General features: G+C 39.1%; 2 protein-coding genes across 2 annotated transcripts; both read left to right on the top strand.

The window, feature by feature from the left end:
* Positions 1-28,245: 28,245 nt before the first annotated feature.
* On the top strand, positions 28,246-43,150 carry LOC118488847. Its single transcript, XM_035986249.1, has 8 exons — positions 28,246-29,445; positions 29,557-30,301; positions 35,459-35,526; positions 38,348-38,861; positions 38,919-39,191; positions 39,382-41,707; positions 41,819-42,667; positions 43,078-43,150. The coding sequence occupies exons 1-8, from the start codon at positions 28,246-28,248 to the stop codon at positions 43,148-43,150; spliced, it is 6,048 nt and encodes a 2,015-aa protein (XP_035842142.1).
* A 4,326-nt stretch (positions 43,151-47,476) lies between these two features.
* LOC110924346 (F-box/kelch-repeat protein At3g23880) lies at positions 47,477-48,619 on the top strand. The gene has a single exon (XM_022168364.1). It carries the CDS (start codon positions 47,477-47,479, stop codon positions 48,617-48,619), a length of 1,143 nt encoding a protein of 380 aa, XP_022024056.1.
* Positions 48,620-65,941: the final 17,322 nt, after the last annotated feature.

Raw genomic sequence — 65,941 nt, 5'->3', positions numbered from 1 at the left:
GTATAATTTAGATAAAAAGATTACGTTTTAGTACGATCCAAGTTACGAATTACGAAGACAAAGGCGAAATACGAATACGATACGGATGTTAGTTTCAAAAAAATGAGTAGATGAAGAATCTTTCTAATTAAAGTAATTTTCAAAAAGTGAGGCATCACACAACCTCCAACAAACAACTCTTCACGGGATTATCAAGTTTGAAGCTTGCAAAACCGTGAGTACACTTGACCCGTTTTTTTTACACAATTTTGGGTGCAACATGTTAGTTTATTAAAATCAGAACACTTAAACTTTATCTTTATGCACAAGCAATCCAATACATGCATGCATACGTTATACTTGATTCGTCTATCTAGGTTTGTTTGTTTTGTGATTGAACTTGTCATTAACTTCGATTAAGCTTACCTAAACATGTATAGTGCTATAGGAGTAACACACCGCCTGTGAACATTGGGTTATGTTAAGAATCTTTTACTTGTGTACTTGTTTATCACATGATAGATTTACGCTAATCTTGAATAACTTAGTTTGCCATGTGGATTCGTTTAAAAATCTTTTTATACTTATGCTATGTACTTAAAACTTGTGTACTCACCAATGCTTTTTGTGTTGAACTATACTTTTAACATGTTGCATGTTGATGATGTTGATTATGATGAAATCTAGTAGAGACGACACTAGAAACTCATATCAAATTACTAGAATTTTGTTATCTTATGATTATTAAACTTTGTGGTATTTGTCTTCTCGATTTTATAATTTGAATTTCTTGTAATGTACTTGACAATTTATGATATGCAATGAAATCGGTTTTGAATTAATTATTGTCGCAAATAGTGTTATGTGTGATGAGCAATCTTTTTCGTCTCACTCTGATGTTTCCGCCATCGGTTGGGGTGTGACAACCATCACCACCACGATCTCCACCTTTCACCACCACCATCCACTATCCACCATCCACCTTTCACCACCATACCACCACCACTTGATTAAATAAATAAATAATATATTTACAATTACCGGATCCAGCACTTCTCTTAGGCTGAAGCCGTTGGGTCAAACGGGTCAGCTTCTTTCAGGGATGGAGTCAAAGGCCTCAGTATGTTCTGATCTAGGTGAGTTGAGAACATTAATCTCATGATGGGTATTATTATTATTATTAGTGTTGTTGTTGTGTTTGAAGGACTGAGCACGGCGAGTCACCAGACCCGAGAATCTGGGGCTGTTGACTCGCTATGAAAGTCCATCGGCGGCGAAAGTGGTGGAGGAAGTGGTGGTAGAATTCTAGTAGTTATTGTTATTGGCCATGTATGTATAGGTGGAAGGAGATTGATATGTGATGATGTAGTTATGAATATAGGGACCCAAAATGGGTGCATGCAACTGTTATATTGATATGTGCTTCTCTCAATCCGATGTTATATAATTCCATTTTCCCTTATAGGCAAATTGTATACTGACTAATTGGTCTTTGTAAGTAACCATGATGATAGTTAGTAACAGGTGGTGAAAGGTGGAGATGGTGAGGAGTGGGGAAGATGAAGTGGGTGGGGTAGGTTTGGTTGATGAAGATAAGGATGGTGAGCCCACTTGATTAAATAAATAAATAATATATTACTTTTAATGCTTAAGGAAAGGTTATTTATGTCATTTCACACTCTCTTAACTAAGAAAACTAACTATTGTTAGGCTAGGGACTATCCGGGAATGAAAATGAAGAAGTTGGGGACTATAGCTGTAATTTTAGAAACTTAGGGACTAAAGGTGAAAAAAAGGCAAACCACAAGGACTATCCGAGCATATGAGAGAGAGCTACTAATATTTGATTTTGCTATGGCTGATATTATAAGGGTAGTAGACTTACCACTTATTGATTTCGTTATGGTTGAATTTAACTCATACCGACAAATTCCCACAACATGTAGGAGAATTTTACTGATTAAGATAGGGGTGTAAAGGAAATTACCAAATACCGAAATAGATAATCTGAGGTAATGGAAAGGACAAACGAATGAACTGGATCACTACTATTCCACCATCTTGTTTGGTAACCATGTGGAAATGGAATGAATGATTACCTTGTGTTGTTTGGTTTGTAGGAAAATACGAAAGAATAAAATCGATGATAGGTGGCGGTGGTGGGTGGAGAAGGCGACGGTTGGTGGCGGTGGTCGGTGGTGGTGGCGGGTGGTGGCGGTCAGTAACGGAGCTAGCCCTTTAATTCAGAGGTATCCAAATTAATTTTTTACCGTGCAGTCATACAATAATAAATAACAACAATAAATAGAATAATAAAAAGGGAAAATATTTTTCAGTAATACAAATTCCAGATAGATTTGTCTTCTTTTTTTATAGCTTGAAATCGTTCCATCACATCGCCGTCTTTTACTTTATCAAAAGTTTCTTTTTTGACGGCACAAACCATAACTGTCACACCCCCAAAATCCACTCGCGGGGTATCACCGCTTGAAGGCGTGACATGACCAGGATCAAGCCACCAATCATAATGAACATGTAAATAATAAGTAAAAGTAAATGTAATCCATCATAATACAATTGGTGTTCATTTCAAAATCATTTCAAAACATAGTATAAGTAGCAGAAGCATAGTATGAAAATCCAACACAAGTGTTAAGTTTAAAGAGTCTTAATGTTTTCAACATAACATCCACAATCCGTGCCCACAACGACTGCTCCTCCCGTGCAAGCTCCAAAAGTACTTATGGTCCTGCAAGGCATGTAACAGAAAGTCAACAACTAGTTGAGCGAGTTCACAGTAATTAAGTTCGTAATAGTAAGTTCGTTGCATCACCATGCGTTATTAACTAAGTCAATTGTATGTTCATTTAGTGGGGGCTTCCCATGTGTGTATGTACTAGACTAGAGGTAACCATAAGTGTTCTACTTAACCCAAGAACAGTAGTACGTACGAGGTTTACGTAGGTTTTACGTAAGTGTCCTTCTTATCCCGAGGACAGTGGTACGCGGGGGTTTACGTAGGTTTTACGTAAGTGTCCTTCACAACCCTAGGACAATAGTATGTATGAGTTTACGTAGGTTTTACGTAAGTGTCCCTCGAACCCTGAGGACAGTAGTAAGCACAAGTATTACGTAGGTTTTACGTAAGGGTCCTTCGCAACCGAGGACGATGGTAGATAGTCTAGTAACAGTGTAAATCCAAATAATTCATCAATCCTTTTCCTTCAATTCCATTCCCTACCCACCGGGAATCCCATGCTTTGGTAAGAGTGTGAACTCACCTTGGTTTGCTCGGTATGCTAAGTATATGCTCACAAATAATCAGTCGAGTCCTAAAGTTATGCATGTATTCGCAATTAGTTTACATTCACAAGGTTCGACTAACAGTCAAGATCATCACGTACATGCAAGTATCAACCAACGCATTGCATTTATCGACTATACAAGTTCAAATTAATCCAATGAATACGCTATACACTGATAACATGCTCTGTTTAACATTGCACATTCGCAATCCGAGAAATCAGATTAAATCAACTATCTAACTGTTTGATACATCACTCCCTACCCATCCCTATTTATGAATACCAGGCTTTACCATATCATCGGGTCTTATTAGTCATGCAAAAACTCTAGTTCATAAGTATTACGTTTAACATTACAGGTATCAACAACTCGGACCTTTCTAGCATTAACAAAAACTCGGACTATATAGCACCAACAAAATTCGGACCATGCATCACTTGTAAAAGTCGGACCAAACACCCCTCTTAAAACTCGGACCATACACCCCTCTTAAAAACTCGGACCATACACCCCTCTTAAAACTCGGATCGTGCCTTGTTCACAAAACTAGGACCCTTACATCATATACAAAACTCGGTCCACACATTAATCACAAAACTCGGACCCTTACATCATATACAAAACTCGGTCCACACATTAATCACAAAACTCGGACCCTTCCATCATATACAAAACTCGGTCCTTTAGTTCCTTTACAAAAATTCGGACTTGTGACTTCACAGAGCCCGGACTGTTAACTCCAAACAACAACACCTCAAATCAACGGAGCCAAATCATAGTTTCTGATGCGACAGTTACAATAATCAGTACGATCAAAACCCTATTCTTCCATACGAATCAACCAAAAGTTTAACTATTCTAGCATGTGGATTGATCCTAATCACAGGCAAATCATCAGACACTTACAAATCATCTTACAAACAATCTAAAAGATCAACTAATCACAAAATCATTGTTTGGAGAACTAGGGTTTGCATGAATCAAATAACCAATGATTAACAACACATAATCATTAAACGTTTACCTTAGATTGATTCTAGATGAAGAGAGGGATCAAAAGTGATGATTGAGAGCTTGTGCCACCAAGAATGATGAAAAAGATGATTGCAGGAGATGATTGAAGAGAAAGATTGAAAGTACGTATAATGATTTGTGAGAGAGGTTAGGGTTAGGGATTATTAAGGTTTCACTAAATACTCTACTCTCCCCAAAATATCATCTTTTACATAAAACACACACACCACATATAATTTACAGTTAAGGCACAAAGTTCTCATGTAAGTCAAATAATGCATAAAGTAGTACGTAGTTCCATGAAATGCTAAAGATTGTGTGACCACTTAATTGTGTTAAGTTAAAGCATTAACCTGAAGTTACGGGTTGTCACATTATCCCCAACTTGAAAGAAATTTCGTCTCGAAATTTAGCATGCGGTTAGTGAGGAAGCTAGTTAAGTTGTATCGTTTACTGATTTCCCTGGGGTGTCACATCATCCCCCCGTTGATTTGGAATTTCGTCCCGAAATTCTGTAGTAGCTTCAGCCTCAGTAGTGGTTGCATGGTTTCTGAGTAACTGGGGATACTTGAGTTTCATTTGGTCTTCTCGTTCCCAGGTGAACTCTGGGCCACGACGGGAGTTCCAACGAACTCGAACAAGAGGTATTCTAGTGTTCTTGAGGACCTTAACATCCCGGTCCATGATTTCAACTGGTTCCTCGATGAATCGCAACTGCTCGTCGATAGTGAGTTCCTTCAAAGGAACTATGAGGGTCTCATCTGACAGACACTTCTTCAGATTCGACACGTGGAAAACATTGTGAACTGCACCGAGTTCTGCTGGTAGGTTCAGTCTGTATGCCACTTTGCCTATTCTTTCTACGATTTCGAACAGTCCGACACACCGCGGATTAAGTTTGCCTCGTTTACCAAAACGAACCACACCCTTCCAGGGTGAGACTTTGAGTAGCACTCGATCCCCAACTTGGAACTCGAGCGGTTTCCTGCGCTTATCAGCGTAACTTTTCTGACGGTCACGAGCCGCCGCCATGCGTTGCCGTATCTGTGCAATACGTTCGTTAGCATCAACTACCAATTCTGGACCTGTGATTTGACTATCCCCCACCTCTGCCCAACAGAGAGTCGACCGGCATTTACGTCCGTATAATGCCTCGAATGGAGCGGCTTGAATGCTGGTGTGGTAACTGCTATTGTACGAAAACTCCACTAAAGGGAGGTGTTTTTCCCAGCTGTTGCCGAAATCGATAACACATGCCCGAAGCATGTCTTCTAGAGTCTGGATAGTACGCTCAGACTGCCCGTCCGTCTGAGGGTGATAAGCCGTGCTCATGTCTAACCGAGAGACAAAAGATTTGTGCATTGCTTGCCATAGTTCTGAAGTGAATCGTGCATCCCGATCCGAAATAATAGAGGTTGGCACTCCATGCCTTGAAACCACCTCTTTCAAGTAGATGTCTGCTAAGGTAGAGAACTTGTCTGTTTCTTTGATAGCCAAGAAGTGTGCAGACTTTGTGAGTCGATCCACGATCACCCAAATAGTATCGTTCCCACGCTGGGATCTAGGCAGGCCAGTAACAAAATCCATGGAAATTTCCTCCCATTTCCATTGTGGTATCTTTGGTTGCTGAAGTAGACCTGATGGTTTCTGGTATTCGACTTTGACTCTCACACAAGTCAAACATTTGCCAACGTAAGTTGCAATGTGGGCCTTCATACTAGGCCACCAATACGTAGTTCTGATGTCGTGGTACATTTTATCCGAACCTGGATGTACCGAGTAGCGAGACTTGTGTGCTTCATCCATCACAAGTTCTCGTATACCGCCATATAGTGGACCCAAATACGCCCCGTTACATAGTAGGCGTCATCTTGTCTTTGTTCTAATCGTTGCCTTGAGCCGCATAAGGCTTCAGCCCTTACGTTTTCTGGTTTCAATGCTTCCACCTGAGCATCTCGTATCTGTGCAGGAAGACTAGACTGAATAGTAAGCTGTAATGCTCGCACACGTCTAGGTACAGTATCCTTTCGACTGAGAGCGTCAGCCACAACATTGGCTTTGCCTGGATGGTACTTGATGGCACATTCGTAATCATTGAGTAATTCAACCCATCGATGCTGACGCATGTTCAATTCCTTCTGCTTGAAGATATGCTCGAGACTCCTGTGATCGGTGTAGATAGTGCACTTGGTACCGTACAGGTAGTGTCGCCACATCTTGAGCGCGAAAACAACAGCTCCCAGCTCTAAATCATGTGTAGTATAGTTCCGTTCATGAACTTGAGTTGGCGCGAAGCATAAGCAATAACTTTGTCATGTTGCATTAACACACATCCAAGACCCTGGATGGACGCGTCGCAATAAACCACAAAATCGTCCGTGCCCTCTGGCAATGAGAGGATAGGTGCGCTGCAGAGTCTATCCTTTATGTACTGAAAAGCCGTTTCCTGTGTATTGCCCCAACGATAAGTAACACCTTTCTGTGTCAGTAGTGTAAGCGGTTGTGCAATCTTTGAGAAGTCTTTAATGAACCGTCTGTAATAACCCGCCAAACCCAAGAATTGGCGTATTTCTGTTGGTGTACGCGGTGCAGGCGAGTTCCTGATCGAATCTACCTTGGATGGATCAACATGAATCCCATCCTTGTTTACCACATGGCCTAGAAAGTGGACTTCACGAAGCCAGAAGTCGCATTTTGAAAACTTGGCGTACAGTTGTTCCTTTCGAAGAAGTTCCAAGATGAGTCGTAATTGCTGCTCGTGTTCCTCCTGACTCTTGGAGTAGATCAGGATGTCATCGATGAAAACAATCACAAACTTGTCTAAATAAGGCTTGCACACTCTGTTCATTAGATCCATGAAAACTGCAGGTGCGTTCGTTAGCCCGAACGGCATGACTAGAAACTCGTAGTGGCCGTAGCGAGTTCTGAATGCTGTCTTAGAGACGTCCTCATCCCGGACTCTCAGCTGATGGTAACCTGACCTCAGGTCAATCTTGGAGTAGGAGCTCGACCCTTGCAGCTGGTCGAACAAGTCGTCAATACGTGGCAGAGGATAGCGGTTCTTCACTGTCAATTTATTTAGTTCACGGTAATCTATGCACATCCTGAAGGTACCGTCCTTCTTTTTCACGAATAACACTGGAGCTCCCCAAGGCGAAGAGCTAGGACGAATAAAGCCCTTATCCAAGAGCTCTTTTAGTTGCTTAGACAATTCTTCCAGTTCTGTTGGAGCTAGTCGATACGGTGCGCGAGCTATGGGTGCTGCTCCAGGAGCTAGTTCAATCTGGAATTCGACCTGGCGATGAGGCGGTAGCCCAGGTAAATCTTCTGGAAACACTTGAGGAAAATCGCGTACAACTGGGATTTCCTCTAATCTCTTCTCTTTCGTTGATGCATCAGTAACAAGTGCCAAAATGGCAGTGTGGCCCTTGCGCAAACATTTCTGTGCCTTCAGGAAGGAGATGATGCCAACCACGGCACCACTCTTGTCGCCTTGAACTTCGAGAGGTTCTTTACCAGAACGGGGAATACAAACTATCTTCTCCTTGCATAAGATCTCTGCTTGCTGTTGGGATAACCAATCCATCCCAATAACGATGTTGAAACTACCCAAAACTATAGGAATGAGATCGATAGAGAAAGTTTGACCAGCGAGGATAAGATTACAACCCTGAACTATGTGTGTGGCCTCTAGACTTTTACCATTAGCTAACTCTACGACATGCTTAGTGTTCAAAAGTATGGGTGTGCGCTTGAGCATTTGACTAACTTTCAAAGACATATAACTGGTATCCGCACCCAAATCAAACAATATAGTAACATAGAAGTCGTCAAGAAGAAACTTACCCATAACCACGTTGGGATCATTCCTGGCATCACCCTGCCCCAGCACAAATGCACGACCCCTAGCGCCGTTGTTCCCATCATTGTTATTTCCCCCGTTGTTGTTTCCGTTGCCTTGGTTATTGTTGTTGTTGTTCTGGTTTCGGTTTAACTGAGGGCAGTGTCGCTTGAAGTGACCTTCCGCACCACAATGAAAACATCCTTTGTTGCCCTGTTGCTGATCCTGCGGTATTTGCTGCTGCTGCTGCTGCTGATTTTGAGTTACAGGCCGTGGGCTCCTACAATTCTTGGCCTCATGACCCATCTTGAGACACCTCTGACAACAACCCTTGTTGCACTGGCCACTGTGGTGTCTGTTACAATTGTTGCACTTGGGGTGATTTCCGCGATAAACCCTCTGCCCACGACTACCAGAAGACTGCTGACCGGGACTCTGGTAGTGGTCAGTCTTCTGCTGCTGAACCTGAGACTGAACTGTAGCTGAACCCTTGCTGGAATCCCCCTCCCATTTTCTCTTGTTGTCACTGGGAGTAGCAGGAGTAGCTGGAGTGGTAGCGGTAGTAGTAGTACTGACGCGCTTAGGTAGCCTGTTCTGATCCACTGCCTGGTCCATGAGGCGATGAGCAAGACGTTGAATATCCTGGATATTATCAAGATTAGCCGATGTCACATGGCTTTGGATTTCTGGCGTGAGTCCCTTGAGATACAACTCAATGCGCTTGATTGGAGGGTCCACCATAGTTGGACACAAGATGGCCAGCTCCTTCGACCGTTTAGTATAGGATTCAATTTCTGATCCAGTCATTTTCAAATGAAAGAACTCCACCTCTAACTTATGGATGTCGTCACGTGTGAAGTATTCTCGTTTGATGAGTTCCTTAAATTCATTCCAAGGGGTGGCGTTAGCAGCTGCCAACCCAAAAATCTGAACTTGCGCGTTCCACCAAGTCAGCGCAATTCCTTCTAAGTACCAGTGGCGTATTTCACCCTGCGAGCCTCAGGGCATTCACACATCTCAAATACTGACTCGAGCTTTTCGAACCAATGGAGGAGTCCCACTGCTCCCTCCGTGCCACTGAACGTGCTAGGACAACAGTCCATGAAATTCTTGAAAGTGCAAACAGGTTGCTGAGCGTGTTGACCTATTGTGTATAAGAACAGGACAAGATTAAACACAAGAGTTGGTCTAGAAGTGTAGGATCTAAAGATCCTAGTGTGAGTTACGACTGCAGGGTGTACCTCCTGCTTGAGCGGCTGCAAGTGCCGCAGCAACTTGTTCGTTAATTAGAGCCGTCAACTGGGCTTATGTCATGTTAATGCGTCCAGCCATGATCTTCATAGCAAATGTAACATAAGTGAGAGAGGTTCGCGAATAGTGCGATGACAGAAGAGTGTGAGCATACAAGTATTCTCAAGCAATAGCTACTACGTCTATCTAAGCATACCGTGAGCAAGGTTCTATATAATCTAGCAAGTAGGCAATAATACATAAACCATATTACCTAGGATGTTGAGTCTTGCATGTGGAGCGAGGCGTCATTGTGGATCGTTGAGCACTGTACTGGTTATAGTCTGGTTTTAATAAAACGTTTTCCCATATTAAAACCAAGTTCTCTATAACCAATGGCTCTGATACCAATCTGTCACACCCCCAAAATCCACTCGCGGGGTATCACCGCTTGGAGGCGTGACATGACCAGGATCAAGCCACCAATCATAATGAACATGTAAATAATAAGTAAAAGTAAATGTAATCCATCACAATACAATTGGTGTTCATTTCAAAATCATTTCAAAACATAGTATAAGTAGCGGAAGCATAGTATGAAAATCCAACACAAGTGTTAAGTTTAAAGAGTCTTAATGTTTTCAACATAACATCCACAATCCGTGCCCACAACGACTTCTCCTCCCGTGCAAGCTCCAAAAGTACTTATGGTCCTGCAAGGCATGTAACAGAAAGTCAACAACTAGTTGAGCGAGTTAGTAATTAAGTTCGTAATAGTAAGTTCGTTGCATCACCATGCGTTATTAACTAAGTCAATTGTATGTTCATTTAGTGGGGGCTTCCCATGTGTGTATGTACTAGACTAGAGGTAACCATAAGTGTTCTACTTAACCCGAGAACAGTAGTACGTACGAGGTTTACGTAGGTTTTACGTAAGTGTCCTTCTTATCCCGAGGAGAGTGGTACGCAGGGGTTTACGTAGGTTTTACGTAAGTGTCCTTCATAACCCTAGGACAGTAGTATGTATGAGTTTACGTAGGTTTTACGTAAGTGTCCCTCGGACCCTGAGGACAGTAGTAAGCACAAGTATTACGTAGGTTTTACGTAAGGGTCCTTCGCAACCGAGGACGATGGTAGATAGTCTAGTAACAGTGTAAATCCAAATAATTCATCAATCCTTTTCCTTCAATTCCATTCCCCACCCACCGGGAATCCCATGCCTTGGTAAGAGTGTGAACTCACCTTGGTTTGCTAGGTATGCTAAGTATATGCTCACAAATAATCAGTCGAGTCCTAAAGTTATGCAGGTATTCGCAATTAGTTTACATTCACAAGGTTCGACTAACAGTCAAGATCATCACGTACATGCAAGTATCAACCAACGCATTGCATTTATCGGCTATACAAGTTCAAATTAATCCAATGAATACACTATACACTGATAACATGCTCTGTTTAACATTGAACATTCGCAATCCGAGAAATCAGATTAAATCAACTATCTAACTGTTTGATACATCACTCCCTACCCATCCCTATTTATGAATACCAGGCTTTACCATATCATCGGGTCTTATTAGTCATGCAAAAATTCTAGTTCATAAGTATTACGTTTAACATTACAGGCATCAACAACTCGGACCTTTCTAGCATTAACAAAAACTCGGACTATATAGCACCAACAAAATTCGGACCATGCATCACTTGTAAAAGTCGGACCAAACACCCCTCTTAAAACTCGGACCATACACCCCTCTTAAAAACTCGGACCATACACCCCTCTTAAAACTCGGACCGTGCCTTGTTCACAAAACTTGGACCCTTACATCATATACAAAACTCGGTCCACACATTAATCACAAAACTCGGACCCTTACATCATATACAAAACTCGGTCCACACATTAATCACAAAACTCGGACCCTTACATCATATACAAAACTCGGTCCTTTAGTTCCTTTACAAAAATTCGGACTTGTGACTTCACAGAGCCCGGACTGTTAACTCCAAACAACAACACCTCAAATCAACGGAGCCAAATCATAGTTTCTGATGCGACAGTTACAATAATCAGTACGATCAAAACCCTATTCTTCCATACGAATCAACCAAAAGTTTAACTATTCTAGCATGTGGATTGATCCTAATCACAGGCAAATCATCAGATACTTACAAATCATCTTACAAACAATCTAAAAGATCAACTAATCACAAAATCATTGTTTAGAGAACTAGGGTTGCATGAATCAAATAACCAATGATTAACAACACATAATCATTAAACGTTTACCTTAGATTGATTCTAGATGAAGAGAGGGATCAAAAGTGATGACTGAGAGCTTGTGCCACCAAGAATGATGAAAAAGATGATTGAAGAGAAAGATTGAAAGTACGTATAATGATTTGTGAGAGAGGTTAGGGTTAGGGTTAGGGATTATTAAGGTTTCACTAACTACTCTACTCACCCCAAAGTATCATCTTTTACATAAAACACACACACCACATATAATTTACAGTTAAGGCACAAAGTTTTAATGCATAAAGTAGTACATAGTTCCATGAAATGCTAAAGATTGTGTGACCACTTAATTGTGTTAAGTTAAAGCATTAACCTAAAGTTACGGGTTGTCACAATAACATTGTTCAAATATTCTGGGCACATTCGATTACGTAAATTTGTCTTGACGAGCTTCAATTTAGAAAAAAACAACTTTCAACGGTTGCGGTTGTAAAACCAAAGCTAGCTTCACTACCCGATAAACCAAAAGACAAGCGCTATGTGTTCTGGTTTCCACTATAAGACGAGTAAGATCAGTAAAACTTTCAATTGCATTTGCCGCCCATGCCCACAATCAATGGATTATTTTATTTATTTGGGCTTAATTATCATGTAACTTATTATTCCGGCTTAATTGTTAAACAAGTATTGGGCTAAAGGAATAATATCAAGTTTCATATTTTTCTCATAAGGGTATCCTCGTACATGTTTAGGAGTATCATATGTATAAAACCAAAAAAAAAAAAAAACACTGTGAATACGGTGTTGAGCCGTAGCCCATGCTACGTCTAGTTACTCATTGGTTCCGCCCTTGGTGGCGGTGGTCGATGGTGGCGGTGGTTAGCATGGGCTTTGGTGGTCGACGATGGAGGGTATTTTGGTCATTTTAAAGCTTCCATTATGCCCAAAAATGAATTTAAACTCAACTTATGCCCCGTTGGGGTATTTTGGTCATTTTAAAGCTTTAAAAAAGTTTAAATATAAAAACTGAGTTTCAGGTCTGATATAATCAGTAAAAATACTTAATTTAATAGTTTATACCAATAGGGTATTGCATATATGTGAAATTTATTATTTATAATCAAACTATGCACCGTAGGGGCATTTTGGTAATTTCACATAAGCTTAAAAGGTCAAATTTGGAAATCTGAGTTTAAAACTTTTGCTTACTATTAAAGTATAAAAATTTACTAAAAATATCAGTAGGCATCAAACCTTAAACCTTATATGTTAAAAATAGTTTTGACTCATACTATGCGTAAAAAACGCTTAAAAAGGCGATTTTAAGAGATTTCCGGGTTTTAAGCTGATATTTTTATTATTCCAGAAAGATTAAAATGTTTTATTTATCATATAAAATCAGTAGCAAAAAGTTTGGTATCAAAATGTTATGTAAAACTCATTTTATAGGCCAAAAGGGCAAAACTGACAATTACCAAATAAAGCTTAGAACCCTATGTTATGCTCAGCCTAAAAATAAATAAAAATCTTCAAAAATCTCAAAATATTATTTTATATCAGTAGGTAACAAGTTTGATATAAAAATTTAGGTTTAAATAGGTTATATGCTAATTACGCCGTTTAATTAATAAAAAGCTTTCAAATTGCTCTATTGAGCATAACTCCTAATCTAGACCTCAAACAGATGTGAAAATTTAGGGACATGTTTATATTTCAGTAATAAAGGTCTCTATCCTTTCACATTTTCAAAAATATCTTTTTAAGGTCAAAAGGGTATAATGGTCAACAATTAAGCATATAACGGAAACATGCAAATGAATCGGATAACTAATGAACCAAGTTGTATAATCACAGAGGGTTATACTAACATGTAACCTGGTCCTAATAAAGCTCTAAGGCATTAGTAAACTATGCTCTAATGGGTCAGAACTGAAAGTCAAAGCAAAAGTCCGCTTATACGACTTTCGGTTCCAAACCGAGCTTAAACTGAAAATTGTCGGGTTGAACATGCTTAGACATGTTCTTACATTAATTACCAAGTTATAAGAGTTATAAAACAGGTTGCATGGCTTCTACATTGCTAATTATGTGTTTATGCGAAAATTAGCTTTCTGTTGACTTTTTAAGATCAAGTTTGACCCGACAATTGACCTAGTTAGAGTGGGAATTAGAGAGTACCCTTTTAGGGTTTGTTAACCACATAATTACCAACTCAAAGCTACCCTTAATTCGGGAATTGACTGGACCATTAGTGATTAATCACTAAGTCAAACCTTAATTACGATGGGTTTGACTTTAGTCCATTAAACTAATAATACTGAATTAAGAGGGGTTAAGGACACTTACAAAGGTCCTAAGCACGAAATAAAAGTTGATGGAAGCCTGCTAGAAGTCCCAAGAATTCCAGAGTAATGCTTAAAGTGCAATTGGAATGAGTAAGGAAATGGTTGCAACAACAATCCTTTATATAGGAACCCACATTGCTCAAGATCATCACACACAAGCCTATGAGAGTTCCCTGATCAACCCATGTGTCCCTATGCATGCAAAACTATTGGCCATGCTTCAGTATTTCGAAAACCAGCCCTTTAAGGCGGTGCAACAGGCTGAACAGGCATCTTATCCAAGAGAACGAACGAAATGATTACCCTAAATATTTGGGAATAACACATAACGATCCGTTAATATTTGTCCTTAAATTTCCTTATTTTTATTATTTACAAATTATAATTTAGATATTACAAATTATTCCATTATTAACCTTAAAATTTATAAAAGGAATTATTTATTTATGTGAGTATCAAAATTTAATGGCTTATAAAAATGAAATAAATAAACAAAAGAAATTGTTAACTTATTGAGTCAAAAAAAAATGTAAATAAGTAAAACCATTTAACAGAATCATCTTCTACATGTCTGTCTTTGTTCAAAAACAAAAATTACTTTAGTAAAGAAAAAGGAGTCTGACAACATTAAATCTATTAAATATGAATGAATATTACATTTAAAGGAGTCGTTGATGATCCACACATTATACCTATAACATTTACCAAGACGGATTAACAGTGCCACCCAGCTGCATAGCAGCTGGGTATTGGGCCACGTGTCAGCAAACAAAATCACAATATTACCCTTCCCCTAAAATTACAATATTGACCTTTTTTTTTACTTTAAGTCTCTCCGGTGGTTACCACGATGTTCCAGCAGGCACCAAAGAAAGAAAGATTGAAAATATGAATGAAGAACACCACCTCCAGTACTGAATCAAGAACGGGGTGGTGCTGGTGTACGCTGTTGCACCACCAAGAAACCTTAGATAACCGCTACATGTCGTCATCGCCCCTTCCTGAGACATGGAAACAATCGACTTCCTCTTCTCGCCGTCGATTATGCCATACTGCAACCCGGCGACAACATTACAACCAATAGATACTAGATGAGACCATCTAACATTTAACAGTCATCAGTGATTCATTTGGCCGGAATAACGACTGTTGTAGCGAGCTCTGTAGCACGCCGTCGTCATCAGAAACTCGAATACAAATCAACATCGTCGGACGTCGTTGAGCGCACTGTCCCATAGATCGCCGCAAGGGGTTAGGGTTTCCTTAAATGCAATATTTTCGCACCAATGAGATCGCGGAAAAACAAAGGGAAAGGAGTCATGGGAGCAATACCACTGTGGACGGTGTGACGGTGTTGAGAAGAGATTGTAGAAAGAGGGAGGGGGAGAGGTAACCAAAGTTATCTGAATTTTATGGAAAGTAAATTATTAAATTTGCTTAAGAAAATGGCTGAAGTCCGTATCGAAATAATAAATCAGTGAAAAATAAAAACAATAATGTAAATATCAAATTGGAGGCTTCAGGAGTGATGGTACGGACAAAAAACTCAATATATTGAATAGAAATAAACCATTATAACTTAGATTTCTAAAATAAGTTATTATATGATATAAATTCGATTTCTAAAATAAGTTATTATATGATATAACTTCGTTGGTAAGTTGGTTTTTAGTTTGAATCAATTTAAACCAGGTAACATTTTATAATTAAAAAATCTTTTCAGTTGATCTATGTATTCAGAGAAGACGAGTCAAATAGAATATATTTGGATTACGGTATACATTATTGTATGTTTTGGCGCTGCCATAATATTTTTCTTCTATGTTATCTCCTTTTTGTCAATAATATTTTTGTTATCTATTCCTTCCTTTTTTTGGCACTTTTATTTGATTTTCTCTTATTCATAACTTGTTCTTTTTTTAACCAAATCTTATTATATCAATAACATTTTAACCCTTTTTAACATATGTTCTTTGTGCGGTGTAGCGCGGATCAACATTCATTTTATGGTTTCCGATCAATGCAAAACATGTGCCAATATTCTTTTAGGCATATTTGGACTTTATTTTCGGGTTTCTTTTTTGGTTGCTATAGTGAGTATCGGTACCATAATAAGGCATAACAATACCAATCGAATTCCTCTTTCGGTTATTACATAAAGTGTAGGTATCATATTAATTGAATTGATACCGATAGAAATCCGCGCTCCCGCTGCGTAGCGCGGGAGATTTTACCCTCAATTTAAATTTACATTTTTGTCATTGGTTTTGTTTGCTTTCCCAGTTAAATTACGATTTTGCCCCCAGTGTATAACTACAGACACAAGATGGGGGCATAGTGCGAGGCAAGTGCCTGGAACTCCCCCATTGGCCCAACCAATTTACGATTTTATCCCCGCTTTAAAATTACGCTTTTGCCATCAGTTCAAAATTACGTTTTTACTTTCAGTTCAAAATAAAATTATGCTTTTGCCCACAACTAAAAGTTACAATTTTGCGCTCAGATCAAAATTACGATTTTGCCCCGCTTAAATTTACAGTTTTGCAATTAGTTTTGTTTTTCTCCTCCCAGCCAAATTACGATTTTGCCCTCAATTTAAATTTACATTTTTGTCATCGTTTTTCTTTGCCTTGCTGTTTCTTTTTTTTTTTGCCCTTTTCCGCTTTATGTATATATATTATAGTTATTATTGCGCGAAACTATTAAGAAAAAATTCCATAATTCAGTTGGTTGTATGAACGTTCAAATATAGTGAGTGTCTCGGGTTCAAAGCCCTTCATTGGAATGAAAATTTTTTATTACCTGTTGCTAAATAAAAGTTTGAGTATTTATCATTCTTAATAATATTTTTCAGTGATTTATTCCTTCTTCTTTTTCCACTTTTATGTTGTTTTCTCTGCTTCTAAATTTATAATTTTTATAACCAACCGGTATGGTACCGGTATTTACGGGTAAAACACCGATAAGTGACGAACCGAACGGATACCATGCTCATCCTGTTACAAAACGAAACGAATCGATAACGTTCGAATTCCCCGCCGCGTAGCGCGACGAATTTCACTAGTATGTAACAATAACAATCAGGGTGGGTGGGCCCCATCTGGATGTAAATGTGGGTCTCATCTACTGTTGTTGATGGTCACCTAAAATATCACAGTTAGTTTAATAGTTATATTGGATTATAACCTGATCGCGTCTAAGAAGTGATATAAGGTTTAGAAATTATTAGGTTCCAAGTTCGATTTCTACAAAAGAGATTTTTCCTAAATTTATTGTGTTTTCTTCCGAATATAATTCTCCGGTGGTTTTGCCGTTCAAAAAAAAGTTTAATAGTTATATTTATTATTCTTGTTGACTTGTTACATCGATTGTCGGGTCAGGTTTTGGACATGCGTGGACTGAATCTAGCCTTTATCGACTTTGAGATGAAGTTGTCACTTGAGAAAACCGGTTAGAGGGTACATATGTGAAAGTATAACCTGAGTACACTCTACATCCTATGATGTTAGAATACAAGACCGACTCACGGGTCCGGGTCAAGTGGGGACCGGATTACGGTTATACCTACGTGGGAGAGAGGAACGACGTGACAAATGAATGTTTATAATTCCACAAATAAGAATTATGGTGTCACTATCATGATAGTTATGCCTTTTAGGTGCTGTTTGTTTTTTAAGAGGTAAAATGTCTACAGTCTGCGGACCACATCTGCAGACATCTGTTGAAGAAGAGGTGGACCAAATATCTGTAGTCTGCAAGAAGAAGACTGTTTGTTTTTTAACATATGTAGACTTCTAAAATAAACTGGTGGAGGTGTACAGACGGTGGTGGGTGGTGGACGGTGATGGTGGTGGTGGACAGTGGTGGGTGGTGGTCCCTAATGTTTCATATATAGCACAATAATAGGTATAACATGTATTATTAATACATGTTTTTGTACTTTATTATGTATATTTTAATTTTAAAGAAAATAAGTAATAAGTTTGTGTAACATGAAAGTATAGGTTGTATTATGAACATCATATCAAACGTTTGTATAAAATAAACGTCTAAAGTCATGTATTTCTTTACGCGAAGCATTAATATGTATCGAATGAATGCATAAGATTCGAAACTAAAATAAGTATGATAAATCGAAGTATAATTTAGATAAAAAGATTACGTTTTAGTACGATCCAAGTTACGAATTACGAAGACAAAGGCGAAATACGAATACGATACGGATGTTAGTTTCAAAAAAATGAGTAGATGAAGAATCTTTCTAATTAAAGTAATTTTCAAAAAGTGAGGCATCACACAACCTCCAACAAACAACTCTTCACGGGATTATCAAGTTTGAAGCTTGCAAAACCGTGAGTACACTTGACCCATTTTTTTTACACAATTTTGGGTGCAACATGTTAGTTTATTAAAATCAGAACACTTAAACTTTATCTTTATGCACAAGCAATCCAATACATGCATGCATACGTTATACTTGATTCGTCTATCTAGGTTTGTTTGTTTTGTGATTGAACTTGTCATTAACTTCGATTAAGCTTACCTAAACATGTATAGTGCTATAGGAGTAACACACCGCCTGTGAACATTGGGTTATGTTAAGAATCTTTTACTTGTGTACTTGTTTATCACATGATAGATTTACGCTAATCTTGAATAACTTAGTTTGCCATGTGGATTCGTTTAAAAATCTTTTTATACTTATGCTATGTACTTAAAACTTGTGTACTCACCAATGCTTTTTGTGTTGAACTATACTTTTAACATGTTGCATGTTGATGATGTTGATTATGATGAAATCTAGTAGAGACGACACTAGAAACTCATATCAAATTACTAGAATTTTGTTATCTTATGATTATTAAACTTTGTGGTATTTGTCTTCTCGATTTTATAATTTGAATTTCTTGTAATGTACTTGACAATTTATGATATGCAATGAAATCGGTTTTGAATTAATTATTGTCGCAAATAGTGTTATGTGTGATGAGCAATCTTTTTCGTCTCACTCTGATGTTTCCGCCATCGGTTGGGGTGTGACAACCATCACCACCACGATCTCCACCTTTCACCACCACCATCCACTATCCACCATCCACCTTTCACCACCATACCACCACCACTTGATTAAATAAATAAATAATATATTTACAATTACCGGATCCAGCACTTCTCTTAGGCTGAAGCCGTTGGGTCAAACGGGTCAGCTTCTTTCAGGGATGGAGTCAAAGGCCTCAGTATGTTCTGATCTAGGTGAGTTGAGAACATTAATCTCATGATGGGTATTATTATTATTATTAGTGTTGTTGTTGTGTTTGAAGGACTGAGCACGGCGAGTCACCAGACCCGAGAATCTGGGGCTGTTGACTCGCTATGAAAGTCCATCGGCGGCGAAAGTGGTGGAGGAAGTGGTGGTAGAATTCTAGTAGTTATTGTTATTGGCCATGTATGTATAGGTGGAAGGAGATTGATATGTGATGATGTAGTTATGAATATAGGGACCCAAAATGGGTGCATGCAACTGTTATATTGATATGTGCTTCTCTCAATCCGATGTTATATAATTCCATTTTCCCTTATAGGCAAATTGTATACTGACTAATTGGTCTTTGTAAGTAACCATGATGATAGTTAGTAACAGGTGGTGAAAGGTGGAGATGGTGAGGAGTGGGGAAGATGAAGTGGGTGGGGTAGGTTTGGTTGATGAAGATAAGGATGGTGAGCCCACTTGATTAAATAAATAAATAATATATTACTTTTAATGCTTAAGGAAAGGTTATTTATGTCATTTCACACTCTCTTAACTAAGAAAACTAACTATTGTTAGGCTAGGGACTATCCGGGAATGAAAATGAAGAAGTTGGGGACTATAGCTGTAATTTTAGAAACTTAGGGACTAAAGGTGAAAAAAAGGCAAACCACAAGGACTATCCGAGCATATGAGAGAGAGCTACTAATATTTGATTTTGCTATGGCTGATATTATAAGGGTAGTAGACTTACCACTTATTGATTTCGTTATGGTTGAATTTAACTCATACCGACAAATTCCCACAACATGTAGGAGAATTTTACTGATTAAGATAGGGGTGTAAAGGAAATTACCAAATACCGAAATAGATAATCTGAGGTAATGGAAAGGACAAACGAATGAACTGGATCACTACTATTCCACCATCTTGTTTGGTAACCATGTGGAAATGGAATGAATGATTACCTTGTGTTGTTTGGTTTGTAGGAAAATACGAAAGAATAAAATCGATGATAGGTGGCGGTGGTGGGTGGCGAAGGCGACGGTTGGTGGCGGTGGTCGGTGGTGGTGGCGGGTGGTGGCGGTCAGTAACGGAGCTAGCCCTTTAATTCAGAGGTATCCAAATTAATTTTTTACCGTGCAGTCATACAATAATAAATAACAACAATAAATAGAATAATAAAAAGGGAAAATATTTTTCAGTAATACAAATTCCAGATAGATTTGTCTTCTTTTTTTATAGCTTGAAATCGTTCCATCACATCGCCGTCTTTTACTTTATCAAAAGTTTCTTTTTTGACGGCACAAACCATAACTGTCACACCCCCAAAATCCACTCGCGGGGTATCACCGCTTGAAGGCGTGACATGACCAGGATCAAGCCACCAATCATAATGAACATGTAAATAATAAGTAAAAGTAAATGTAATCCATCATAATACAATTGGTGTTCATTTCAAAATCATTTCAAAACATAGTATAAGTAGCAGAAGCATAGTATGAAAATCCAACACAAGTGTTAAGTTTAAAGAGTCTTAATGTTTTCAACATAACATCCACAATCCGTGCCCACAACGACTGCTCCTCCCGTGCAAGCTCCAAAAGTACTTATGGTCCTGCAAGGCATGTAACAGAAAGTCAACAACTAGTTGAGCGAGTTCACAGTAATTAAGTTCGTAATAGTAAGTTCGTTGCATCACCATGCTTTATTAACTAAGTCAATTGTATGTTCATTTAGTGGGGGCTTCCCATGTGTGTATGTACTAGACTAGAGGTAACCATAAGTGTTCTACTTAACCCAAGAACAGTAGTACGTACGAGGTTTACGTAGGTTTTACGTAAGTGTCCTTCTTATCCCGAGGACAGTGGTACGCGGGGGTTTACGTAGGTTTTACGTAAGTGTCCTTCACAACCCTAGGACAATAGTATGTATGAGTTTACGTAGGTTTTACGTAAGTGTCCCTCGAACCCTGAGGACAGTAGTAAGCACAAGTATTACGTAGGTTTTACGTAAGGGTCCTTCGCAACCGAGGACGATGGTAGATAGTCTAGTAACAGTGTAAATCCAAATAATTCATCAATCCTTTTCCTTCAATTCCATTCCCTACCCACCGGGAATCCCATGCTTTGGTAAGAGTGTGAACTCACCTTGGTTTGCTCGGTATGCTAAGTATATGCTCACAAATAATCAGTCGAGTCCTAAAGTTATGCATGTATTCGCAATTAGTTTACATTCACAAGGTTCGACTAACAGTCAAGATCATCACGTACATGCAAGTATCAACCAACGCATTGCATTTATCGACTATACAAGTTCAAATTAATCCAATGAATACGCTATACACTGATAACATGCTCTGTTTAACATTGCACATTCGCAATCCGAGAAATCAGATTAAATCAACTATCTAACTGTTTGATACATCACTCCCTACCCATCCCTATTTATGAATACCAGGCTTTACCATATCATCGGGTCTTATTAGTCATGCAAAAACTCTAGTTCATAAGTATTACGTTTAACATTACAGGTATCAACAACTCGGACCTTTCTAGCATTAACAAAAACTCGGACTATATAGCACCAACAAAATTCGGACCATGCATCACTTGTAAAAGTCGGACCAAACACCCCTCTTAAAACTCGGACCATACACCCCTCTTAAAAACTCGGACCATACACCCCTCTTAAAACTCGGATCGTGCCTTGTTCACAAAACTAGGACCCTTACATCATATACAAAACTCGGTCCACACATTAATCACAAAACTCGGACCCTTACATCATATACAAAACTCGGTCCACACATTAATCACAAAACTCGGACCCTTCCATCATATACAAAACTCGGTCCTTTAGTTCCTTTACAAAAATTCGGACTTGTGACTTCACAGAGCCCGGACTGTTAACTCCAAACAACAACACCTCAAATCAACGGAGCCAAATCATAGTTTCTGATGCGACAGTTACAATAATCAGTACGATCAAAACCCTATTCTTCCATACGAATCAACCAAAAGTTTAACTATTCTAGCATGTGGATTGATCCTAATCACAGGAAAATCATCAGACACTTACAAATCATCTTACAAACAATCTAAAAGATCAACTAATCACAAAATCATTGTTTGGAGAACTAGGGTTTGCATGAATCAAATAACCAATGATTAACAACACATAATCATTAAACGTTTACCTTTGATTGATTCTAGATGAAGACAGGGATCAAAAGTGATGATTGAGAGCTTGTGCCACCAAGAATGATGAAAAAGATGATTGCAGGAGATGATTGAAGAGAAAGATTGAAAGTACGTATAATGATTTGTGAGAGAGGTTAGGGTTAGGGATTATTAAGGTTTCACTAAATACTCTACTCTCCCCAAAATATCATCTTTTACATAAAACACACACACCACATATAATTTACAGTTAAGGCACAAAGTTCTCATGTAAGTCAAATAATGCATAAAGTAGTACGTAGTTCCATGAAATGCTAAAGATTGTGTGACCACTTAATTGTGTTAAGTTAAAGCATTAACCTGAAGTTACGGGTTGTCACATTATCCCCAACTTGAAAGAAATTTCGTCTCGAAATTTAGCATGCGGTTAGTGAGGAAGCTAGTTAAGTTGTATCGTTTACTGATTTCCCTGGGGTGTCACATCATCCCCCCGTTGATTTGGAATTTCGTCCCGAAATTCTGTAGTAGCTTCAGCCTCAGTAGTGGTTGCATGGTTTCTGAGTAACTGGGGATACTTGAGTTTCATTTGGTCTTCTCGTTCCCAGGTGAACTCTGGGCCACGACGGGAGTTCCAACGAACTCGAACAAGAGGTATTCTAGTGTTCTTGAGGACCTTAACATCCCGGTCCATGATTTCAACTGGTTCCTCGACGAATCGCAACTGCTCGTCGATAGTGAGTTCCTTCAAAGGAACTATGAGGGTCTCATCTGACAGACACTTCTTCAGATTCGACACGTGGAAAACATTGTGAACTGCACCGAGTTCTGCTGGTAGGTTCAGTCTGTAGGCCACTTTGCCTATTCTTTCTACGATTTCGAACAGTCCGACACACCGTGGATTAAGTTTGCCTCGTTTACCAAAACGAACCACACCCTTCCAGGGTGAGACTTTGAGTAGCACTCGATCCCCAACTTGGAACTCGAGCGGTTTCCTGCGCTTATCAGCGTAACTTTTCTGACGGTCACGAGCCGCCGCCATGCGTTGCCGTATCTGTGCAATACGTTCGTTAGCATCAACTACCAATTCTGGACCTGTGATTTGACTATCCCCCACCTCTGCCCAACAGAGAGTCGACCGGCATTTACGTCCGTATAATGCCTCGAATGGAGCGGCTTGAATGCTGGTGTGGTAACTGCTATTGTACGAAAACTCCACTAAAGGGAGGTGTTTTTCCCAGCTGTTGCCGAAATCGATAACACATGCCCGAAGCATGTCTTCTAGAGTCTGGATAGTACGCTCAGACTGCCCGTCCGTCTGAGGGTGATAAGCCGTGCTCATGTCTAACCGAGAGACAAAAGATTTGTGCATTGCTTGCCATAGTTCTGAAGTGAATCGTGCATCCCGATCCGAAATAATAGAGGTTGGCACTCCATGCCTTGAAACCACCTCTTTCAAGTAGATGTCTACTAAGGTAGAGAACTTGTCTGTTTCTTTGATAGCCAAGAAGTGTGCAGACTTTGTGAGTCGATCCACGATCACCCAAATAGTATCGTTCCCACGCTGGGATCTAGGCAGGCCAGTAACAAAATCCATGGAAATTTCCTCCCATTTCCATTGTGGTATCTTTGGTTGCTGAAGTAGACCTGATGGTTTCTGGTATTCGACTTTGACTCTCACACAAGTCAAACATTTGCCAACGTAAGTTGCAATGTGGGCCTTCATACTAGGCCACCAATACGTAGTTCTGATGTCGTGGTACATTTTATCCGAACCTGGATGTACCGAGTAGCGAGACTTGTGTGCTTCATCCATCACAAGTTCTCGTATACCGCCATATAGTGGACCCAAATACGCCCCGTTACATAGTAGGCGTCATCTTGTCTTTGTTCTAATCGTTGCCTTGAGCCGCATAAGGCTTCAGCCCTTACGTTTTCTGGTTTCAATGCTTTTACCTGAGCATCTCGTATCTGTGCAGGAAGACTAGACTGAATAGTAAGCTGTAATGCTCGCACACGTCTAGGTACAGTATCCTTTCGACTGAGAGCGTCAGCCACAACATTGGCTTTGCCTGGATGGTACTTGATGGCACATTCGTAATCATTGAGTAATTCAACCCATCGATGCTGACGCATGTTCAATTCCTTCTGCTTGAAGATATGCTCGAGACTCCTGTGATCGGTGTAGATAGTGCACTTGGTACCGTACAGGTAGTGTCGCCACATCTTGAGCGCGAAAACAACAGCTCCCAGCTCTAAATCATGTGTAGTATAGTTCCGTTCATGAACTTGAGTTGGCGCGAAGCATAAGCAATAACTTTGTCATGTTGCATTAACACACATCCAAGACCCTGGATGGACGCGTCGCAATAAACCACAAAATCGTCCGTGCCCTCTGGCAATGAGAGGATAGGTGCGTTGCAGAGTCTATCCTTTATGTACTGAAAAGCCGTTTCCTGTGTATTGCCCCAACGATAAGTAACACCTTTCTGTGTCAGTAGTGTAAGCGGTTGTGCAATCTTTGAGAAGTCTTTAATGAACCGTCTGTAATAACCCGCCAAACCCAAGAATTGGCGTATTTCTGTTGGTGTACGCGGTGCAGGCGAGTTCCTGATCGAATCTACCTTGGATGGATCAACATGAATCCCATCCTTGTTTACCACATGGCCTAGAAAGTGGACTTCACGAAGCCAGAAGTCGCATTTTGAAAACTTGGCGTACAGTTGTTCCTTTCGAAGAAGTTCCAAGATGAGTCGTAATTGCTGCTCGTGTTCCTCCTGACTCTTGGAGTAGATCAGGATGTCATCGATGAAAACAATCATAAACTTGTCTAAATAAGGCTTGCACACTCTGTTCATTAGATCCATGAAAACTGCAGGTGCGTTCGTTAGCCCGAACGGCATGACTAGAAACTCGTAGTGGCCGTAGCGAGTTCTGAATGCTGTCTTAGAGACGTCCTCATCCCGGACTCTCAGCTGATGGTAACCTGACCTCAGGTCAATCTTGGAGTAGGAGCTCGACCCTTGCAGCTAGTCGAACAAGTCGTCAATACGTGGCAGAGGATAGCGGTTCTTCACTGTCAATTTATTTAGTTCACGGTAATCTATGCACATCCTGAAGGTACCGTCCTTCTTTTTCACGAATAACACTGGAGCTCCCCAAGGCGAAGAGCTAGGACGAATAAAGCCCTTATCCAAGAGCTCTTTTAGTTGCTTAGACAATTCTTCCAGTTCTGTTGGAGCTAGTCGATACGGTGCGCGAGCTATGGGTGCTGCTCCAGGAGCTAGTTCAATCTGGAATTCGACCTGGCGATGAGGCGGTAGCCCAGGTAAATCTTCTGGAAACACTTGAGGAAAATCGCGTACAACTGGGATTTCCTCTAATCTCTTCTCTTTCGTTGATGCATCAGTAACAAGTGCCAAAATGGCAGTGTGGCCCTTGCGCAAACATTTCTGTGCCTTCAGGAAGGAGATGATGCCAACCACGGCACCACTCTTGTCGCCTTGAACTTCAAGAGGTTCTTTACCAGAACGGGGAATACAAACTATCTTCTCCTTGCATAAGATCTCTGCTTGCTGTTGGGATAACCAATCCATCCCAATAACGATGTTGAAACTACCCAAAACTATAGGAATGAGATCGATAGAGAAAGTTTGACCAGCGAGGATAAGATTACAACCCTGAACTATGTGTGTGGCCTCTAGACTTTTACCATTAGCTAACTCTACGACATGCTTAGTGTTCAAAAGTGTGGGTGTGCGCTTGAGCATTTGACTAACTTTCAAAGACATATAACTGGTATCCGCACCCAAATCAAACAATATAGTAACATAGAAGTCGTCAAGAAGAAACTTACCCATAACCACGTTGGGATCATTCCTGGCATCACCCTGCCCCAGCACAAATGCACGACCCCTAGCGCCGTTGTTCCCATCATTGTTATTTCCCCCGTTGTTGTTTCCGTTGCCTTGGTTATTGTTGTTGTTGTTCTGGTTTCGGTTTAACTGAGGGCAGTGTCGCTTGAAGTGACCTTCCGCACCACAATGAAAACATCCTTTGTTGCCCTGTTGCTGATCCTGCGGTATTTGCTGCTGCTGCTGCTGCTGATTCTGAGTTACAGGCCGTGGGCTCCTACAATTCTTGGCCTCATGACCCATCTTGAGACACCTCTGACAACAACCCTTGTTGCACTGGCCACTGTGGTGTCTGTTACAATTGTTGCACTTGGGGTGATTTCCGCGATAAACCCTCTGCCCACGACTACCAGAAGACTGCTGACCGGGACTCTGGTAGTGGTCAGTCTTCTGCTGCTGAACCTGAGACTGAACTGTAGCTGAACCCTTGCTGGAATCCCCCTCCCATTTTCTCTTGTTGTCACTGGGAGTAGCAGGAGTAGCTGGAGTGGTAGCGGTAGTAGTAGTACTGACGCGCTTAGGTAGCCTGTTCTGATCCACTGCCTGGTCCATGAGGCGATGAGCAAGACGTTGAATATCCTGGATATTATCAAGATTAGCCGATGTCACATGGCTTTGGATTTCTGGCGTGAGTCCCTTGAGATACAACTCAATGCGCTTGATTGGAGGGTCCACCATAGTTGGACACAAGATGGCCAGCTCCTTCGACCGTTTTGTTAGTACATAAACGTCTGTAGCTTCCGTCAGCTTAAAGTCTTTATTTTGTTAAAGTTGTATAGTTTAATGTATAAGGCGTCAGAATACAGGGTTTGTTTTGTAAAAGTGCTGCTTTGTAAGCCGATCGGCTGGCCTAGCCGATCGAACAGCCTAACCGATCGAACAGCTGTTCGATCGGGTGGCCCAACCGATCGGTTAGCCTAACCGATCGGACAGCACTTAGCTTATTCTGACTTGCCTATAAATAGAAGTTCAGTCAGCTCATTTAGGACTTTTGAATCTGTCTGTAACCTAGAGAGCTGAAGTCTGTGATCAACTGGAACTTGTATCTTGTCATATATTTCTATTGAATTGCAGACTATTGAACATGGAAATCATATGTCTTTCTGTATCTGTATATGATTTGCTGGATTCCGCACAGCAATCATAGTGTGACATTCATTAACAGGAAGATCCCGATCAACCAGGGACCAACAAGTGGTATCAGAGCTATGGATGTTGATTGAAGATACCACAAGACATAGTTCATCGATTTCAGTCAAATTCTTGTAGATTTGAAGAGAGATTCAACTGAATTCAAGCGAAGATTGCATTGTGAAGAACAAATTTCATCGGAAATTTGTTTCTGATATAGTTTTCACCGGAAAACTTGCAGATCTACTCTATCTTTCTCATATTTCTCTCCGTTCTTCATCTTTTTCATCATAAAATTTGAAAAACTCAAAATTAAAACAGATTAAATGGATAAAACTTGATAAAATTACTATCAATCGGTTCGGAATCTCAAATTTTACAATCCTACTAAGTTTCATAATCAGATTCAAACAAATTCGTGTTAAAATTGAACAATTTCAATGAAAAACTGCATGAACTTGCTGATGTCAGCTGGTCGAATCGATTAGCATATTCATTCGTTTGCTGATGTCATCGATTTGAAGGAGATAACCGTTCAAAGATATTTTGGAAGTTATTGCTGACATCATCTTGGTAATCTGATCGAACAGCTGATCGATCGGACTGCATTGTTGTTAAAAGGAAGTTTGAAGTTTACTAGATTCCTATTCGATCGAACAGCTGATCGATCGAACAGCATTTGTCTAACCGATCGGCTAAGCTACTCGATCGAACACACTACTCGATCGAATACTCTGTTCGATCCAAGTGTTAGTGTTAAGCGTTTTAAGAAGTCAAAATTTTTCTAAGTGTTTTTCTGATTTTACAGGAACATTCAAAATGGATGACATATTCACAAACCCTTTTAGTGATATGTATGGTTTCACTGTAAGCTCAGGAGGATCAGGAAATCCAGAAAATGATGATTCTACATCAAACAATACCAACACAAATCAAATCAAAGAGAAAAGGAAGGAAGCATGGGAATCAGAAAGTGCGTTTGGAACTTTTAATCGTCCTCCAAAGTTAATGGCTATTGAAGATTATACAAGATGGGCAATAAAATTTGAAGAATGGTTGATGGCGTTTGCTTTCCCCAGCTGGAAAAGCATGAAAAGTGGGTATGCTGCGGGTAAAAACAATGGTGAAGTATTGAGAAGTAATGAAGAGATTGATCTATTCGTTGCTGAACAGAAATGTGTAGCACTACTATTTCAATCTGTCAGGGAAGATATTATTTCACTAATCAGCTACACCAACGCCAAAGATTTGTGGGATAAACTGGGAAAGAAATGTCTGGGAAGTAAAGAAATCTTAAAGAACAAAACTAAACTACTAAAAAAGGAGTTTGATATGTTCAGTTGTTTCAAAAATGAGTCAGTCTGCAAAATGATCGAACGTTTTGGTCATCTTAAATTGGAACTTGCACGTCATGATATCAAATATCCTGATGAGGAGATAGTTGATAAATTGTTCGATTCTTTACCAGATGAAATGGACTGGAGGTACTATGCTTTGATGTTGAAAAACACCATTCCTCCAGAAGAACTAAAACCAGATGTAGTGATTGAACGACTGGAAAGCCATGAGCTAGAATTAAAGAAAACGTACAAAGTCAATCATTCATATCAACAAAATCCAGAACTATACTATCCCAAAAGTTTGATGCCCAAAGCCTCATCACCGAAAACTGCATTTTCTGCCGAAAACATATCTCCAGTTCCTAAAGAAAATCAAAGCAACTCAAACAAAGAAAGTCACAGTGGATATCATAGTGGGTCTACTTCTATTCCTACTGCCTCGACAAATCGTTCTGATTCAAAGTTCTCATGTAATATTGCTGTTGATCTGAAAAATGCACAAAACTTTGATGAAGAATCTGTGAAGCAACAGATGGTGTTTCTAGCATCTGTGCTAGAATCATATGAGGGGCTGATTGCTGGAAAGATTGGGAATACTAATCTGACAAAAGAAGACTATGATCAGATAGATCCCGAAGAGATGGAGTTAATTGATATCCAATGGGCAATGGCGAGTGCAGTGCGACGTGCACAACGCTTTATGGAGATAACGGGAAGAAAAACAATCGGTGGTCCTTCAACAAAGCTGGGATTTGATAAATCAAAGGTGAAGTGTTTCAAGTGCAAACAGAAAGGCCACTTCAAACGAGAATGCAGAAATGCATATGTTGAAGAATCTGAGAATCCATTCAAGGATGACTACTACAAGAAAGCTATCTATCATCAGAATAAGTCCGAACCGCCAAGAATAAAGCAATCTGAAGACAACAAAGGAAAATCTAGAGCCTTGGCAGTGATTTACGATGATGAAGGATATGATTGGAGTAAGGAAGTATTACCTGAAGATGATGCTATTGGTTATGCTTTTATGGCGAGTCATAATGAACCAATTCAATGGAAGGATAATCGTACAGAACAACAAAAGTACGAATATCGAAAAATGGTTGCTGAAGCAAAGATCATCCGACTCTCAGGTATTTATGAGGAAGCTACACGTGCAAACCGATGGGATCCAGATAGAGAGTGTTATTTGGATGAATATGGTAACATTGCTGTCGACTACAAGAAGATAGACATTGAAGCCATTATCCAAGAATACAAAGAAGAGGATGAGTACTGGCAACACAAATGGTGGGGTACACCAACATCGAAAATGATCGAGGAAGAAAGAGAGAAAGAAAGAAGAGAAAAGGAGAAGATAGAAGAACCTGTGAAAATTGACACCGGGTTGATCAACACTGCACAGGAGATGACAGCTGAAAACTTGAGAGAAATGGCTGATAAAGTGCTTGCTGTCAAAGCACTTGAGGTAGATTCTACTCCTAATTCTGAGTCAAAGAAACAGGTCAGTCAAACTAAGTCATCAACTGTGTCAGGTAACAAAAACAATTGCAATGCTGATTGCAAAAGTTGTAATAAACAATGCAACTTTTGTACAACAGTCACATACCTCAATGGGGAGAAAATCAAGAATCTGACAAATAATGTTAGAAAACTTGAAAGTCAAATTCTTGATTGTGACAAAGAGTCAAAAGAATCAGCTGAACAAATAAAAGAATTAAAAACTGAAAACCTGAAAATTAAAGCTGATCATGACAAAATTCTTCTTGAAAGCAGAAATGTTGTTGAAAAATTTGAAAAATTGAAAAATGTCGTTAAAGAGAGTGATGATAGAAATGGAAAAACAACTAAGGAAAACGAGCATTTAAGAGCTGTTTTGATAATAAAAGAGGAAACAATCAACAAACAACTGGATGAGATAGCAAAATTAAAACTGAAGGTTCAAGAAAGTGAAATTGAAAATGAAAGAATCCAGTTAAAATTAAACAGCTATAGCTCAGCTAGCTTTGTTTTGCAGCACATAGTTCCTAAACCCATAGGGAAAAACAAAGCTGGTGAGGATGTGTTTTCGGATGGAAAAGGTGTAGGGTTTCACAGAGTTCCACCGCCAATCTTAGACAACTACACGAAAAAGCAGTCTAGTTTGGTGGAAATTGAAGAAGAAAATGATGTTACATTCCCTGAGAGTATTGATGTCACGTTCACGTCTTCCAATGACGAGGGTGTCCAAAATGATGTGGTGAAAAGTGTGGTGGATAATGTGCTTAAACCAGATTGTGACACTTCTGAGGAGGATGGTTGTTTTCTAGACAAATACATTCCGAAACAGAAATCCAAAAGCAACTTACATGATGAATCTGATCTTGTCATGTACAAGATGTCAGGATCGGATAAGTTGTTTTCGGATTCCGAGTTTCCATTAGAGAATGTGAATCTGAACAAATTGGCCAAAGTTTTTAAATTGATTGAAGTCGAGTTGTCAACTGTAACCACTCAAAAGGTCGAAAAGGTTCATAACAGGAAAACTGCCTATCCATCACGTGGTTATAATAATAACAACAGAAATTGGTCAGGTGGTTATCAGGGGGGTAAATCATATCAGAAAAGATTTGATCAAAATAAAAGGTATGTCAAAAAGAAAACATTTGTGAACAGCTCAAGTTCACTTGCTGAGGAAGAACAGAAAATTTTTTCAAAATCTAACAAAGAATTTTTTGAGAAGAAAGCTTCACAAATTCAGTCTGAAGGCACAAGTCAAGTAGTTGATACTCGTACTTGCTTCAAATGTAATCAAATGGGTCATATTGCACGAAAGTGTACTGTTGTAAAACCTAAGACTGAAATTGTGAAGGTTCAACAAAGAAAAGATGACAAAAAGGGAAAAGCACCAATGTATGTTGAGAAGAAAGTTGTTCAAACTAACAACTTGAAAGAAAAATCTAAACACGTGAAGAAATTGGTACCTAAACAAGATAAATTTTATAAGCGGGGTGCTGAAACTCAACAAGTGTGGAAACCAAAGGTTGTAACAAAAATTGAGAAGAAGGTCTCAATTCCTGAGGTGAAAAATGCTGAAGAATCAATGAAAATTGATTATGATGCAAATTTTCCACCTCTTAATTCAAAGAATTTCAAAATTCAAGTTGCAAAAGTCACGGTTGTCCCTAAGGCTGATAAGGCCTGGGTGGACTCCATGTTTGACTAAACAATTTGAATTGCCGGAGCTTCCTGGATTGCGAAGCATGAATCGGCATCTTTCTTGAAAGTTGTTTAAATGATGATTTGTTATGTGCAGGATCTTCCAAAACTTGTATCCAGGTGGATAATGGATAGTGGAGCTTCAAGGCATATGACAGGGAAGACCGCATTGCTGTATGATGTGAATGACATTAATGGTGGCTATGTGGGTTTTGCGGGTAATCAAGGAGGCAGGATCATAGGTGAAGGAACATTATCAAATGGTATTATCACGTTTGAGAGAGTTAACTACATCGCTGAGCTGGAGAACAACCTGCTGAGTATCTCCCAGATCTGTGACAGGATGTATACTACCTATTTCACCGACAAAGAATGTTTAATCTTGAAACCGGGATTTGTGATACCTGAAGAGTGGATCATCATGAGGGCACCAAGAGTCAACGATCTGTACGTGTTGGACATGAGCGTTGCTACTACAACCACGGGTCAGGCTCATTGTTTTGTGTCCAGAGCAACGGAAAAGGAGTCAAGGTTATGGCACAGAAAGATGGGGCATATTCACCTAAGGAAAATGAATCACTTAGTGCATAACGACTTGGTCACCGGAGTGAATATTAAAGGTTTTCATCTGGAAGGGGAGTGTATAAGCTGTGTCAGAGGTAAACAGAAGAAAAAGTCACACCCTACAAAACAAGTCAATTCAGTTTCGAGACCTTTGGAAAGACTTCACATGGATTTGTTCGGTCCAGTGAATGTTAAAAGTATAACAGGAGATTCTTACTGTTTGGTCGTGACTGATGACTACTCCAGATTTTCGTGGGTCATGTTCTTGAAAACGAAAGACGAAACCTTTGATAGTTTGGTGGTTTTGTTTAAGAAAATTGAGAATCTGTACCAGAGACCGATTTGTAGAATTCGAAGTGACAATGGTACTGAGTTCAAAAACAGTAAGATGGAGGAATACTGTGATGAAAGAGGTATACTGAATGAGTTTAGTGCTCCTTATACTCCTCAGCAAAATGGAGTTGCAGAACGCAAGAACCGGACGCTAATCGAGACAGCCAGAACAATGCTTGCAGATTCCAAGTTACCAATCAATTTCTGGGCTGAAGCTGTTTCTGCTGCATGCTATACTCTCAACAGAGTTCTTACTGTGAAGAAGTTCAACAAGACGTGTTTTGAGCTAATCAATAAACGCAAGCCGAATTTGAAATATCTAGAACCGTTTGGGTCACCATGCACGGTTATAGAGTCTAATGGGAAGTTTGGTACAAAGAGCTTTGAAGGAATCTTTGTTGGTTATTCAGGTCCTACACGGCGTGTCTTTGTTCCAAGTGAAAAGCGTATTATTGAAGCAGCAAATGTTGAATGTCAGGGTTATACTATGCCACCTCAAAATCCTGGTGATTCATGGCGTTATAACTATGATAGACTTTGGGGATCGTTTGACATGAGAAAAGAATATGAAGAGGAAGAAGATTTCTTTGATGAGCTGGATGTTTTTCGAGAATATGAATCATCGCTCAGATTTCCAGCAGAATATACGAGAAGATCTAGTGAAACATCAAATGACAATGAAGCAGGTCCTAGTAATACTGGTGATCATGAGGATGAAGTTGCTCCTGGAAATCAGTCAGTGGTAAATGATAATCAAGAAGCTGAAAATATGCCAATATTTGATGACAGTGATTCAGACCTTGAGGGGGAGCAAATCCAGGTATTAAGTCAAACAAACCAAGTTAGTGAGCCGGATGCTGAACAGAATGTTACAAATCTAGAAGGAAATGTAGATGTTCCAGACGAAGTGATGCCTCGAACTCTTTCGTATCATCCAGAGGAACAGATTATAGGAGATTTGCAATCAGGAGTTCGCACCAGACGTCAACTTGATCAGGGCCTTTCAAGTTTTTATTCTTCAGTAAAGTCTTTACAAGATGAATTCTCACTGTGTTGTTTTATTTCGCAGATAGAACCTCGCACATACAAAGAGGCACTTACTGAGGATTCCTGGGTCAACGCGATGCAGGAAGAATTGAATCAATTTGAAAAGTTGAAAGTTTGGAAGCTGGTGGATCTACCTGAAGGTCATCGGAAAATAAATACCAAATGGGTGTTTAAGTGTAAGAGGGACGACAGAGGAGTAATAGTCAGAAACAAAGCTCGGCTCGTCGTTCAAGGTTTCAGTCAACAGGAGGGAATTGATTTTACAGAGGTATACGCTCCTGTAGCAAGACTCGAAGCCATCAGGATCTTTCTAGCATTTGCATCATGGAAGAATTTCAAAGTGTATCAGCTTGATGTAAAGTCGGCCTTTCTATATGGCAAAGTGAAAGAGGAAGTATATGTGGGACAGCCGCCGGGGTTTGTCGATCCACATCACTCAAACAAAGTGTATCTTTTGGATAAAGCTTTATATGGCTTGCACCAGGCCCCGAGAGCCTGGTATGAGACTTTGTCTCAGCACTTGCTAGCCAATAACTTCATCCGGGGAACAATTGATGCTACTCTTTTCACAAAGATTGTCGATGGTCACTTGCTGATAGTTCAGATTTATGTGGATGACATAATTTTCGGGTCAACCAACGAAAACTTGTGCAAAGATTTTGAGCAAGTGATGAAGCAGAAATTCGAAATGTCGTCAATGGGGGAAATGAAATTCTTTTTAGGATTACAAGTTGATCAGCTTCCTGAAGGAATTTTCATACACCAGACGAAGTACGTCCATGATATTCTAGAGAAATTTGGAATGTCAGACTCTTCATCTGCTGCAACCCCACTAGCAACAAATCATGGGATTCACCCAGATCTCACCGGAGACAGGGCAGACGAACGACTATATCGATCCATGATTGGTTCCTTGATGTATCTAACTGCTTCTCGGCCCGACATTATGTACCCAACATGCCTCGCAGCAAGATTTCAATCTAACCCTAGAGCATCGCACTTGATCATTGTGAAAAGGATACTACGCTACCTGAAAGGAACTCCATCATTGGGGTTATGGTATCCTAGAAAAGGCGATTTCACACTCGAGGGGTATTCCGACTCGGATTTCGGATGCTGCAAACAAAATGCGAAATCAACAACTGCAGGATGCCAGTTCTTTGGACCTCGCTTGGTCACCTGGCAGTGCAAGAAACAAACATCTGTTGCGCTATCCACATGTGAAGCAGAATACGTATCTGCAAGCAGCTGCTGTTCTCAAATCCTGTGGATACAGCAACAAATGCGCGATTACGGTTTGCAGTTTCTTAACACTCCTATTTTTGTTGATAACGAGGCTGCAATTAACATAACTAAAAATCCGGTACATCACGCTAAAACAAAACATATAGAAATTCGTCATCACTTTATTCGCGACTGCTTCGAGAAAAAGTTGATACGAATTGAGAAAATCCACACTGATGAGCAAAAAGCTGATCTGCATACCAAAGCTTTTGACAGAAATCGTTTTAAATATCTTTTAAAACTAAATGGTATGATGCTTTTTTCAGTGGTTGATGGAATTGTTAGCGTTGATGCAGAAACCACTGTGGATGATGATGATAAACAATCTGCAATGGTTTGTCGTCTTTTTACATGTTTTGGTCTTTAGGGGGAGATAGAAATATTTGTAAATATTGTAAATATATCGCTTTAGAAAAGACAAAAACAGTAAAAATTCAAAAAGCCAAAAACATGATAAAATTTTCAAAAAAAAAAAAAAAACATTGAAAAAGCAAAAATGAGTTTTGTTGATAAAAGAGGAAATGATAGTACATCAGTGGACTATCACAGCATGCTAAAGAAATGTAATGTCAAATGTGATAAACGGTCTCACTAATGATGTGACGATAGGTTTTCGTACATTTAGTAGATTTATTCGGGATATAAACATAAAATTTCAAACTTGCGAAATTTGTGGGGAACACTACTTGGATATATAGGTAACCCCTGAAATCTCGTTTGAAAGGTCTCGTATTCTGATATACTAGGTGTTAATACTCTATGATGTCTGGGGTATTATTCCGGGACTTCTGCTGAACGGTAGTTCTGACCTAGTCCATGGATAATGCTTTGCAGTAAATGCTTGAAACATAGCATTCTAGCCCTCAGTGATTAGACAATAAAATTGATAATCATCTGTTGTAGCTAAAAAGATCCTCTAAAGGGGACACACTGCTAAGTCGAAGCTGATATCTCTCTGCTGAACGGAAGTTCTGACCTGAGATCCCTCAGTTCTCGCATTTAACCCCTAAATTATGTACAGACATCATTGTAGTATTCTTGCCTGTAAGACTGAATATTGAGATTCTGGATACGGGAGTATATTCAAGAGGTGGGACACATGAATTGAGCTAAGTTCCTAAAACATCTAAATCGTATCCTGAATAGATTGAAAATTGTGTGAAAATTTAAGAGGACAACTATATCGTCAATCGAGGTGAATCGTTTAGAACTTAAAACGATTAAAAGCTTAACGGTGCTAGTGATTTGTCTCATGAACTGATATGATCCTCTTACACTAACTCACAAAGAGGTTTGTAAATAAGATTTACTTTCATTCCTGTTAATATTTCAGTCTTCTTTTGATCTATTTCATGCATTGAAAATACAAAAATATATTTTACATTTCTACTTTATTTTTGACAAACCAAGGTAGAAAGCGTATCATCAGATTCACAGTCTGATGCAAATGCAGAAAGTTGATCCTGTACTGAAAAGGCGAATTGGGAGCTAATCACAAACAGAGAGTTTTGAAATATCAAAATACAAGTTCATTAATTTGTAACTTGTAAATTTTCAAGAAAATCTTTGAAAAACAATCAGTGTGTTTTGCTTCAGGTCAACCAAGGTCATTAAGTTGAACTTGGTAGACGAATTAAGTTTCTAGGGTCATTAACTTGGACCTAGATGCTTAAATGGATTTCTCATTCACTGATAAAATATGAAAAGGTTCAAAATCAGAAAAAGGGTCAAAAGTTATTCGAGTAAAGAGGTCATGATCTCTGGAACGAACAGACTAGCCGATCGGCTAGGCTAGCCGATCGGTTAGGCCAATCGATCAGGTCATACCTATAAATAGGCAGTCAAGGCTTCTAGAAAACTTTTTCATTTCCGTTCGAACAGACTGCTACTCGATTCATTGTTCTTGAAGATTCCTGATTTCTTTTCATTTCAAATTTGTGTTGTTGGCTCACTCATCATCACAAATGGTAAAGGTATGTTATTCAAATCAGTGATTTCATTCATGTTCTTAACTGTTTGATGTTCTTCATTGAGTCGGTTAGAAAAATCAAGATTAGGAAAGATTAAGATAGAGTTAGATGATTCTGAGAATAGGGTTTTGATCGGAATTGCATGATCTACAAGATTACCGGTTTAATTTTTGCAAAATCTTAATTAATCTTGATAGATCTAGGAATGAAAGTGACGTCAGTCGGAACTTTAGATGAAGATTTGAACAGATTTTAGGTTGTTTTTAGAGAAAATGAAAACAGGGTTTTGATGCCGACATCATGAAGAATAATAATCTGTGTTCAATTTTAAGATATCTGTTAGTTTGTTCTTCATGATTATTTGAATGTTCTTCATGATGAAGATGTTGCTAGCCGATCGGCTAGACCAGCCGAACGAACAGCATCATGTTTTCATTTATGAATAATGTTTAAATCTTTTGTTTTTCTGCCTTGAAATGTGTGCCATGATATATTTTGTCATTGTTTAAAGTGTTAGAATGAATCTGATGTATGTTGTTTTTGTTTAGTCATTTGCTAACCGATCGGTTAGTCTAGCCGATCGAACAGCAAATGCTAGCCGATCGGTTAGTCTAGCCGATCGAACAGAAAATGCTAGCCGATCGAACAGCATTCTGCTAGTCGATCGAACAGCATTGCATTATCTCATATATGCATGACTATCTTGGTTAATCTTTCGAGTAGTAAAATGCTAGTCGTTCGAACAGCATTCTGCTAGCCGATCGAACAGTATTTTACTAGCCGATCGAACAGCAGTCTGCTAGCCGATCGAACAGTATTTTACTAGCCGATCGAACAGCATTCTGCTAGCCGATCGAACAGTATTTTACTAGCCGATCGAACAGCTTTATGCTAGTTGATCGAACAGCTTTTTGCTAACCGTTCGAACAGCATTGTTTGATGACCTTAGATATCTTGCATAGTCTTTTGCTAACCGATCGAACAGTATTTTGCTAGCCGATCGAGTAGACCACTCGATCGATCAGACCAGCCGATCGAACAGCAAAGGTTCTTTCAACACATCATTCCTATTCGATCGAACAGCAAATACTATTCGATCGAACAAGCCATTCGATTCACTGTTCTATCACTCTAAATGTTTCAAGTATTTCAAGTCTCTATATCTAATGTTTAAATTTTTCACAGGGACGAGGAAGAGACACTAACAAAGGACACAATGTTCCAAGTGCAATTGATGAGGTCTCTACAAAAGGAACAGAAGCAGAAAAAATGGCTGAGTGCTTAAGAAAAAGCAGAATTGCTAAGGCATTGTCTGATACAACAATAGTTTATGAATCTCATGTTAGAAGATTTTGGGACACTGCAAGGTTTGAAGAAAAGGATAATAAAATTCATGCAGTAGTCAAGAAGAAAGATGAAAACAACAAGGATATTGATGTTGAAGTAGTGTTTGGAGTAGAGGACATAAGAAGGGTTCTTGATTTACAAGATTCTGACAATGATCCAACGATCATGTCAGAACGTCTTGCTAAAGGGCTATGGTGTAGATTGGGATTTTCTTCACACATCAACGGAAAAATGTTCAAAAGGAGTTTCTCGAAACAATACAGATACTTAATGCATTGCTTAGTGCATTCCCTATCTCACAGAAAGGGAGCCTATGATGAGGTGTCTGACTACATAATGAACATTGTTGTAAGTATTGTGCTGAACAGGAAATACAATATTTCACAAGTGATTTTTGAATTTTTAAAAGAAAATTGCTTAGCTGGGAAAGACAAATACATTATGTACCCAAGATTCATTATGATGATCTTGGATGACAAAGTTAAGGATTTGCCAAAGAATAATGATGATATTATGAAAATGGCTGAAGTGAATAAGACTGCTATTCTGAGAATCACAAAGGAGAAGGATGATAAAACAAAAGAGTTGATCTGTGCATTAAAGGATGAAGCATACATAGCTCCTGAAAATGATAAATGGAGACATGACAATAGTGATTCAGACAATGAAGACAATAAGATGAGTGAAATGATTGAAAAGAAAACCAGATGGTAGTGTATTAAAGATGGAAAGAGAAAGAGAACACCAAAGTCGACCCCTGTGGTTGTAATTAAAGAAACAGCAAAGGGTACAGTGATAGGGGGAGCTATATGATTCTTAGAGTATGTTATGAAAATTGTTACTAATTTTGCTTTAAATAATTGTTTTTGCAGGGTCTTCTGAAGAACCTCAAAGAAAGCTAATTGATGAACCTGTCATAGAACCGAGGGAGGTGGTTGATAAAGGTGTTGGTTTAAAAGAGACTTTGGAAAGCTATTTTAAAAAGCATGAAGAGGCTGAACAAGCACAAGCTCAAAAGAAAGTGGGTCAAGAAGAGGAAGCTCAAAAGAACTCCAGTAATGAAGATTCAGAAGAAACTTTATCTGAATCTGAACTGGTCAAAGAGACAGTGGGAAAAGGAAAGGTACAACTGAAGAAAAGACCTTTAAAGAAAAGAAAGAATTCTGAAGATGAAGATTCACCGTACAATCCTGAGGATTCCCAGAAAAACAGAAAGAAAAGAAAAGCTACTCGCAGCGGTGATATTCCAAGAGTGGTTAGAGCAAAGAAACAGAATGCTAAATCACAAAAAGAGAAGGAAGGAAAGAAGAAACAGGACACTGCTGAAACTAGTCCTGTAGTTGAGATACCAAAAGAAGATCCTTTAACAGAAATTCCAATAGAAACACAAACTTCTTATGATGATTATGTGGAAATCACCGGAGTCAAATTTGCTAAACAAACATCTGATCGTCATGATATTCCAGAATCATCACAACGAAAGACAGATTATTTCAACTTAGATTTTGATAGCTTGGGTGGTGCTACTGGAGATTTCTTTAAAGATATACCAGATAGTGAAGGAGACCTATTTCATGATAAAAAGATGAAAGAATTGGAAGAAAAAGTTAAAGCCTTGGAAAAAGAAAAGGAAGAAAACGAAGCTGTACAAATAAAGTTGAAGGAAATGATTGATGAGTTGGAGAAACGGCATGAAGACGTAATGGATGCAGTGCTTACAAAAGATGAGAAATTGAATGAAATGAAGGAAGATATAAAAGATAATGCAGAAGTTATTAGCGCACTTACTGATGAAATTGCTGCATTGAACGCCAAAGTCAAAGACTTGCAGAATATCAATCAGACTTTGAATCAACTCTTAAATGAGATGAATGAAGCTTCGACAAATGAAATGAAGGCAATGAAGCTAGAGATGGAAGCTATGAGAGCAGATAAGGTGATGAAAGATAAGCAACTAGAAATACTTACGGCTGTGATTGAAGCACATCTGAAGGTGAACATCCACGAGGCTTTTGATCAAGTTGACATTATCAAGGCAAATGAAAGAAGGAAAGAAAGAGAAAGACAGCTTGCTGAAGAAGCTAACCTGAAAAATAAAGGCATAGCAGAGGAAGTTGAAGTTGTTGGATCTTCACAAAATCAACTTGATGTAGGTGGATCATCTTCTCAACCAGAAATTGAAATGGTGGATGCTCAAGATGTTACAGTAAATGATGAAGAAATGGTGGAAGCAGAAAATGAAGCAGTTCATGAACCAGAGTTTATTATGGTTGGTGAATCTGTAGAACCTATTATTCCGGAGAATGTTTTGAGAGACGTTCAAATCATACAAAGAAAGAAAAAGGCTAAAGAAGTATTACTACTGGAGTACTCTACCGACAAGTTTGTATTAGTTGGAAAAGCCTATAGAGTGCCCTATAGTGAAGAAGAATCTGCAAAGCTGTTAAGATTTTTTGAATTAAAGTATCAAGGGAAGATAGCTAGAGGAGAAGTGGAAGAAGAATCTGATAGTGATTTTTGGGAGGAAGAAGATGAAGATGATGATAAAGATGATAAAGCAGACGATAAATCCGATGATGATGATAAGCCTGATGATGATGATGATCAAGGCACATCGGGTTTGCTAATCAATGATCCATCCGTTCAAAATAAAGTAAATGAACTCATGAATGATGAAGTGAATGAACAGAATGATGATGCAGAGTGTGAAGGGTCATCTTCTGGAAACCAATCCGGTGATCAGGTACATCAACTCACATCTACTTTTATTTCTTTTTCTGAATATCATCAAGGAGAAGTAGATATTATCAGAACAAGAGCTGAAATGCTTGAGGAGTTGGGGTTAGAAGATGGGAAGTTTAAATTTGATATCGAAGATGAAATCCCAGAGTCTCCGATTAAGAACTTTGAACCACAATTTCCACTTGAAGCAGAATTTTATGATAATGTGACCATAGAGACTGATTCAGATTCGGAAGAAGAAAGAATAGATTTTCACTATGAAGGTGAAGACATGGCATTTCCTACATTCACAGAGTTATTTGAAGACATGAATGCAGAATTATTGAAAAGAAAAATTGAAGAAAGAGTTGCATCTGCTGATATGCCTGAACCAGTTCCAAGAGAAATTTCTGCTGAAGAGAGAAAGAAATGGTTCAGATCAATGCCAAAGGAAAGAAAGCCTCTTAGAGCCCTACAGTATTTTACTCATGATAAAGACTTATCTTGGGGTGATATTCTTTCTTGAGGGTATCTGGAAGACTTGAATGTTTATGCAATTCGAAGAGAGCAAGGTGTTCAATACTTCAGGTGCATTTCTGATCTTGCTACTTTACCTTGGTGGGACGTAGATGAATTGGTGGTTACAAAGAATATTAAACAACTCTACTACGGTCCTGAAGTAAAACAGAGAGACCAGAAGCTGTGGAATTACATCAAGTATCAAGCAACGATCAATTATCCAGATTGGAAACCACAGTTTCCTAAAAGAATTGTGAAGTATACAGCTAAAGGTGAGAAGGACGTTACTCTTGATGTCAAACCGCCAAAATGTTTGAAGAGCATGCCTTTAAGGGCTATTGAGCAGGATTTCTATGATTTATTTCAAGCATGGCTCTATAATCCTTCTACTGCTGAAGCTGTGATCTCTTTGTACGATAAAGACACTGGTGAAGCTAGGAAAATTTGTATTCTAGACCCGATGTGGCTGGTAAATTGCTCAAAGAAAGACATAGATTGCTTGTTTGTCAACAAGATAATCTATGACAAGAAAGACAAAGCCATTGCTCAGCAGTACCAGAGTGTAGTTGATGTCTGTTTTGCTAAAGAAATCAACTCTGGTAAGAACTGGAAAACCTCATGGAGAGAACTAGAGGTTGATGAGTTTCTAAAGGTGTACAAGAGAAGTTTAAGATCCAAGGAAATTCAGAGAAAAGCTGCTGAAAGAGGAAGACGAAATCTTGGATTTGTACCTCCTACTGATCAGACACCCATAGAGTCTGAAGAGAACAAGATCCCTAAGTGGGACAGAAAAAGAGATGGAGATCCAGTGTACAGAAATTGGTGGATAACAGAGGGAAGACATAAGAGAAGACAAATGTTAGCTGATCGAGAAGAGAAGAGAAAACAAAAGGCACGAGATAGAAGACGCAACAGGAGGTAATCAAGACTTTGCTGGAAGGGTCTACAGCTACATCCGAGGGGGAGTCTGTTAGTACATAAACGTCTGTAGCTTCCGTCAGCTTAAAGTCTTTATTTTGTTAAAGTTGTATAGTTTAATGTATAAGGCGTCAGAATACAGGGTTTGTTTTGTAAAAGTGCTGCTTTGTAAGCCGATCGGCTGGCCTAGCCGATCGAACAGCCTAACCGATCGAACAGCTGTTCGATCGGGTGGCCCAACCGATCGGTTAGCCTAACCGATCGGACAGCACTTAGCTTATTCTGACTTGCCTATAAATAGAAGTTCAGTCAGCTCATTTAGGACTTTTGAATCTGTCTGTAACCTAGAGAGCTGAAGTCTGTGATCAACTGGAACTTGTATCTTGTCATATATTTCTATTGAATTGCAGACTATTGAACATGGAAATCATATGTCTTTCTGTATCTGTATATGATTTGCTGGATTCCGCACAGCAATCATAGTGTGACATTCATTAACAGGAAGATCCCGATCAACCAGGGACCAACACGTTTAGTATAGGATTCAATTTCTGATCCAGTCATTTTCAAATGAAAGAACTCCACCTCTAACTTATGGATGTCGTCACGTGTGAAGTATTCTCGTTTGATGAGTTCCTTAAATTCATTCCAAGGGGTGGCGTTAGCAGCTGCCAACCCAAAAATCTGAACTTGCGCGTTCCACCAAGTCAGCGCAATTCCTTCTAAAGTACCAGTGGCGTATTTCACCCTGCGAGCCTCAGGGCATTCACACATCTCAAATACTGACTCGAGCTTTTCGAACCAATGGAGGAGTCCCACTGCTCCCTCCGTGCCACTGAACGTGCTAGGACGACAGTCCATGAAATTCTTGAAAGTGCAAACAGGTTGCTGAGCGTGTTGACCTATTGTGTATAAGAACAGGACAAGATTAAACACAAGAGTTGGTCTAGAAGTGTAGGATCTAAAGATCCTAGTGTGAGTTACGACTGCAGGGTGTACCTCCTGCTTGAGCGGCTGCAAGTGCCGCAGCAACTTGTTCGTTAATTAGAGCCGTCAACTGGGCTTTTGTCATGTTAATGCGTCCAGCCATGATCTTCATAGCAAATGTAACATAAGTGAGAGAGGTTCGCGAATAGTGCGATGACAGAAGAGTGTGAGCATACAAGTATTCTCAAGCAATAGCTACTACATCTATCTAAGCATACCGTGAGCAAGGTTCTATATAATCTAGCAAGTAGGCAATAATACATAAACCATATTACCTAGGATGTTGAGTCTTGCACGTGGAGCGAGGCGTCATTGTGGATCGTTGAGCACTGTACTGGTTATAGTCTGGTTTTAATAAAACGTTTTCCCATATTAAAACCAAGTTCTCTATAACCAATGGCTCTGATACCAATCTGTCACACCCCCAAAATCCACTCGCGGGGTATCACCGCTTGGAGGCGTGACATGACCAGGATCAAGCCACCAATCATAATGAACATGTAAATAATAAGTAAAAGTAAATGTAATCCATCACAATACAATTGGTGTTCATTTCAAAATCATTTCAAAACATAGTATAAGTAGCGGAAGCATAGTATGAAAATCCAACACAAGTGTTAAGTTTAAAGAGTCTTAATGTTTTCAACATAACATCCACAATCCGTGCCCACAACGACTTCTCCTCCCGTGCAAGCTCCAAAAGTACTTATGGTCCTGCAAGGCATGTAACAGAAAGTCAACAACTAGTTGAGCGAGTTAGTAATTAAGTTCGTAATAGTAAGTTCGTTGCATCACCATGCGTTATTAACTAAGTCAATTGTATGTTCATTTAGTGGGGGCTTCCCATGTGTGTATGTACTAGACTAGAGGTAACCATAAGTGTTCTACTTAACCCGAGAACAGTAGTACGTACGAGGTTTACGTAGGTTTTACGTAAGTGTCCTTCTTATCCCGAGGAGAGTGGTACGCAGGGGTTTACGTAGGTTTTACGTAAGTGTCCTTCATAACCCTAGGACAGTAGTATGTATGAGTTTACGTAGGTTTTACGTAAGTGTCCCTCGGACCCTGAGGACAGTAATAAGCACAAGTATTACGTAGGTTTTACGTAAGGGTCCTTCGCAACCGAGGACGATGGTAGATAGTCTAGTAACAGTGTAAATCCAAATAATTCATCAATCCTTTTCCTTCAATTCCATTCCCCACCCACCGGGAATCCCATGCCTTGGTAAGAGTGTGAACTCACCTTGGTTTGCTAGGTATGCTAAGTATATGCTCACAAATAATCAGTCGAGTCCTAAAGTTATGCAGGTATTCGCAATTAGTTTACATTCACAAGGTTCGACTAACAGTCAAGATCATCACGTACATGCAAGTATCAACCAACGCATTGCATTTATCGGCTATACAAGTTCAAATTAATCCAATGAATACACTATACACTGGTAACATGCTCTGTTTAACATTGAACATTCGCAATCCGAGAAATCAGATTAAATCAACTATCTAACTGTTTGATACATCACTCCCTACCCATCCCTATTTATGAATACCAGGCTTTACCATATCATCGGGTCTTATTAGTCATGCAAAAATTCTAGTTCATAAGTATTACGTTTAACATTACAGGCATCAACAACTCGGACCTTTCTAGCATTAACAAAAACTCGGACTATATAGCACCAACAAAATTCGGACCATGCATCACTTGTAAAAGTCGGACCAAACACCCCTCTTAAAACTCGGACCATACACCCCTCTTAAAAACTCGGACCATACACCCCTCTTAAAACTCGGACCGTGCCTTGTTCACAAAACTTGGACCCTTACATCATATACAAAACTCGGTCCACACATTAATCACAAAACTCGGACCCTTACATCATATACAAAACTCGGTCCACACATTAATCACAAAACTCGGACCCTTACATCATATACAAAACTCGGTCCTTTAGTTCCTTTACAAAAATTCGGACTTGTGACTTCACAGAGCCCGGACTGTTAACTCCAAACAACAACACCTCAAATCAACGGAGCCAAATCATAGTTTCTGATGCGACAGTTACAATAATCAGTACGATCAAAACCCTATTCTTCCATACGAATCAACCAAAAGTTTAACTATTCTAGCATGTGGATTGATCCTAATCACAGGCAAATCATCAGATACTTACAAATCATCTTACAAACAATCTAAAAGATCAACTAATCACAAAATCATTGTTTAGAGAACTAGGGTTGCATGAATCAAATAACCAATGATTAACAACACATAATCATTAAACGTTTACCTTAGATTGATTCTAGATGAAGAGAGGGATCAAAAGTGATGACTGAGAGCTTGTGCCACCAAGAATGATGAAAAAGATGATTGAAGAGAAAGATTGAAAGTACGTATAATGATTTGTGAGAGAGGTTTGGGTTAGGGTTAGGGATTATTAAGGTTTCACTAACTACTCTACTCACCCCAAAGTATCATCTTTTACATAAAACACACACACCACATATAATTTACAGTTAAGGCACAAAGTTTTAATGCATAAAGTAGTACATAGTTCCATGAAATGCTAAAGATTGTGTGACCACTTAATTGTGTTAAGTTAAAGCATTAACCTAAAGTTACGGGTTGTCACAATAACATTGTTCAAATATTCTGGGCACATTCGATTACGTAAATTTGTCTTGACGAGCTTCAATTTAGAAAAAAACAACTTTCAACGGTTGCGGTTGTTAAACCAAAGCTAGCTTCACTACCCGATAAACCAAAAGACAAGCGCTATGTGTTCTGGTTTCCACTATAAGACGAGTAAGATCAGTAAAACTTTCAATTGCATTTGCCGCCCATGCCCACAATCAATGGATTATTTTATTTATTTGGGCTTAATTATCATGTAACTTATTATTCCGGCTTAATTGTTAAACAAGTATTGGGCTAAAGGAATAATATCAAGTTTCATATTTTTCTCATAAGGGTATCCTCGTATATGTTTAGGAGTATCATATGTATAAAACCAAAAAAAAAACACTGTGAATACGGTGTTGAGCCGTAGCCCATGCTACGTCTAGTTACTCATTGGTTCCGCCCTTGGTGGCGGTGGTCGATGGTGGCGGTGGTTAGCATGGGCTTTGGTGGTCGACGATGGAGGGTGGCGATGGTGGTGGGTGCTAGTGGCGGGCAATAACGCCGATGGTCGAGGATAGCGGTGGTCGGGGGTGGCGTCGGTGGTTGATGGCGGTGGTTGGTGGTGGTATCGGTGGTTGATGGTGGAGGGTGGTCGGCGGTGGTCGCGATGGTGGTGACAATGGTGGGGGTGGTGGTGGCAGCGCCAGGTGGTGGCAACAACGGTGGGTGGTGGTCGGTGGCGAGTGTTGGTGGCGGCGGTGGGTGGTGGCAACAGAGGTGGGTGGTGGACGGTGGTGTTGGTTGCGGAGGCGACAACGGTGGGTGAGAGAGGGAATGGATTGAAAAAACAAGAGTGGTAGATGAAATGAATTGCTTTATGTAATCGGTGATTTCATTATCTTGACAAAATAAACACATTTTTTTTTCATTTCCTCGCAAATAGTGCATTCCATTCCGTCATTCATTCCTACGTACCAAACACAACTTAAAAAAAATTTCCAATCTAGAAACCACTTTTTTATGGTAAGTAGATTTAAAATATTTTAATATAACTTTTTTTTGGTAAGTATATTTATAATATTTTTAAATGTATCAATTTGGATTTAGGATACGATCCGTCTTTTAACATTTTTTTGGCGGGAAACATATCTATTAAAGACCTTGTTGAAAAACCCTAGAAATTCACAGCCAAAATCAAAATGTCAGACCACATACCTTTGGAAATTCAACTCGAAATCATTAAAAAGCTTCCTATAAAGTCACTGATACAGTTCAGATCCGTTTCCAAACCATGGAAGTCTACGATCGATTCGTCTGATTTCATTGCGGATTACACATGCTCGAGTGCTCGACTGCAACATCTGCTGCTTATAAGTTACCAAAATCCGTCATCTGAGAAAATATATGTTTCCGTTGTCGATGATGACATGTTCCCCCAAAACATGGTTTCCCCTACTCATGTTCCTGCGTCGGTTAACCTACTTAGGGATTCCATTGTAGTTGGTACCTCTCATGGATTGGTTTGCCTGTTTGGTTATTATCGAAATCCAGGTGATTTTAAATGTGGAACCGGTACGGCCATGTCCGTTCTTTGGAATCCGTTGATCAGAAAATCAGTTGCTATTCACGTGCCTGATGTAGATTGGCCTGGGGAACCTGCTTTTGGTTTCGGAGTATGTCCTGCAACTAGTGACCCTAAGATTGTAAAGATTAACGAGATGCGTACGCATAAGAAGATGAAAGGTGAAACTTGCAGCAGCCGTTGGCAGGTTGAGGTTTTCAGTTTAAGTTCGGGGATTTGGAGAAGTTCATTAGGTAGTTTTCCTTGTAACTTGGTTGAGTTTGATTGGCCTCACTCTCAGGTTTCCTTAGATAGGTTTATTTACTGGTTTGGTGCCGGTGGTACTGAATTTCGTCTTATTGTTTCATTTGATTTGTCAAGTGAAGAATTTGGAGAAATATACCTTCCGGTTGAGTTGGCATTGCATAATCCAATGCAGTTGTTTTTGTGTAAGCGAAGTGATTCCCTAGCGGTTCTTAAAAAGAATATAAAAAGAGAGCAATATGAAGTGTGGATACCCGAGAATGGTGTTTCAAAATGGTTTATGAAGCTTTTCACTGTTAACATGCCAAATGAATTCGTACACACGACAAGTTTGCCACTGGAGTTTAGGAGGAATGGTGAACTTATGATGGCAATATCAGATGACACTGATGATTCTGAAGATCTTGTAGTTTATGAACCCTTGTCAGAACACATCAATGATCTTGGGATTAAAGGACGATGCGATTCATTAGTTGTAAGCTCGTACACAGAATCTATAATTCTGCTTGATCAGTAAGATATGTCAGTTGAATGTGTGAGATCAATGTTTCATTTTGGGTTGATTACAAAAAAAAGTATTAGTTTTTGTTTTTCAACATGCATTGTTTTGTGAAAGCCTAGGTTTGTTTGATACGTATGCTATTTGAATTGAGGTGGGATATTAAAATTACTCATGTTACAATTCAATAGCAACATATAAAGTTTATGTTTTGTATCTTACTTTCGTCTTTGAGAATTCGTCGAAGATATTTTCCAGCTTTTGTCTTCATTGAGTCTTTCTTTTGTGATTCTTTTTGAGTTTGTATAAGTTGATCATTTTGATCAACCCATGTCTAATATTTGTTGTGTAGGAAATGTGTAGCAACTTGCTACGCATTTGTGATGGAAAATTTATTACCATATTGTGTAGGAAATGTGTAGCAACTAGCTACGCATTTGTGATGGAAATTTATTGTGTAGGAAATGTGTAGCAACTTGCTACGCATTGTGATGGAAAATTTATTACCATATTGTGTAGGAAATGTGTAGCAACTAGCTACGCATTTGTGATGGAAAATTTATTGTGTAGGAACCGTTCCTTCGACGTTTTTTCCGGCTACTTTAACGGTTTGGTTTTGATGGTGAAGACGATTTGCTGTTGTTGGTAATGTTGGTGGTTCGGATACTTCCAGATCGATTCAGGTTTGGTGAAAATAGATGACATCAGCTTCATGATGGTTCCGGTTTTGTTTCGGCTCGGGTCACGGTTCGGTTCAGGTCAGATTTAACGCGGGTCAATCTGTGTATACCCGTGTTATACATATGTATTGTTACCTCTGTTCATGTTCTTTTATAAACTGTTCGCCGAACGTTTGGTTCGTATGCAGCCCTAATTATTATATAACTATAATACATTTAATTTTTGTAAGTATGTTTTGGAATTAATAATTAAATCGTATTTGATAGTTGTAAATAAAAAGAATAACGAAACATATTTATACATTATAAATTATCAACATGTAGATGCATTGAGTAGTTGTACTTAGGGGTGCAAACGAGCCAAGCTACTCGTGAGCTACTCGAGCTCGGCTCGAAAAAAAGCTCTAACGAGCCGAGCTTAAACGAGCTCGAGCTCGAGCCCGAGCCTAAAAACAAGCTCGTTTAGTAATAATTATCATTTATATAAATATAAATATAAAAAATAACTAAATTATATGTATAATAATAATTATAATTAATATAAATTAATTAAAAAAAATACTAAACGAGTCGAGCTCGAGCTTGAGAAATTACCTTCGAGCCGAGCTCGAGCTTCAAAAATAAAGCTCGAATCGAGCCCAGCTCGAGCTCAAGCTTTCATATGTTAAACGAGCTCGAGCCTGGTCGAGCTCGGGCTCGGCTCGTTTGCATCCCTAGTTGTACTCAATACTTAAGGAGATTTTCAAAAAAAAATTGATATAATTACACTTTTAATGTGATTTATAAAAAACAAATTGATATAATTACACTTTTAATGTGATTTATAAAAACAAATTGATATAACTAGTTTATAACAAATTTAAGATTTAAAATCTAACTACATGACATATAGTTTACGAAAAATGTGATTTATAAAAAGCTGGATATAATTTATGTGCCACAATATTAATAATAATAATATTTTTTCATTAATTAACTAGTTAATAATAATACGAGTAATAGATTCCAATTTTCTAACTTATGAAAAGAATAATGGAGGCATAATCTTTTACACATAATTGAGCCAATCAAAAGCTTTAGTTAAACTTCACACAGATCACCATCCTACGGTCCATTGCTCACCTAATTTTCAATCCAACAGTTTAAAAATACCTCTAGAAACACAAAATCCTTAAACCCACAAATATCAAAATCTCTTCAAACACAATCTCTTCAAACATGCACACGCCAAGATCCCCGCCCCCACCCTTTTTAGCTTCAGTTTAACCACCAGAATCACCCACATCTCCATAATCGGCGGTTGTCGGGTCGTTGTTCGAGCGAGAATAGAAGGCGGCGGCGGTGGTAACGAGATCAGATGAAGACGTGATGTTTTGAGGGCCGGCACACCCACCAGCAGATGACCCCCCTCTCGATTATAATTGCAAGCACACACACACCAACCGCCCTCTCGTCTCTCTCGATTCCGGCGGCTGACGCGGGCGAGGATGGAGCCGCCGTGAATGATGATGATGGTGGTGACGAGATCAGATGAAGACGTGATGTTTTGAGGGCCGGCGACCGGAGACGCCGCTCACGGCGGCGGTCTTTATCTCCGACCAACAAACTTCACGGTAAACCCTCCTGTTTGCGAGAAATTTTTTCATGTCCTGTTTGCGAGAAGTCAGTTGAGGTCAAAATTATTGACCATTGATCGATGTCCAGCACAAAATAAGACCCACACTTTGTCAAAAAGCACAAAATAAGACCCACACTTTGTCAAAAAGCACAAATAAGACCCACAATTGTTGACTTTTAGCTAATCTTGTTGTGTTACGTTTGTAAAAAGATGATTGTATGATATTTATCGGCATCAATGGAAAAGTTGTTGACATGTTGCTTCGCACCTCCACGTCAACCATCCGTGTGTCGGATATGCAAGCAAGAATGAATATAAGTTGCCATTTGGATTTGGATTTAGATTTAGATTGGGAATGCGATTCAACCATCCGTGTGTCAGATATGTTATTTTATTTTCTTTATGCTCGTAGATTTTATACATTTTTTGTATGTAAATTTGTATAAATTTATGATTAATGTTATTGAATTTTTATAGTTTTTAGTTTTATTTGCTTTTGTATCCGATCTCTCGGATGTTTTATAAATAGAATAAAACTAGAAAAAAAATTAAATTTCGTGACAATTGTGTAGCAAAAATAAAAAATTAACTTCCACTAAATGGGTAGGAAAATGCGTAGAAAATGTGTAGCAATTTGTGACAGCCTTTTTCTGTCAGAAATGGGTATGAAAATGCGTAGAAAATGCGTAAAGAAACTAGTTTCCCACGAGTGGTTTAACTATATATGTGTTTCGTCACAAATTCGTAGAAAATTAAATTTCGTGACAATTGTGTAGAAAAAATATAAAAATTAAATTTCGTGACAATTGTGTAGCAAAAATTAAAAATTAACTTCCGTTAAATGGGTAGGAAAATGCGTAGAAAATATGTAGCAATTTGTGACAGCCCTTTTTTGTCAGAAATGGGTAGGAAAATGCGTAGAAAATGCGTAAGAAACCAGTTTCCTACGAGTGGTTTTCCTACATATGCATTTCGTCACAAATTCGTAGAAAATCGCGAGTTGTGACGCATTTCCTATGGAAAATGGTGTCAGAAATTTTAATTTTTCTAGTAGTGTTATTGGTCTTGTGAGGTTTGGGTTTTACATTTTGGTTTGGGTAATCTGTTTGAGTTTTCACTATTTTGGTGTATAGATTGTTTCATCCATGGTGTTTGTTAACACACTCATTGGATCAACATCTGATAGTAGTCAACTTGTCCGATAATGGTATGTGAGTTCTTCCAGTGAACTTTCAAGGTTAAAATATAGCAGTTTCCAATTGCATATGTGATATATAAACATTGTATTGTTTGATGCAAAGTTTGACGCCTACCTTAAAGATTACTACTCTTTTGCCGGTTGCTACTATGTTTACTCACCATTGTATGCTAGTGCTAGTTTCTACTATCATTATTAGTCCTTATGTATGGTTGTTGATTAGATTCTCTTAGCCACATCTGGTGTTTACTCACCATTGTATGCTAGTGCTAGTTTCTACTATCATTATTGGTCCTTATGTATGGTTGTTGATTAGATTCTCTTAGCCACATCTGGTTTTACTTGGACTACTATATTTATATCAAAATGCTTAACGAGAGCAACCTCTCTATCCCTCAGGATAAGGATAAGGTTTACCCTCCATCCAATGCTCCCCAAACCCTACTTTTTTTTGAACGGCTAACAAAAACTATAAGAACCAAACCAGCGAGTGGCTAGCAAGATACAACCGACAAAATCCACCAAAACAAGGAAAACAAAAACCGACCAATACAACAAACGAAATTAGAAACATTTAAACGACTTCAGTTCTCCCAAGTGATAGCCGCCTCCTTAGATCTACTTTAAACCCAAATATACCCCATAGCGTGTCTTCCACCACCTTCGCCAAAGAAGCTTGTTTATGATTAAAAAGACAATCATTCCTCGTATTCCAAATGCACCCCAAACCAATGAGAATTATAGCATAGAAAGCCTTTTTTTTTTTTTTTTTCTTTTTATGGAACCATGATAGTAATTTTTTAAAACTCAGCAGGTCCTTCAAGTCAACAACAAAGAAGGAAGTCAAACCACACCACTGAGCAACTATAGTCCAAAAAATACAGTAATTGTTCGGATGTCTCATCGTGGTCTCCACTAAAAATACAAAGCTGATTTTGAATTGGAATGTTTCTTCGCACCAACCCGACTGAAGTTGGGATCCGATCCTTGTTCGCCCTCCAAGCGAAGATTCCCACCTTTTTGGAACCCAATTGTTCCAAGCAAACGAGTGAGACGGCTGAGTCGTATGATGAATACGAAAACACTTCTTGAAATTCAGAACACCCAAATCATCTTTACACCAAGTCCACCTATCCTCAGCACCATCAAAAACAGGCCAAAACTGGTTAAGCATGTCCACTAAATTACCCAGCTCCAACAATTCTGGCCCGTGGTTTATCGGTCTCACCCATTCCCACGACACCGTGTTGTATCCAGAAACCAAATCGACATACTCCGCAATGGTACACCCTTTATTTGATTCCAAAGCAAACAAAATGGAAAAGAGTCTGGCAAGGGACCCGAACCTAACCAGGTATCAAGCCAAAATTTAATATAATCCACACGACCCACAATACTGCGAATTTTAGAACTTAGGATGATCCCGGCTTGACGAAAATCTGAGTGAACATTATAGATTTGTTTCCACGGATCGGAATTTGAAACTTTGGCCGGAATGGCGCACCATGCCCGCGAGTTATGATGAATTGTCCATATCACCTCCTTCCAAAGCTCGTCCCTATCCACCTTAAAACACCACCACCATTTAACAAGCATGGCTAAATTGGCATCCCACAAAGAGCCAAAACCTAACCCATCATATTCCAAAGGGGCAATGACCTTATCACAAGCTTCCCAACTAAGCTTGGATTTTTCCTCCGACCCGCCCCCAAAAAAAAGTTCGTCTAAGTTTCTCTAGCTCCAAAATAACATGTACCGGTGCCTTATACAAAGAAAAGAAGTAAGTTGGTATGGCATTTAGAACGGACTTAATAAATGTGACATGCCCACCAAAAGAAAGGTGCCTAGCTATCCAAAGAGAGAGGCAATTCCTAACAATATCGACCACATGCTTCCAATGTCTAATAAGATTCATGTTTGTACCCACATATAAACCCAAGTTCTTAAAAGGAAAAGCTCCCAACTTGCAATGAAAAATATTATTAAGTTAAGCTCGGATTCATCCACACCCACAACCACACCATAGAGACTACATTTTGCGAGATTGACTTTGAAGGCCAGACATCAAGTAAAAGCACTTTAGGATCCTCCATAAATTAAAGCCGTTTAACCAGGACCACTCACCAAGAAAAACCACATCATCCACATACATTAAGTGAGAAAAAACCGGACCACCCGAGGAAACTTTAATGCCATGAAAAATACCCACCAAACGTGTTTTCTTCATAATCCCCGTAAGAGCCTCCATAGCAATAAGAAAAAGAAAAGGAGACAAAGGATGACCTTGTCAAAGGCCCCGATGACAATCAAACTCATGCGTGGGAGACCCATTAACAAGAATCGACGCTCGGGCAGTAGTCACAATAGCCATGACCCACTTCCTCAACCTTGACGAAAAATTCATTTGAGGCATAGTGGACTCAAAAAAAGTCCCAATTAAGTGAGTCATAAACTTTGTGAATATCAATTGCAAAGAACATACCTTGCTTCTTGGTTCTTTTCATCCATGCCAGAAGCCCATTAAGCATAAAAGGCCCATTCATAATACTACTTCCACAAAGAAAGTTGGTTTGTTCCGCATGGATAAGCTTTCTAATGTGCTCGGAGTAGTTTAACTAATATTAACTAATTTAACCCTAAACTAGACACTATGTTATACTCTAGAATCTCTAAAATTAAACTACTGATAGACAAGTGAACCTATCGACTTTAGTAAAGTTAAAGTAAGTCTGGATATCGAACCCACGAGACTCCTATTGAAAACGTGAACTAGACTCGATTTACTTTTCCGCACTACTACTTTTAATTGTTTTTATGTTTTGAAGGGAATTTTCTAACGACCTGAAGCAATTAATAAAAATATTAACTAACGCGAACACTGACACGAACTATGACTACAGGTGTAATCAAATGATGATAAAAGTACTACCAAGGTTTGGAATCATATTCGTGAATCATTGTTAACACACAGTAAGCGACCTAACTAGCATTCATACATGACAGACCATCTTAAAAACGCAAGTGGAACAAGTGAATAAGTATAAAGTAGTATTAAGCATGCAATAACATCTGAATTCGTGAATGAGACAAGTTACAAAAGCATTAACCAATTTATTCGTTACCAAAAATCGTTTAAAACCAAGTCATACAGGAATATTCATCATTAAACCTAGGTAGTTACAAGAAGTTTAGCCTAAAATCATCTTAGAAACATAAACAAGTAGCAACATAAGTTCACAAGACATGGTTGAAATAAGATAAACAAAGAAACGAGGAAACCCGAATAGCAAAACTCAAGAAAACTCGATCCCATAGCTTCAAACCTTCAACCCGATGCTTCTCTTGCTTCATACACGATAATGTTTTTGGAATTCGTATTAGGGTTATATAAGGTCAAAACTCACCTAATAAAACAACTTTCAGCGATCTGGGGGCCTGCGCGAGAATGGAAAAACACATGTTGACCATTATACCCCTCACGTCACGCGAGGGCTTTGGCTCAAGCCTGTCGCGCGATGCGACATGGGTCTTTCCAGCTTTTTCTCGTTCATTAGTTTCCGAACAATTGTGACACATCAGGAGGCTCGGTTTACTTCAATTTAGCTCGTTTTCGCCGTTTAGCTTCCTTTCTCCTCCGAAGCCCTGCAAATCACAAACGATTAAGTAAAATGCTAAAAAACTAATTGAGCGACACAAAACTTACCGAAAACTGTACAAACTATACACAGAAAGTAGATGTATTTTGGAATACATCAAATATATCAACACTTACCTTTTTTCGTCCGTGAAAAATTATTATGCTATGAAATCACATTTTGGTTTCAAAATTTACGTTACCTAACATTAAAATCTTATCACGTGTTAACTGTGACTACGGATATACTTGTCCACTTAAACCCAAACACCAGTTTCCAGGTCCTTATCATGTAAATTTAATTCAAATGGGTTAGTCAACCTACAGTCTCACACTAAGGAAGCCACAGTTCTTTCTACTCCCACCTCAAGCTTATGAAACAAAAGGAAGAATCTTTTGACCTTTCCTAACCGTCTTATGCCAAAACCAAAAGAATTTAACATCAAAATTTTCTATATATTTTTTTAGAATTTACAACCCATTTAATTTATAATGGCATTCCTTATACTATTTTTGGTGGTTTCGGTTTCCCCATTTCTCCTAGATGAGAACCCACAAGGTATCCTAACATTATTAGGTGTATTAGCTTAAAGGAAACCTATCTACCGGCTGGGCCTACCCACATGATCCCAAGTCAAGACACGTTTTTGACCATTTATCTTCTAATATATATATATATATATATATATATATATATATATATATATATATATACACACACACATACATATATATATGTATATGTATATATATATACGTATAGGGGACTGCTAAAATGAAAACCACCTCCTGTTGTAAGAACTGAACTGAGAGAACCACTTTCTAGCCTTTATATCAAGAAGATGGATGGATTAGATTTAAAGTAACTAGAATTAATATTAAATAGATTTTGTCTTATTATGTCTTTAATATTTTAATTCAAAAGGGTATTATAGTAAAATTACTCTATTTTGTCTTTATTATTTTTTTATTACTTTTTTGTTTTATTATATTACTTTTTATTTTCTAAAAATAATTTTTTTATGAAAATCATTTTTAAATTCAAATTTTTTGAACAAGACAAAAACTTTTCCGCGCCGGTTTTTGCATGCCAGGTTTTTTAACGCGCCTTTTTTTTAACGCGCCGGTTTTTTAAGGCGCCGTTTTTCTTAGTCGCCGTTTTTTACACGTTTTTTAATGCGCCGATTTTTTCACATTTTTTAATGCGCCGTTTTTTAACACCGTTTTTTTAACGCGCCGTTTTTTTAACGCCGTTTTTTTAACGCGCCGTTTTTTACGCGCCATTTTTTTTAAACCCGTTTTTTACGCGCCTTTTTTAACGCCCCGTTTTTAACACGCCGTTTTTTACACGCCTTTTTACGTTTTTAACCTCAGATTTTTTCACGCCTCGTTTTTTGAAATGCCTTTTTACGCCCGCCTTTTCACGCGTCGTTTTTTCAACGCGCCGTTTTTATGTTAACGTTATTTACGTTTTACGCGCCTGTTTTTTACGTTAACGTTTTTTAACATTTTACGCGCCGGTTTTTTACGTTTTACTAAAAAAATTTTACGATCTACGTTTTACCTAAAACTTTTTACGTTTTACGGAAAACTTTTTACGTTTTACGTAAATTTTTTACGTTAACGTTTTACGTAAAACTTCTTACGTTTTACGTTTTACGTTTTTACGTTAAAAAGTTTACGTTTTACGTTAAAAAGTTTACGGTTTAACTTTTTTTTTTTACAAAACGTTTTTACGCAAAAACGAACGCATCCAGAAATCGTGTACTCGGGAGGTGTCTCAGATATATCGTTATCATCATCGACTGTCGATGGGGAAAAAAATACAAAAACATCAAAACAAAGTGTATCCCGAAAAATAAAACGGGGTTTGGCTCAGATTATCCGATAATCAAGAGGCTGCAAAAGTGGGGTTACAGGTTCAAAAAACCTACCCTCCGTCGTCCTTGCCGCGCCATCGTTATCAAAATATACATTTTTTTTCATCATCACCACCCAATCGATCGTATCAAAACCCACAGATTCAAAGATCACAAATCAAAACCCCCCAATATATCAAAACCCACTTCAACCACTATTTTTTACAAACCCACCAAAATCATCAAAACCCACCAAACTTCAAGCAGAAAAAAAAAACCAAACTTTTTGAATCAAAGAACCCCAATCAAAACATAAACAAATCGAACCTTTGGGCCAATCATCAAGAATCACAAAAGACCCAAATCAAAATCAAACCCCCAACATACCAAAATACCATCATCAGATTCAAGAACACACAAATCAAAATCAAACCCCCAACATACCACCATCAGATTCAAGAACACACAAATCAAAACAAATCAAACCAACAAATCGACAGTCGAAACAAACCTAAACTAACAGATCAAATCAACAGCCGAAACAAACCTGAACCCTTTTAAACCCACCACCCACCAGATGCAAATCATCTCCCTCATCTCCGTTGGACCTACCCTCCACCGTCACCCACCACTGCTGCCACACCACCAAACCCACCAAACCCACCGCCACACCACCAAATCCACCGTCATCATCAGTTTACCTCCACCGTCATAGCGCCACCGCCGCCGCTAAACAACCCCGACACCGCCGTTAACCCTCATCAACATCTCCATCTCCATCTCTCTGACCTCTCTCTCTCATCTGGTTCTTCTCTCTAAGAAAACAGGTTAAGTGGGTGTGTTTAGAGAAGATTAAGATGGAGGGGGGATGGTTTGTGATGTGGTGCGGGTTTGCGGAGAACAACGGCTGCCGGTAGCCGGCCGGCATCTCCGGTTGCCGGCGATGAAGATCATGAGGGAGAGAAGAAAAAAAGAGCGGATCTATGGCTATGTATGTATGTATGTATGTGAGAGTTAGGGTTTTTAGAAAAATGGAGGGGGAGGGCTCGTTGAAGAAAAGAGGAGATCTATGCCGGCGATGAAGATCATGAGGGATGAAGATGATAGTGGTGAGTTATGGCTTGATTGAAGAAAATCTCGGGTTTTTTAAAATGAGGAGAGAGACTGCAAATGAGAAATGAAAAGGAGACAAAGAGAGAGAGGGTCTGATAGATTAATTGAAGTGAGAGGGGGTGGGATTTGACATTTGGGTTAAATGACTAAAACACCTTTTAGGTTGGCATACTCTTATTGGTTGAAAGTGGTTCTCATGGTTCTTACAACTGGGGGTGGTTTTCATTTTAGCTGCTCCCTATATGTATATATATGTATATATAGGGTCAGGATTTAGAGAAAACAGTAGAAAGTGTGAGAACGCTTATGGATCGTCCGATCAAAACAATCTATGAACTAGATGACGCGGTGGCGTTTTCGTAAATAACATAATTTTTATTACTATGGCGCGCTTCATTAAGGGTAAAAAGTCTTTTGACATCTCTACACAAAACGCCATCTCATGAAATAAAACGCCAATAAAATTACCGCCTTAACCTACAATAGCACATACCATCATAATCTAAAAAACGTCATTAGATATAAAACGCCACACTTAACTATAATAATATCCCGCCTAAAAAAACTGCAAAAAAAAAAAAAAATCGTATATATACAACATCTCAAACCTTACATTAAAACGCACAAAAACATAAACGCCATATTTTATATATACTATTCGTCTTAGAAACGCCAAAAAACCCAAACAACAAATATCCTCTAAACCAAAACGTTTATTTGAAATTCAGTTTGGTTGTCGGTAAGGTTTCGCTCAATGTAATGGACAAAATCCTTAAGTGAGGACATTGTCCATTTCATTGAGTAAAATCTTATTGACTTCATCCTCAACTTCCATTCAATTTATAATGCCAAAACATACAAAAACATTATTGAGGTTTGTTGTCAATAAAGTTTAGCTGTATGGGATGGACAATATTATCAGACATCTTTCTTAACTGAGGATTAACAATGTTGTCCATCACCATACAGCAAAACATTATTGATTTAGCATGATCAAATTTAGAGTTTTAAGGTGCTTTTATTTAGTGGCATTTTTTTTCTCGGTAAAACGCCAAAAAGTTAAAAAATCAAACATCGTTCATTGGAAATTCAAAGATTGTTACTGAAGGGTGTAAACTCAATAACATTTTGCTGCATGAGATGGACAAATATTTAAGAAAAAGAGGCTGATTTCAGACTTTGCGCTTCCACACAACGACAAAAAAACTACTTCAAAAAACAAAAATCAAAATATATCATACGAAAGTCAAACAGCCAGTGAAGATGCTTCAAAAGAAGAAAGAGACCGGTGACAGTGAATATCTGGAAGATCAATTGTTTATATATATACATATATACATATAGGGAGAAGATCATGCGAGAACCACCTCTTATTGTGAGAACCGTGAGAACCAATGTGAACACACCAAAAATGCCTAAAAATAGCTAAAAATCACATAAAAATTTTTTTTTGATTTTTTTAATATTTTTTAGGTTAAAATCGCTACTTTTCGAATCAAAAAAAAAAAAAAAAAATTTTTTTTAATTTTTTTTTTAAAAAAAAAAAATTTTTTTTTCTTTGCTTCGAAAAGTAGCGATTTTAACCTAAAAAATATTAAAAAAATCAAAAAAATTTTTTTAGATTTTTTTTTTGATTTTTTTAGATTTTTTTTAGATTTTTTTAGGTTTTTTGGGGGTTTAGTTTTTAGCATTTTAGCTTGGGTGGGGGGGGGGTTAGGTTTTTGGGGGCTGGGGGAGGGGGGTTTAGGTTTTTGGGGGGGGGGGGTGGGGGTTAGGTTTTTTTAGTTTTTTTTAGGTTTTTTTAGGTTTTTTTTAGCTTGGGGGGGGGGGTTTAGGTTTTTTTGGGGGGGCGGGTTAGGTTTTTTTTTGGGGGGGGGGGGGGGTTTAGGTTTTTTGGGGGGGGGGGGTGGGGGTTAGGTTTTTTTTAGGTTTTTTTAGGTTTTTTTTAGGTTTTTTAGCTTCGGGGGGGGGTTAGGTTTTGGGGGGGGGGTTAGGTTTTTTTTGGGTGGGGGGGGGGGGGTGGGGGGTTTAGGTTTTTTTGGGGGGGGGGGGTTGGGGGTTAGGTTTTTTTAGGTTTTTTTTAGGTTTTTTAGCTATTTTAGGTTGTGTTCACATTGGTTCTCAAGGTTCTCACAATAAGGGTGGTTCTCGCATGAGCTCCTCCCCATACATATATATATATATATATATATATATATATATATATATATATATATATATATATATATATATATATATATATATATATATATATATATATGTTTATTTTCCTTTTAGTTGATTGTTATATAATAACAACGCCATATGTAATAAAAACGCCACACAGCCAAATGCTTGTCAAAATGCCATCATGCCATAAAACGCCCCAAAAACTACCAAACTATAATAAAATTACTTTGGACAAGTATTATAAAAAATCTACAAATTAAAAAAAATAAAATAAAAAAAAAATAAAAACCAAACTTGAAAATGTAACAAGAAACAGTAACTACAAAACAGTAAAACTGAAGAGACGGAAAATTTATTATATTAGAATCTAAAACGCCAAACTTGAAAGATGGGACGTGTTACAGACTTCAAAGATAAAAGCTTATCAAAAACAATAATTACAAAAAGTAACTGAAACGATGAATACTTTATTAAAATAATGCACCGCCTAACCTGTCACACCCCCAAAATCCACTCGCGGAGTACCACCGCTTGGGAGCGTGACATGACCAGGATCAAACCATCAATCATATCAAACATAGCATTTAATAATAATAAAAGTCATTAAAGTAGTTCATCAAAACATGATCGATGTTTCAAAACCAAGCATTGTTTAAGTAGCGGAAGCATTGTTTAAACCCAAGTTAAATATACTGAAATGTCATAAGTGTCCAACAAAGTAATACGATCCTTGTCCACAACAACCGACTCCTCTTTGTGCAAGCTCCATGTACCTAACGATCTGCAAGGCATGTAACAGAATGATCAACAGACTAGTTGAGCGAGTTCACGGTAAGTAAATGCGTAACAGTTAGTAACGGGTGGCTCTACTGGGCCGATAGTAAGTTATACTGGTGGGGGCTTCCCATGTTATGTGACCACTAGACTATTCGTATCAACTACTCGTATCATCCCTGTTCTTCATCCGAGAACAGTAGCGCGTATGGGGTGTACGTAGGTTTTACGTACGTATCCTTCACAACCGAGGATAGGAGACGCGGGGGTGTACGTGGGTTTCACGTACGTATCCTTTGTACTGAGGATAGAAGTAAGTAATGCGTACACGTTGGTTTTACGTGCGTGCCTGACATCCGAGGATCATGGTAGGTGATAGTCTAGGAAAAGCATATGTACGTTCTTAGTCAATTGTAACCTTTATCCCATTCCCACGACCCGGGAATCCCATGCCTTAGTAGGAGTGTGAACTCACCTGGGTTTGCTCGGCAGACAATAAAATGCTCAAGTATACAAGTAAGGAATCAACCACGTCCTATCATGGTTACTTATGCAAGTTAGGTTCGTATAAAGCACGTGGGTTTCTAACATGTATTGATCATGGCAATTCACACATATTTCATAGCAGTCCAATAACAATCAGTTAAACAGAATCCAAGTGTTCGGCCCAAACAGATAAGCAGTCCAATAACATATCAGTCATAATTGGGCCCGTGACAGTGTAGGCCCAAAATAGTGTACGTGTAGCTAGTCTCGAGTCGCAACCGATGGTCTCGGTTCGTCATGGCCCGGTTACGAGTCACAGCCGGAGATTACGAGTCGCAACAGGAGGTTGCGAGTCGCAATGGTGATCTCGGCTCATCATGGTGTGGTTACGAGTCGCAACGGGACTCGCAACCATGGTTCCGGCTTGTGCTGTTGTGGTCTCGAGTCGTGATTGTGAGGTTTCGACTCGCAATCTATGTCGCAACCGGATGTGTAACAGCCTTCCTGATTTCATGCAATTTAGTTACAACATTTAAGCAAATCAATTATCGTTGTCAGTTTCCAAAAATCAATTAACAACTAACAGTTTACCAATTCAAGAAATCATCGATCAAACAGGGTTTCCTAACCCTTAATTCGTATGAACCCTAACTCACAACCTCATGAACAACAACATGAACAACCCTTAAACAATTCATCAATAATTATACAACATTCATACCAATCATCTAGCCATTCTATCAACCGGTTTATATAAACATACATCCAACTTCTGTGAACTAGCACCCGATTATCACATCATAACAACCATGAAAACCGATTTACAAACACTATTACTATAATCCCAAGATATCATGCGAGTAAGGATTCTTTCATAATCAATCATGCTAAGCTATATAGTATGCATATCAACAACATCAAACAATAATCATCATACTAGCATAATCAACATACTAACCGGTTACAAGTGAAGGGATGTGATCCGAATGGGGAGTTGATTCTTGTGCCGTCGGTCTCCACGCAACGAGAGAGAGAGAGGGAAGGTCTAGGGTTGTGTGTGTGTTATGAAAATTGTAACAATGAGAGAAATCAAACCCTTACCAAAGGATTTGTGTTTGCGAGTGGGGAGTGGGCCGAGCCCAACTCGGTTACCAAATGAAGTCCGATTTCAAGGTGTGGCCCAAACGGGCTTGTGTGACCGGTTAGCCTTGTGCGATCGGGTTCGCGAACACATAATCATTCATATAATCACAAGCACGTGTTAACATAATATTTACATAACATTCACATATTGTCACATAAAGCACATAACATCATAACATTCGTTAACTCAAGTGTCAAAGGCACGTAACGTTACATCTAAGCAAGTCTAAAGTCCGAGTTGTCACATTATCCCCAACTAATTGGAAATTTCGTCCCGAAATTTGGTATGCACTCACTGAGGAAGCTAGGTAAGTTATAACGTTCGCTGGTTTTCCTAGGGTGTCACATCCTCCCCCCGTTGATCTGGAATTTCGTCCCGAAATTCCGAAGTAGTAGCTTCGGCCTCAGTAGTGGTAGCATTGGTTTCGAATAACTGGGGGTACTTTTCTGTCATCCTGTCTTCGCGTTCCCAGGTGTACTCTGGGCCACGTTTGGAGTTCCAACGAACTCGAACAAGAGGGATTCTCTTGTTTTTGAGGACCTTCACATCCCGGTCCGTGATTTCTACTGGTTCCTCGACGAACTGCAGCCGCTCGTCGATAGTGAGTTCCTTAAAAGGAATGATGAGGTTTTCATCTGATAGGCACTTCTTTAAGTTTGATACATGAAAGACATTGTGAACTGCTCCGAGTTCAGCTGGTAGGTTCAACTTGTAGGCTACCTTGCCAATCTTTTCTAAGATTTCGAATGGTCCGACGTACCGCGGATTCAGTTTGCCCCTTTTGCCAAAACGTACCACACCCTTCCAGGGTGAAACTTTTAGTAGGACCCGGTCTCCGACCTGAAATTCCAAAGGCTTTCTACGCTTGTCCGCGTAGGCTTTCTGACGGTCGCGTGCTGCCGCCATGCGTTGTCGTATCTGTGCTATCTTTTCTGTGGCGTCCACTACAATCTCTGGACCCGTGATCTGACTATCCCCCACCTCTGCCCAACAGAGAGGTGACCGGCATTTACGTCCGTACAATGCCTCGAATGGTGCGGCTTGGATGCTGGTATGATAACTATTATTATACGAGAACTCCACCAAAGGGAGATGCTTTTCCCAGCCGTTGCCGAAATCGATAACGCATGCCCGAAGCATGTCTTCGAGAGTTTGAATCGTTCGCTCAGACTGCCCATCCGTCTGAGGGTGATATGCTGTGCTCATGTCTAATCGTGAGCCGAAAGATTTATGCATTGCTTGCCATAGCTCTGACGTGAATCGTGCATCGCGATCCGAAATAATAGAGGTGGGCACTCCGTGCCTCGAAACAACTTCTTTAAGATAGACGTCTGCGAGAGTGGAGAACTTGTCCGTTTCCTTAATCGGCAGGAAGTGTGCAGACTTGGTGAGTCGATCAACTATGACCCATATTGTATCGTTCCCACGCTGAGATCTAGGTAAGCCTGTAACAAAATCCATGGAAATTTCTTCCCATTTCCATTGTGGTATCTTAGGCTGCTGAAGTAGACCAGCTGGTTTCTGATATTCAACCTTGACTCTCGCACAGGTCAAACATTTTCCAACGTACGTAGCGATGTGGGCCTTCATGCTAGGCCACCAATAAGTAGTGCTGATGTCGTGGTACATTTTATCTAACCCTGGATGTACCGAGTAGCGAGACTTGTGAGCTTCATCCATTACAAGTTCGCGTAAACCGCCATAGAGAGGGACCCAAATCCGGCCCGTCACATAGTAGGCTCCGTCTTCCTTTTGTTCCATTTGTTGTCGTGAGCCGCGTAAGGCTTCAGCCTTGACGTTTTCGGGCTTCAATGCTTCTACCTGAGCATTCCGTATCTGTGCTGGAAGGTTAGACTGAATCGTAAGCTGTAGCGCTCGCACGCGCCTCGGTAAGGTGTCCTTTTGACTTAGAGCGTCAGCCACAACATTGGCTTTGCCTGGATGGTACTTGATGGCGCATTCGTAGTCGTTAAGTAACTCGACCCATCGTCGTTGACGCATGTTCAAATCCTTCTGCTTAAGGATATGCTCGAGACTCCTGTGATCGGTGTAAATCGTGCACCTGGTACCGTACAGGTAGTGTCGCCATATCTTAAGCGCGAAAACAACAGCTCCCAGCTCTAAATCGTGCGTCGTGTAGTTCCGTTCGTGAACCTTGAGTTGCCGAGAAGCGTAGGCTATTACTTTATCACGTTGCATCAACACACATCCAAGACCCTGGATAGATGCATCACAATATACTACGAAGTCTTCTGTGCCTTCTGGCAATGAAAGAATAGGTGCGCTGCAAAGCCTATCCTTTAGATACTGAAAAGCAGTTTCCTGCGTGTTTCCCCAACGGTAGGTGACACCCTTCTGTGTCAGTAGCGTAAGTGGTTGCGCGATCTTTGAAAAGTCTTTAATAAACCGTCTGTAGTAGCCTGCCAAACCCAAGAATTGGCGTATTTCTGTCGGTGTACGCGGTGCAGGCCAGTTCCTGATCGAGTCTACCTTGGATGGATCGACGTGAATCCCATCCTTGTTTACCACGTGGCCTAAGAAGTGGACTTCACGTAGCCAGAAGTCGCATTTAGAAAGCTTGGCGTACAACTGTTCCTTCCGAAGGAGTTCCAATATAAGGCGTAGGTGTCGCTCGTGTTCCTCCTGACTCTTAGAGTAGATCAGG

The sequence above is a fragment of the Helianthus annuus genome, chromosome 17, assembly GCF_002127325.2.
Source record: "Helianthus annuus cultivar XRQ/B chromosome 17, HanXRQr2.0-SUNRISE, whole genome shotgun sequence".
NCBI lineage: Eukaryota > Viridiplantae > Streptophyta > Magnoliopsida > Asterales > Asteraceae > Helianthus > Helianthus annuus.
Note: the sequence above shows the minus strand (reverse complement) of the source record. Positions and strands in the feature narration are given on the sequence as shown.

What these genes read in the sequence shown, in the direction of transcription:
- LOC118488847 (XM_035986249.1), top strand. Translation starts at nt 28,246, where the DNA reads ATGGATGACATATTCACAAACCCTTTTAGTGATATGTATGGTTTCACT. An exon ending in ATGATAAACAATCTGCAATG is followed by an intron (nt 35,527 to 38,347) that starts GTTTGTCGTCTT and finishes AATTTTTCACAG; the next exon opens with GGACGAGGAAGAGACACTAA. An exon ending in GATAGAAGACGCAACAGGAG is followed by an intron (nt 42,668 to 43,077) that starts GTAATCAAGACT and finishes ATTGAATTGCAG; the next exon opens with ACTATTGAACATGGAAATCA.
- LOC110924346 (XM_022168364.1), top strand. Translation starts at nt 47,477, where the DNA reads ATGTCAGACCACATACCTTTGGAAATTCAACTCGAAATCATTAAAAAG.